General features: G+C 56.9%; 2 protein-coding genes across 4 annotated transcripts; both read left to right on the top strand.

Annotated features, from left to right (window-relative positions):
• Window positions 1–219: 219 nt before the first annotated feature.
• On the top strand, window positions 220–3,530 carry ACTB (actin beta). The gene is made up of 6 exons (XM_036241340.1): window positions 220–296; window positions 967–1,095; window positions 1,254–1,493; window positions 1,942–2,380; window positions 2,461–2,642; window positions 2,764–3,530. The coding sequence occupies exons 2-6, from the start codon at window positions 973–975 to the stop codon at window positions 2,905–2,907; spliced, it is 1,128 nt and encodes a 375-aa protein (XP_036097233.1). The 5' UTR covers window positions 220–296; window positions 967–972; the 3' UTR covers window positions 2,908–3,530.
• A 3,732-nt stretch (window positions 3,531–7,262) lies between these two features.
• On the top strand, window positions 7,263–39,148 carry FBXL18 (F-box and leucine rich repeat protein 18). Of its 3 annotated transcripts, XM_036240722.1 has the most exons (6): window positions 7,334–7,408; window positions 9,561–9,739; window positions 15,393–15,608; window positions 17,584–19,127; window positions 25,210–25,428; window positions 36,720–39,148. In XM_036240722.1, exons 3-6 carry the CDS (start codon window positions 15,435–15,437, stop codon window positions 36,874–36,876), a joined length of 2,094 nt encoding a protein of 697 aa, XP_036096615.1. In that variant the 5' UTR covers window positions 7,334–7,408; window positions 9,561–9,739; window positions 15,393–15,434; the 3' UTR covers window positions 36,877–39,148. The 3 variants fall into 3 exon arrangements, with proteins under 3 accessions (XP_036096614.1, XP_036096616.1, XP_036096615.1); XM_036240721.1 differs by lacking the exon at window positions 9,561–9,739 and having other exon boundaries at window positions 7,263–7,408; XM_036240723.1 differs by lacking the exons at window positions 9,561–9,739; window positions 36,720–39,148 and adding an exon at window positions 31,423–31,613 and having other exon boundaries at window positions 7,263–7,408.
• Window positions 39,149–59,744: the final 20,596 nt, after the last annotated feature.

The raw sequence follows: 59,744 nt of genomic DNA, 5'->3' as shown, positions 1-59,744 counted from the left end.
CCTCAATCTTGCTCTCGCTCTCTCAGTCCATTCCCCCCCCCCTTTTTTTTTTCAAAAGGAGGGGAGAGGGGGTGAAAAAATGCTGCACTGTGCGGCGAGGCCGGTGAGTGAGCGGCGCGCGGCCAATCAGCGCTCGCTGTTCCGAAAGTTGCCTTTTATGGCTCGAGCGGCCGCGGCGCCGCCCTATAAAACCCGGCGGCGCGACGCGCAGCCACTGCTGCGACCGCGTCCACCCGCTCACACAGGCCCCTCGGCTCCGCTGCTCCTCCGCCTTCGCCGGTCTCCACCGCCTCCAGGTAGGTCCCCGGCCGGCCGGCCCCGCGCCCGCGCCGCGCCCTCGCCTGCCCGGGCCGGCGGCGCCCCTCGCCGGGGCCCCGTGCACAGCGCGGGGAGTGGAGCTTATGCCCTCGCTCCTCGGGGCCCGGCTGCGCTGCCGCGCTTGGGGCGAGCTCCGAGGGTGGTGCCGACGGCCCGGCGCGGCCGCGGCCTCGGGCAGTTAGTTAGCTGGGCGGCCGGGTGGTGGGTGGGAGCGGTGGGAACACACGGACCTGGTGGGGGCTGGGGGACAAGTGCGCGTGCTCGTGAGCTGGCGCGTGCGCGTTTGAAGCCGGGAGCCGAGGCCGGCTGGCCGGCCGGAAGGGGTGGGGTTGCCACGGCGCGTAAGCGCCTGCGCACACTTGGCCGGGTCGCCGGCTCCCGTGGGTGTGGCCTCCGCGCGTCCGGCCGGCTCTTTTTGAACGGGGCTGGGGCGGGGCTGAGGGCCTGGCTTCCTGCCGCGCGCCGCGGGGCCGCCTCTACCCAGCGTTTGCCTTTTATGGTAATAATGCAGCCGGCCTGGCTTCCTTTGTCCCCAATCTGGGCGCTCGCCGGCGCCCCCTGGCGGCTCGAAGGCACGGCGCGCCGGAAGTGGGCAGGGCGGGGGCGGCCCCACCCGACCCCGGGCTCATGGCCTTGCTCTCTCCGCAGCTCGACATGGATGACGATATTGCTGCGCTCGTGGTCGACAACGGCTCCGGCATGTGCAAAGCCGGCTTCGCAGGGGACGATGCCCCCAGGGCTGTCTTCCCCTCCATCGTGGGGCGCCCCCGGCACCAGGTAGGGCGCCGACCTCGGGTCTGATTTGGTGGGTGGGGCCCCCTCTTGGAGCAGGTGGAGGGTGAGGCACAGTTCCTCCACGAGAGTCCTTTGGTTTTCTGGGTGGGGGTCGGTGGGACCTTTCCCACGCTGAGGGCACCTGGCTCCTCCTCCTGCAGGGCGTGATGGTGGGCATGGGCCAGAAGGACTCCTACGTGGGCGATGAGGCCCAGAGCAAGAGAGGCATCCTCACCCTGAAGTACCCTATTGAGCACGGCATCGTCACCAACTGGGACGACATGGAGAAGATCTGGCATCACACCTTCTACAATGAGCTGCGTGTGGCCCCCGAGGAGCACCCTGTCCTGCTCACCGAGGCCCCCCTGAACCCCAAGGCCAACCGTGAGAAGATGACCCAGGTTAGTAGCCCGTTGGCCTTCCCTGGGTAGCTACCCTGTCCTTTCCTGTCCCTTCTGTGCCACACCCTTTCTCACTTGTTCTTTCTTCTGCCATTCTCCTAGGACTCTCTTCTCTGACCTGAGTCTCCTTTGGAACTCTGCAGGTTCTATTTGCTTTTCTCCAGATGGAATCTTTTTCTGGTGTTTGCTTTTCTGACTAGGTGTTAAAGTATAAAGTGCTGTGGGTGTAGGTACTAACACTTGGCTTGTGTGACAAAGCCAACGAGGCTGATGTAAAGTGGCCTTGGAGTGTGTATTCAGTAGGTGCACATAGCTGTGAAGTGAATCCCCGTCCTGGGGTCCCCAGCACACTTAGCGTGTTTCTTGCGCACTCTGCATGTCCCTGGTCTGGCCTGACTGCCTGCTCCTGGTGGCTTCCCGAGTGTGATGGGCCCGTTTCTCCCTGTAGATCATGTTCGAGACCTTCAACACCCCCGCCATGTATGTGGCCATCCAGGCTGTGCTGTCCTTGTACGCCTCTGGCCGTACCACTGGCATTGTGATGGACTCCGGTGACGGGGTCACCCACACTGTGCCCATCTATGAGGGGTATGCCCTCCCCCACGCCATCCTGCGTCTGGACCTGGCTGGCCGGGACCTGACAGACTACCTCATGAAGATCCTCACGGAGCGTGGCTACAGCTTCACCACCACAGCCGAACGGGAAATTGTGCGTGACATCAAGGAGAAGCTGTGCTATGTCGCCCTGGACTTCGAGCAGGAGATGGCCACTGCAGCCTCCAGCTCCTCCCTGGAGAAGAGCTACGAGCTGCCCGACGGTCAGGTCATCACCATCGGCAATGAGCGGTTCCGCTGCCCCGAGGCCCTCTTCCAGCCTTCCTTCCTGGGTGAGTAAGGCCTCTCCCTGCCCCCCACAGAGGCAACCCTTGTGGCCACGCAGGAAGCTAAGTGCCTTCATTCCCTTCAGGCATGGAATCCTGTGGCATCCACGAAACTACCTTTAACTCCATCATGAAGTGTGACGTCGACATCCGAAAGGACCTCTACGCCAACACGGTGCTCTCTGGTGGGACCACCATGTACCCAGGCATCGCTGACAGGATGCAGAAGGAGATCACCGCCCTGGCTCCCAGCACGATGAAGATCAAGGTGAGTGTCTGCCCAGCCTGAGCTGGCCTGGTTGCGTGGAGTGCGTCCAGCTGGACTTGGTGGGATGGGCCCCTTTGGTTGTCACCCAGGGTCCTTATGCTAACTTTCATTCTCTCTCTAGATCATTGCTCCCCCTGAGCGCAAGTACTCCGTATGGATCGGCGGCTCCATCCTGGCCTCGCTGTCCACCTTCCAGCAGATGTGGATCAGCAAGCAGGAGTACGACGAGTCCGGCCCCTCCATCGTCCACCGCAAATGCTTCTAGGCTTCTAGGCGGACTGTTACTTAGTTGGTTACACCCTTTCTTGACAAAAACCTAACTTGCGCAGAAAACGAGATGAGATTGGCATGGCTTTATTTGTTTTTTTTTTTGTTTGTTTTCTTGGTTTTTTTTTTTTTTTTTTTTTTTTTTGGCGCTTGACTCAGGATTTAAAAACTGGAACGGTGAAGGTGACAGTCTGTTGGAGCGAGCATCCCCAAAGTTCTACAATGTGGCCGAGGACTTTGATTGTACATTGTTCTTTTTTTTTAACAGTCATTCCAAATATCGTGAGATGCATTGTTACAGGAAGTCCCTTGCCTGCCCCAAAGCCTCCCACTTCTCCCTAAAAAGGGCCAGTCCTTGCCCCGAGTCCACACGGGGAGGGTGATAGCATTGCTTTTGTGTAAATTATGTAATCCAAATTTTTTAATCTTCGCCTTAATACTTGTTCTTTTTGTTGTTTTTGAATGGTCAGCCGTCATGGCCCCCCTTTTTGTCCCCAACTTGAGATGTATGAAGGCTTTTGGTCCCCCTTGGGAGTGGGTTGAGGTGTGGAGGCAGCCAAGCCAGGGCTTACCTGTACACTGACTTGAGACCAGTTCAATAAAGTGCACACCTTAAAGAAACTTGCCTTTCTGGCCTGGATGAGTTTTGGATAACAAGGTGTAGGGAGAGGGGTGGGGCCAGGCCACCCCTACTTCCAAGGGGAGTGGTTGAGCAGCCAGCAAAGGCTAACACTGAACAGTCTTGGGGTAGGGGACTCTGGAGAGGTTAAGGGTTCTGGCCTCTAGGCCTTTAAAAGGAATTCCTTGCGCTGGTCCTTCACCTGTCCCCCAAGTCACCCCTACTTGACTTGCTGGGTTCTGAAGTGCAGGTGGCTTTGAGTCTGTTCCAGGAACCACATGCCTCTGGGGTTGGGTGGGTACCTGTGTTACCACCTGTGAGTGGGGCTCCCTCACAACTGGGCCACAACCCTGTACTGCCAGCTCACCTGGAGGGACAACCTGCATAGCCAAAGCGGGGGTTTCCCTAGGGGTCTGCAAGGCAGCGTCCTGGGTCCAGGGCTGGGGTGAAGGTGTCAGGTTGGCAGAGATGGCTCTGGTTGGCTCTGGGATGTCAGGACTCCCTTGTGGCTGGGAGTAGATGCCTTCCTGTGCATCCTGTTCTGGTCTAATCCCAAGACCCTGCAGGGAGGTGCAGCAGCCAGGCTCTTGGAGCAGGGTTTTCCCTACGCATGTCAGCATCTTGCTCTCAGGGCTCCGATCAACTTGAAAACCAAGCATGACCTACCCTTTGACTGCAGCTGCTGCTTCTACCAGCAGAGAATGAGGGAGGGGAAGGGTGAGGCCCCCCATGAGGGATTTTGTCTCCATTTCTCCAGAGGGAAACAGTTGGATCCCCATCAATCCAGGTTTGAGGCTTGAGGAGCAACCCCCCCCTTGGAGGGGCACTGTGGCCCTTGGAAGGGTCATTTCCCAGAGGAAGAGTAGAGATTTATCTTCTGCCAGTGGGAAGGACACTGTCTTAAGATCTCGTGATGGCTTCCAAAACCAAACGAGCCTGTGGTCCCCTAGCTCACCTAGGCAGGTTTTCCTAGTCTGATTCTAGAACACCACAGCAGGTGACTGGCTCCCCCATGAGGCAGCTCAGGCTACCCGAGGTTCACCTCTTTAAGGAGCTAGAATGTCCTTACTCTGCAAAGCAAGCTGCAACAACTGGTCCAGAGGAGGTGGCAGCACGGTGACCAGTATGCTTCTGTGGCTGCCCACCAACCCCACACAGTCTAGAGGCCTGGGAAGCAGGGTCCGTGAAAGGGAAGTCCAACCTGGGCCAGTTCCAGCTCTCTTGAGCCAATGAGGTAATGGTGCTCCCTGAGCTCTTGGAGCTACAAGTAAGTTTTCAACATAGACCACTTACTCATTCCACAGACTTATTGAGGGCCTGGGGCTACTGAGATGGCCTGGACTCAAACCCTGTCCTGAAGAGCTGTCAGTCTGGAAAGAAAGACCCTCCCTTTTTCTTTCCTTCCTTCCTCCAACCACTATTTGACCCAGGCATGGTGCTATGGACCGAGGTGCAGTGGAGAAGAAACCAGATGTGTTTCCTGCCCTCAAGAGGTGCCCAGTTTAATGGGGGAGACATAATATATATGTAGGCAAAGAAATAAATATGCAATTAGTTGTGATAATAAAAAGGAAGAGTTAGGGGCTGCATGGGAGAAAGAAGACAGGAGCATGGTGATGGGGAGATGGTCATCATATCCACTGTGATTGTGTCACGGGTGTACACACTCATCAGTAGAATGGGAAAATAATGAAGAAATACAGATAAAGAGAAACAATAATCATTTTGCCATTTTTGAACAACAGAAAAGGTAGTAAAAGACCACAAACCTTTACCCAGCTGGTGTGGCTCACTAGTTGAGCATTGACCCATACACCAAGAGGTCGCAGGTTCAATTCCTGGTCAGGGCACATGCATTACGGGCTCGATCCCCCGTAGGGGGCATGCGTGTGGGAGGCAGCTGACCAATATTTCTCTCTCATGGATGTTTCTCTCCCTCTCCAAAAATATCAACAACAATAATATTCATCATCATCATCATAAAAAGACTATAAACCCAGATGACTGGTGAGTGGGGAGCATCACCCTAGAGTGGGAGGCTTCCCCAGAAGGCTTCCTGTGGCAAGGATGCCTGAGCTGGCCCAGTAGGCCAGTCACCTGGGTAGGTGGAGGTTTGGGCATGCTTGTCTCAAACAGCCCTGGACTGACAGGACAGAAGCCCAGGTTGAGAGACAACCCTTGGAGAAGAATGGGACCAGTGGTTGGGGCCAGACACCTCGAGAAGTCACATCATTGTCCATATGCACAACTGAAAAATGGGAACAGGAGAACAACTGGAGGGGTGGGTGTTCTATCCATCTTTTCTTTTGAAAAGTTCTGGAAATGCAGCTGAGACACACAGTTGACTTTGAGAGTCCTTTAGGCCCTGCTTCTTCCCTTTGAGGCCTGCAGGTGGGCTCACCATCTGAAGTCTGGCTTGGAGCAAAGGCCCAGCATCACCCAACCCAAGCCAGGCTAAGTGAGAGCATGTCACACTGCCTCTCTTCTCCTCTTAGCACACATTTTACAGGTTTGGAAAAAGGGCTGAGAGAGGACAGGTGGCTGGCCCCAGGTTACACAAATTGTAAGTGAGGAAACCGGAGTTTGATCCTAACATTGAGGCAGTCCGATCACTGCCGGCTTCATTGCTTCTTCCCTGGACAGATCATTGGTCCAGATGCACTCAAGTTCACTGTCAACAGGACTATTCTGTTTCACAGAAATGGCAGAATTTCCTTCTAACTCTGCAGTTTCCCCTGCCCTGGGATGGGAACTACTGGCTTTCTCAGGTGACTGGCTCCCCCATGAGGCGGCTCTGACTACCTGAGGTTCCCCTGTTTAATGAGCTGGAATGACCCTCCTGTGCAAAGCAGCTCTGCTTGGACAGACTGCACCCCAGGGAGCCTCTCTGAGAGAAGGGGAATCCAGGTTAGTGGAGGGGCGAGGAACCAGTGGTCCTTCCCTTCATCTTGACACCTTCCTGGAGCCAGGGGGTGAGGACGCCGGGAGGATGCTCTTGGTCATACTGATGCAGGGCAGCCGTCTTCCTTATGGGGAAACTGAGGCTTGGAGGGTGAGACAGCTTTGAAATGTCAAGATTCAGACACGTGTTCTGGCCTGGAATCCACCAAAGGACACAGAGGCTGGAATCATCCAGAAACCCCTGTCAGGGGCTAGTGCCCCCCTTCACTGCCTTTCATCATTCAGCTTGTATTTAAAATATATATATATATTTTTTTTTTCTTTATTGATTTTTAGAGAGAGGAAGGGAGAGAGAGAAACGTCGATGAGGGAGAACATCAATTGGTCCACTGGCCACCCCCTGCATGCTCCCCACTGGGGATTTGGTCTACAACCCCAGCGTGGGTCCTGACCGGAAGTCGAACCCGTGACCTCTTGGTGCCTGGTCCGCGCTCAACCACTGGGCCACACCAGCCACACCAGCCACACCAGCCAGGGGAATTCAGGTTGTCGTCTGAGCAGCCACACAGTGCCACGGGCCGGGGTAGGGCAGTAACGTGGAGACACCGTCCCTGCCCTCGTTAAACATCCCACCGGGGACCACTAGCCCCGTGTGGCGATCTAAATTAAATCAAGTTGAGTGCTGAGGTCAGAGAGCAAGCAGGGACGCCTGGGGGTCCTCCCGGCTTCAACCCGCACCTGAGCCGGGTCTTGGCAGCGCCGCACCCAACATGGCGGCCACGCAGAGCGAGCCGGCGGGCGAGCGGAAGTGCGTGTCGGAGAGCGCCGGAAGTGGCGCGAGGCCCCGCCCCCGCCGGGGTCTCTGTGGAGCCGCGGACGCGCCGGCTTTGAGCGTCCCGGTCGGCGAGGCGGCAGGCCCTGGGGCTGCGGCTCCAGCGGCCGCGGCTCGATCTCCCTCGACATGGCCAGCTCCGGAGAGGTACGGCGGGCGCCTCCCTCCGCTCTCCTCCCTGCCTGGCGGCCTCGGCCCTCCTCGGTCTCTCCCATCCCGACCCCGCTTCCCCTGCATCCTTTTCATCCCGCCCCTTATCCCGCTCCGTCCTTCCCGAACCGACCCCGGCCCGCTTGGTTCTGTCGACCTCGACCCTGACGTCGGTGGGGGTTGGTCCTTCCTGTCCCGACCCCGAACTCGGCCTCTCCCGGTCGCCCATCCGGACCCTGGCCTTGCCCCATCGCGCCCTCCAGGCCTTCGCCCTGATCAGCTCTCTCCCCGTTCGCGTTTCCCTGCCTTCCTGGTCGCCAGGGGCTTCCCCTCCTCTCCGCCGCGGTTCCACTCCCAGGCCTCCCGGGCACGTCTTCCCGGCCTCCAAGACCTGCGCCCTCCGCCACCTCTTCGCACCCCATCCTCTTTCTCTGAACGCGGAGCCCAGCCCCTTTCTCTCCGAGACTACTTGTTGTGTGACTTGGGGGCGGTAGTAAAAGAAAAGCCATTTCACCTGGGGGACTTAGGAGTTACCCAGAATTCCTCCCCCGACTCTCCGCACATTTGGTGCCAGTGGAGAGTCCCACCGACTCCCTGGAAAGTATTGCCAGGTATTTTCTTTGCAGACCAGGGTATGGGCGGATCTGGACTCTGACCAGTGTCTTCCCTTTTGTTGCTCCCCACCGACCTTTCTGTGCACCCGTGTTTCTGTCAGCCATCCGGGACTTGGGGGCGTACTTTCCGTCTTAGGGGCTGGCCTGGGGCTTGGGTATATGGAAGGTGGTTGGGAGTAGCTGACAGCTCCTCTAAATTTGAAGTGAATTTGGCTCAGAAGTGGCCCCTGTGGCTCCTTGATTTGGGGAGGGGGCCGTGGGGCCCACCCGTAGATGGTAGTGGAAAGTTGCACAAGAGTTGCAGCTCCCTGAGGAAGAGTCCTAGGCAGCCTGGCTGTGTTAGCTGATTCTGGGGAGTGGTGTGTACTTGAGGCGGGAGGGGTGGGATGGGTAGGGGGGTGGTGGAGGGGATGGGAGGTGTCTGGTATCTTGGTCTTATGGGGTTCTGTTGCAGAGGCTCCCCTGCTCCTTGAAACACATGTTGGGAAACTGGCCAATGAGGCTGCTTCTTGTTGTGGGCATCTCTTGGGTCGAGAGGAGAGAGCAGTCTTCATTCACCGTGGATGTGGAGATCAAGGTCCCCTTTTCTCAGATGGTCTAATTTTTTATTTATTGATGGAGATATAGTTCACATACTATAAAATTCACACTTTTATTTTTTTTCTAAGATTTTTTTTTTTATCCTCACCCGAGGACATTTTTTCCAGTTTTTGTTCAAATAGAGTGGGAGAGAGAGGAAGAGAGGGAGAGAGAGAAACATCGATGTGAAAGGGACACATCGAGTGGCTGCCACCCAACCAGGGCCAGGGACAAACTGCAACCAAGGTACGTGCCCTTAGCGGGAACCAAAAGCGGGTCTCTCTGGACCGCAGGCCGACGCTCTAACTGCTGAGCCAAACCAGCCAGGGCCTAAGATTTTTTAATTATTATTATTATTATTATTTTTGGTACGTGCCCGTAGCAGGAACCGAACCCAGGACTCTGGTCCACAGGCCAACACTCCAACTGCTGAGCCAAACTGGCCAGGGCTAATTATTATTATTTTTTAAATTTATCTTTTATTTATTTATTTATTTATTTATTTTATCCTCACCCGAGGATATTTTTCCATTTTTTGTACAGATAGAGTGGGAGGGAGAGAGAGGAAGGGAGAGAGAGAGAGAAACATCGATGTGAAGGGACACATCGAGTGGCTGCCACCCGCACGACCAACCAGGGCTGGGGACAAACTGCAACCGAAGTACGTGCCCTTAGCGGGAACCGAACCCAGGTCTCTCCGGACCGCAGGCCGACGCTCTAACCGCTGAGCCAAACTGGCCAGGGCTATCTTCTATCTTTTATCTTTTATTTTTTATTTTTGGTACATGACCCTAGTGGGAACCGTACCCGGGACTCTCTGGTCTGCAGGCTGAAGCTCCAACCGCTGAGCCAAACCGGCCAGGACTTATTTTTTTTCTAAGATTTATTTATTTATATTTTAAAATATCTTTTTATTGATTTCTAAATTTTACTTATTTTTTTATTCCTCACCCAAGGATATTTTTCTACTTACTATCAGATAGAGTGGGAGGGAGGGGGAGAGAGAGACAGAAACTTCCGATGTGATAGAGCCGCATAGACTGCCTCCACCATGAACTGACCAGGGCCCGAACCGACCAGGGCCCGAACCGACTAGGGCCCGAACCGACTAGGGCCCGGATGAACTGCAACCAAGGTACGTGCCCTTGACCGGAATCGAACCCTTGACTCATTGGTCCGCGGGCCAACACTCTAACTGCTGGGCCAAACCAGCCAGGGCTTTTTTATTGATTTTTTTAGAGAGGGGAAGGGAAAAAGAGATAGAAACATCGATGTAATGCCTGGCCAGTGTGGCTCAGTGGTTGAGTGTTGACCCATGCACCATGAGGTCGCTGGTTTGATTCCCGGTCAAGGCACAAGCCTGGGTTGTGGGCCCAATCCCCAGTTGGGGGCACGCAGGAGGCAGCCAGTTGATGTTCTCTCTTGTCGATGTTTCTATCTCTCCTTCTCCCTGCCTCTCTCTCTAAAATCAATAAAGAAAAAAAAAGAAAGAAACATCGATGTGAGAGAGAAACATCAATCGGCTGCTTCCTGCATGCGCCCCACTGGGGATCCAGCCTGCAACCGAGGCATGTGCTCTGACTGGGAATCAAACTGGGACCTGTCAGTCCATGGGACAATGCTCAACCCACTGAGCCACACCAGCAGAGCTAAAATTCACACTTTTGTTATTTATGTATTTTTTTTTTAATATGTTTTTATTGATTTTTTTAGAGAGAGAGGAAGGGGAAAGAGACAGAAGCATTGATGTGAGAGATAAACATCGATTGGCTGCTCCCCCTATACTTCCCACTGGGGATCCGGCCTTCAACCTAGGCACGTGCCCTGACCAGGAATAGAACTGGGACGTCTCTGTCCATGGGACAACACTCAATCCACTGAGCCAAACCAGCCAGGCTAAAATTCACACTTTTTTAAAATTTTTATTATTATTATTTTTTAATGTCTTAAAAAATATATATTTTTTCCCTTTATTTAATTTGAGAGGGAGAGAGAGATATAAATGTCGATTGGCCACCTCCTGTATGCCCCCAACTGGGGATCAGGCCCACAACCCAGGCATGTGCCCTGACTGGGAATGGAACTGGCAGCCTCTTGGTGCAGGGTTGATGCTCAACCACTGTGCCACATTGGCCAGACTAAAGTGCACAGTTCAGCCCTGGCCAGTTTGGCTCAGCGGTTAGAGCATCCGTCCTTGGACCGAAGGGTTTCAGGTCAATCCCCAGTCCCAGTCAGGGTCCTGTGGGAGACAACCAATCAATGTGTTTCTCTCACATTAGTGTCTCTCTCTCCCTCCCTCGTTTCCATTCCATCTAAAAATCAATAAAAAATTACCCTCTAGTGAGGATTTAAAAAAATGTACAATTCAATGGTTTTAAAAAATATATTCATAAAGTTGTGCAACTGTCCCCACTATCTGATTCCAGAGTGGGCTGTTCTGATTTTGCACGTCATTGCTAGTTTTAAAGTTTGGATGCCCAGGCTCCTCTCACAGTTTCTGAGGAGTCGAGTTTCCATTTTTGTTTGTTTGTTGCTTTTGTTAATCCTCACTCGAGGTTTTTTTTTAATCCTCACCCAAGGATATTTTTCTGTTTATCATCAGATAGAGTGGGAGGGAGGGAGAGAGTGGGACAGAGAGAGAGAGAAACATCAATGTGAGATGGTTGCCTGGTTGCCTCCCACACCACCCCAGGCTGGGGACGAACCACAACCCAGATACGTGCCCTTGATCGGAATTGAATCAGAGACTCATTGGTCCATTGACTCAGGTCAATGTTCCAAACACTGAGCCAAACCAGGCAGGTCCCAAGGATGTTTTTCCATTGACTTTTAAGTTTTCTTTTTTTTGGGTACGTGCCCCTAGTGGGAACCGAACCCAGGACTCTCTGGTCCGCAGGCCAACGCTCCATCCAACCACTGAGCCAAACCGTCCAGGGCTCTATTGACTTTTAGACAGAGTGGAAGGGAGGGAGGTAGAGGGGGAGAGAGAGAAACATTGATGTGAGAGAGACATATCAATTGGTTGCCTCCTGCACTACCCTGACCAAAGCAGGGATGGATTGAACCTGCAGCCCAGGTACATGCTCCTGACTGGGAATAGAACCCACTACCTTTTGGTCCCTAGGCTGTTGCTCTAACTGCTGAGCCAAACCAGCCAGAGCTACAGTTCCATGTTTAATACCACTTCAGATGATTCTGAAGCAGGTGATTAGTTGACTCACCTGGTTCAGTGCCTCTTTCTCTTGGGTGTTAAAAAATAATCCTTGGGCCCTGGCCGGTTTGGCTCAGCGGTTGGAGCGTCGGCCTGCGGTCCAGAGAGACCCGGGTTCGGTTCCCGCTAAGGGCACGTACCTTGGTTGCAGTTTGTCCCCGGCCCTGGTCGGTCGTGCGGGTGGCAGCCACTCGATGTGTCCCTTCACGTCGATGTTTCTCTCTCTCTCTCTCCCTCCCGCTCTACCTGAACAACAACAACAAAAAATAGTCCTTGTTCAGGAGCCATTCCTGGTCTAGTGAGGAGATAAATGAGCAAGCAAATTGTTACATTTCATCTGATGAGACTGTGGTCTGGAGGGGGAGGAGAGTACCTGGGGTAGCTCAGGAGGGGGAGTTAAGTGTGTTGGGGATGCTGGGAGGGCTTCACTGAGGAGGGAGCATTTGAGCTGCAGTTCAGAGACCCATGGTGAGCGAGCCATGAGCCAAATGACCTGCTGCCTGGGTGGCTCCTTCTCCTCCAGGCTGGCCCAGCGTTGGGGGGATGTACTGAGGCTGGACAGAGGGAGCTGGGGCTTGGTTCCTGGCTTCTTCTTCTTCTTCTTCTTCTTCTTCTTCTTATTATTATTATTATTATTTTTTTTTTATCCTCACCCGAGGACATTTTTCCATTTTTTGTTCAGGTAGAGTGGGAGGGAGAGAGAGGAACAGAGAGAGAGAGAGAAACATCGACGTGAAAGGAACACATCGAGTGGCTGCCACCCGCACAACCGACCAGGGCCGGGGACAAACTGCAACCGATGTACGCGCCCTTAGCGGGAACCGAACCCGGGTCTCTCAGGACCGCAGGCCGACCCTCTAACCGCTGAACCAAACCGGCCAGGGCATTATTTTTAATTCTTGTAATTTCTAGGTGGTTTTAAGAGAAATTTAGTATTAGTAGCATAACTGGTAATGATATGATTTGGCATTTTGTACAGTGTTTTGCCCTGTGTTCTCATCACTCTCTGGTGGTATTCTTACTTTGGCAAATCTGCAAATAAGGGTACAGGAGGAGTAAACCTCAGGCCCCTCCATATTGTCCCCAGGCCCTGTTGGTGCCAGAGCCCTGTTTGCCAGCTTCCTGCTGAGGATTATCCCTGTTCAAGCCTCTTCCTGGAGATTGAGTCCTTAGGTTGAGGATGAGCTCTGGGAGTCTGTTTTTTTATTATTTTTTTAAATGGTTTTTATTAATTATTTTTGTTACAGATATTTCTCCTTTTCCCCCCATTGACACCCTCCTTCTGGGAATCTGTTTTTTTTTTTTTTAATTTTTTTTTTTTTATCCTCACCCGAGGATATTTTTCCATTTTTTGTACAGATAGAGTGGGAGGGAGAGAGAGGAAGGGAGAGAGAGAGAGAGACATCGATGTGAAGGGACACATCGAGTGGCTGCCACCCGCACGACCAACCAGGGCCGGGGACAAACTGCAACCGAAGCACGCGCCCTTAGCGGGAACCGAACCCGGGTCTCTCCGGACCGCAGGCCGACGCTCTAACCGCTGAGCCAAACTGGCCAGGGCTGGGAATCTGTTTTTTAACAGGTGCCTGAGTGATCTCAGGTGATTGGGTCTGGGAAATTTCTAAGGAAACGCCCTATGATTCAAAACATAAAGACCAGAATGCAGCAACCCAGGTAGCTGTGGACCTGGGTCTGATGGCTGCCTCCTGTCCATGTAACTGGGGGAGTAGGGAGCTGGGATTGAGGGCAGGTCAGGTGGGAAGAGAAGGCACATCTGTCTGCTGCCTCTTAGGAAGAAGAGAATGTGGCGAGGCCCAGCTGTTGAGCAGGTGGGATGTGTCCCCGGAAACCCTTCCCTGGCCTGGCAGGGGTTTGCAGGTGCAGAGCCTGTCAGGAAGGGTGGAACCCCACAGTGCCTGCGATGGGGGTGTAGACAGGCTCTTCCTCCTCAGACTTCACAGTTGCCATGGCAGCAGCAGGGCTTTCCAAGCCTCAGTGCTTCCATCCATGAAAATATGTGCAGAAAAGGTAGGCTGGAGGAGGGGCTTGGAGGAAGAATCACTGGAAAAGGCAGTAGAGAATTCTGGGTACTCTCCTGGGAATGGTCAGAGAGGGGCCCCCTCACATTTTAGAGGCAGGAGGGTCCGTTTGGGGAGGTGTTGGGAACACATGGATTCCTTCCCTCACGGGCTTCCCTTAGACTGGAGCATCTGAATTCCCTTGGCCTTGATTTGGGGATTCCGTGTCACACTGATAGGTGGGGCCCCTCCCGCTCGGTTGTGTGCATCAGAAAGGCACTGACGGTGGATGGAAGGGCCAGTCCGGGAAGAGATCTCTGCAGAGATCTACAAAAGCACAGTGGAATGTGTGCGCCTCTCACTGAAACACCAGGAGTTTCTTTCTTTTTATAATGTATTTTTATTGATTTTTAGAGAGAGAGGAAGGGAGAGGGAGAGAGAGAAACATTGATGAGAGAGAAACATCAGTTGGCTGCCTCCTGCATGTCCCCTACTGGAGATTAAGCCCAAAACCTGGGCATGTGCCCTGACTGGAATCAAACCAGTGACCTCTTGGTGCATGGGATCAACACTCAGCCATTGAGCCACACTGGTTGGGCAACACCACGAGTTTCTAACCAGACGCATGATAAATGGAGTAGATTGTGCAGTCCCTGTGGTTTATTACAATTCTGACATTGAAAAATGTTACCAGTCTCCCTGGCCTGTTTTGCTCAGTGGTTAGAGCCTCGGCCCACAGACCAGTGAGTGACGGGTTCAGTTCTGGTCAAGGGTTCGTCCCTGGCCCTGGTCCGGGTCATGTGGCCTTGGTCGGGGTTGTGCGGTAGGCAGTCAGTTGATGTGTCCCTCTCACGTTGATGTTTCTCTCTCCCTCCCTCCCACTCTGTCTGAAGTTAAATAGAAAAGTATACTTGGGTGAGGATTAAAAGCAAAGAACATTGTCTCCAGTCTACTTGTGCTGTTCTTGTTTGTAAGGACGTACAGTGTAATTCTCAGTGGCCATCCCTCTCTGTTTACTTGCCCTTAACGACCGTGCTGAGAAGAGTTACTGTCCCACACGACTTGCAGATGGTATGCGTCAACTAGTTTACCCATCACGGTGGCTCTGTGAGGGGAAGGCCTCAGGAATATCCCTAGTTACTGTTGTTTCCTGACAGAATTCTCCTGCCCAAGGTTCCAGTACAGCTTGACATTTGGGGCCGAGTAGGGGGATGGGCAGCAGCTTTCACAAACGAAGAACCTTGACCAGTGGTTGAGTATGAAATGTGCCAGACTTGACCAAAGATCTTTAGCAGGAATAATCTCTTTGAAGTTTCAAACACATTTGAAATTGCCTTTTGAATGCATTGCTTTTGAAGAGAGATCCTGGTGTGCAAATCAAAAAGAGCTTTTGAAGAATGACATGAGTTCTTGCTCTGCAGTTAAGGCTGTGGTAAAAGCACATTCTTTCCCATGGACAGTGGTAAGGGCTTCTCTTGGCTTCTCTCCCTGGCTGGGGAGGCTGGGCCAAGGGCCGCCCTTGGGGATCCCATGGGAATTGCACGCCTCCTTATTTTCAGGACCTGTCCAATGATGGTGACGTGCCCCCTGCAGCTGCCGCGATGGCGGGCAGTGCCCACCTGCTGGGCTTCTCCGACGAGATCCTCCTGCACATCTTGAGCCACGTGCCTAGCACGGACTTGGTTGTGAACGTCCGGCGCACCTGCCGCAAGCTCGCAGAGCTGTGCCTGGACAAGAGCCTCACCCACACCGTGCTGCTGCAGAAGAACTACGAGGTGAGGCGTGTGCGGGCGCTGGCGCGGTGCGGGCAGGAGATGGGGAGCAACACGTGCCCATTTTCACAGAGGGGCACCATCAGAGTCCTGACTAGGACAGCCCCCGAGATACCTACATGAGAAAAGCTAGGGACCAAAAAGTGCATGTCACCTGGGGGGAAGGTGCAAGTATTGGGGACATTGTTTTAGGAGGGCTTTGGGCTAAGAGGGAGACTTACTTTGCTGTTGATCCAGGGGTGGAATTGCCGGCCCCTGATAGGTGTGGGAACTTTCCTATGAAGTTAAACATGGGCTCTGAGTGGTGCAGGGGAGGCGCCATTGACACCCACCAGCAGGGTGCCTGTGGTTTGGTGGCCTGGTGTTGTCACTGTTTGAAGTTTCAGCCATTCTGATGGATGAGACATGTTATTTCACTGTGGTTTTCACTTGCGTTTACCTGATGGAGGCTGTTGTCGATTATGTTTTCATCAACTGTGGGCCATTTGTATATCTTTTTTTTTTAAATGTTTTTATTGATTTTTTTGGAGAAAGAGGAGGGAAAAGAGAGAAACATCGGTGTGAGAGAGATCCATCGATCGCCTTTTCCTGCACACACACCCCTGCCCCCGCTGGGGATGGAGCCTACAACCTGGGCATGTGCCCTGACCGAGAATCGAACCAGGTCCTCTCAGTCCATGGGACGACACTCAGGCCACTGAGCCACACCAGCCAGGCATTTGTATATCTTTTCAGAAGTGATTGTGCAAGGCTTTTGCCATTTATAATTGTCTCTCTCTTTCTTAGTGAGTTACAAGAGTTCTGTGTATATTCTGGATACAAATCCTTTGTCAGATACACATATTGTGACTACTTTTCCCTCATAGTCTGTGGCTTGCCATTTCATTTTCTTAACAGTGACTTTTGAAGAGTGTAAGTTTTAAATTTTGGTGTAGTCCAATTTATTGAATTTTTGAATTCATGCTTTCTGTATTCTATTAAAGAAATCTTTGTGAAACCTGAGGTCATAAAATTTCCTCCTTAGGTTATCATCATCTTTTTAATATATTTCTTTCTTTTTATTGATTTTAGAGAGAGAGGAAGGGAGAGGGAGAGAGAGATAGAAACATCGATGAAAGAGAACATTGATTGGTCACCACCTGCATGCCCCGCACTGGGGATTTGGCCCACAACCTGGGCATGTGCCCTGACCGGAATCGAACCGGCGAACTCTTGGTACATGGGTCGATGCCCAACCACTGAGCCACACCAGCCGGACTAGTTATACAATTTTTTTCTTTTAATGACAACTTTTAAAATTTACTCTATTGGTAACTTTCTTTTTTTTTTTAATTTTCACCTGAGGACATTTTTCAGTATTTTGTTCAGATAGAGTGGAGGGAGCGAGAGAGAGAGAGAGCGAGAAACATTGATGTGAAAGAGACACATCGAGTGGTTGCCACTCACACGACCCAACCAGGGCTGGGGACAAACTGCAACCGAGGTACGTGCCCTTAGCGGGAACCGAACCCGGGTCTCTCTGGACCGCAGGCCGACGCTCTAACCTCTGAACCAAACTGGCCAGGGCTCTCTTAGCAACTTTCACGTAGGCAGTGCGGTGGTTGCCGTATTGGACATTACAGCCCATGACTTCTTATCTCATAACTGGAGGGTTGTACCTTTTGACTGCTCTCATTTCATCCCCTTTCACCCCTCCCTCTGGCAACCACCAATCTGCTCTACCTATGAGTGTGGTTTTTATTTTAATTTGGTTTTTTTAGATTCCACATATAAGTGAGATCATATGGTGTATGGTGTATGTCTTTCTTAGACTTATTTCACTCAGCATAATGTCCTTGAGGTCCATCTGTGGCCTCAGCAGGTCCTCATGTGCCCTGATGTTCTAGAGGCGAGGGTGACCTGAGGGGTGATGGTGAGGGAGACACCTGGGTGCCTTCAGCCTCTCTCCTTCCTGTCCCTGCCCCATCCTGTCCTGCAGGCGAGCGAGGACAAGGTGAAGCAGCTTGTGAAGGAGATCGGCCGGGAGATCCAGCAGCTCAACATGGCTGGCTGCTACTGGCTGTCAGGCTCCACCATCGAGCGTGTGGCCCACTGCCGCAGCCTGGTGAAGGTGAACCTGTCGGGCTGCCACCTGACCTCTGTGCGCCTCTCCAAGGTGCTGTCGCCCTTGCAGCACCTGCGCTCCCTGGCCATCGATGTGAGCCCTGGCTTCGATGCCAGCCAGCTGAGCAGCGAGTGCAAGGCCACGCTGAGCCGCGTGCGGGAGCTCAAGCAGACGCTGTTCACGCCCTCCTACGGTGTGGTGCCCTGCTGCACCAGCCTTGAGAAGCTGCTGCTGTACTTCGAGATCCTGGACCGCACGCGCGAGGGTGCCATCCTCTCAGGGCAGCTCATGGTGGGCCAGAGCAGCGTGCCCCACTACCAGAGCCTGCGGGTCTTCTACGCCCGCCTGGCGCCCGGCCACATCAACCAGGAGGTGGTGCGGCTCTACCTGGCCGTGCTCAGTGACCGCACGCCCGAGAACCTGCACGCCTTCCTCATCTCTGTGCCCGGCAGCTTCGCCGAGAGCGGGGCCACCAAGAACCTCCTGGACTCCATGGCCCGCAACGTCGTGCTGGATGCCCTGCAGCTGCCCAAGTCCTGGCTCAATGGCTCGTCCCTGCTCCAGCACATGAAGTTCAACAACCCCTTTTACTTCAGCTTCAGCCGGTGCACCCTGTCTGGCAGCCACCTGATCCAGTGCGTCATCAATGGTGGCAAGGAACTCCACAGCCTGGCGAGCCTGAACCTCAGCGGCTGCGTCCACTGCCTGTCCCCAGACTCCTTGCTGCGCAAGGCGGAGCACGACATCGACAGCAGCATCCTGGAGACGCTGGTAGTGGCCTGCTGCAACCTGCAGCACCTCAACCTCTCAGCTGCCCACCACCACAGCTCCGAGGGCCCGGGCAGGCACCTGTGCCAGCTGCTGGCCCGGCTGCGCCACCTGCGCTCCCTTGCCCTGCCTGTCTGCTCTGTGGCCGACTCGGCGCCACGGGCTGACCGCAAGCCCGCCCAGCCCACTATGCACGCTGTGCCCTGCGGGTTTGGCAAGAAGGTCCGCATTGGTGTGCAGTCGTGTCCCAGCCCCTTCTCGGGGCAGGCGGGCCCCCAGCCTTCCTCCGTGTTCTGGTCTCTGCTGAGGAACCTGCCTTATCTGGAACGCCTTGAGCTGATTGGGTCCAACTTCTCCTCGGCCATGCCACGCAACGAGCCTGCCATCCGCAACCCCCTCCCACCCTGCATCCGGGCACAGAATGTCGGGGACTTGGAGGTGGCCGCCATCGGCCAGCTGGCCTTCCTGAGGCACCTGACGCTGGCCCAGCTGCCCAGCATTCTGACAGGCTCCGGGCTGGTCAGCATCGGCCTGCAGTGTCAGCAGCTCCAGTCCCTCTCGCTGGCCAACCTGGGCACGATGGGGAAGATGGCCTACATGTCCGCCCTCTCAGACATGCTGAAGCACTGCAAGCAGCTGAAGGATCTCAGGTGAGGGGCCGGCTGCCCCTCCATGGTCTTGGCTGCCCTCTGGAGGCCTGGAGGCAGCAGAGGGGAGGAGAGCCGAGCCTTGCATTGGCGAGCGTCTGCATACCTACTGTGTGCCTGCCCAGACGAACCAGATGCAGGCCTCCCTCCAGGAGCTGAGTCCGGGGTGGGGGTGCTTGTCCAGGGCCCGTGTGCAGTGATGGGACTCAGGGCGGTGTGGACATCAGGGGAGCTGCAGTTGCGGAGCGGGGCAGGGTGAGGAGAGGCAGTGGTCCCTGAGCTCCTGCCTTGTCCTCATGACCATGGCTGTGTGAGCGGTTGCACCGTGATGCTGCGGTGTACCGAGTCTTCAGCATCACAGGGTGGGGTTGGATTTCCAGTTCGGAAAAGTCCCTTTGCACCCCACCTGGGCTGCAAGGACGAGGATGGGAAGGTAGGCAGGTGGGCTCAGAAGGGGGACTGCACACTACTGGGAGGTGACGCCGGTCCCCTCTGGGGCAGGATGGCAGGGCCGATCCCAGAGTGAGATGAGGGAGAACCCACAGCCTCAGAGAACCCACTTCAGGCTCTTACCGTGGCACAGCAAAGATCCCACTGAACCACGCTGTGCACTAAAGGATGTTAATGTGAGGGCCCAGCAGTTAAAGGGTGTGCTTTTATTAACAAGACATTTGAAAACCTTCACAGATCTGATCTTGAAAAATTTTATCATTTTGCCCTGTCTGGTGTTGCTAAGTGATTAGAGCTTTGGCCTGCACACTGAAGGGTCATGGATTTGATTCCCAGTCAGGGGCATGTACTTGGGTTGCAGGTTTGATTCCCCCGCCCCAGTTGGGGCATGTTTGGGAGGCAACCAATCGATGTGTCTCTCTCACATCTCTCTGTCTCTGCCTCTCTCCCTCCCTTCCCCCTGCCCCCCTCCCTCCCTTCCCCTCTCTAAAAACCAATGGAAAAAATATCCTTGGGTGAGCCCTGGCCGGTTTTTCTCAGTGGTTAGAGCATTGGCCTGCGGTCTGGAGAGACCCAGGTTCGGTTCCCGCTAAGGGCATGTACTTCGGTTGCAGTTTGTCCCCGGCCCTGGTTGGTCGTGCGGGTGGCATCCACTTGATGTGTCCCTTTCACGTCGATGTTTCTCTTTCTCTCTCTCTGCCTCCCACTCTATCTGAACAAAAATATATCGAGAAATGTTCTCGGGTGAGGATAAAAAAAAAATCCTTGGGTGAGGATTAACAATAATAACAAAAAAATTGTATCATTTCCGAGAAACAACCCAAAATGTGGTGGCAGCAGAGCTTGGCTCTAGGAGGGCTTTGGGTTGGGCAGGAAATGGCAGCGGGTCTTTGGTCACTTAGCTGGTCTCTCAGGGGCCATAGCCAGAGAGGCACTGAGACAGTTGTGTCATTGTCCCCACAATGGTTAGTGCTCACTTTGTGCTGAGGGCCAGGGCCAAGGCCTTTCAGGCACGGCCTGTGATTCATTCCCCACAACATCGTTCCCATTTCACAGACGAGACAGTGGCAACTCGGGGGAGGGTCTGAATGCACGATTTACCTGGGTCAGTCTAGCTCCAGAGCTTGTCTTGGCCCTTGGGTCATGGAAAATGGAGACAAGTGTATGCTTTGCAGACTTCCACTCTCCCCCTCAGAAGGTTTCCTATGATAGGAAATGAGCCAGATTTGAGCCGAAGCCTTCCAGAGCATCTGCCAGGCTGCATGCAGTCCTCCCGCTGCCTCCCCTCCAAGCCCAGCAAGCACAACCCTGGCCTTCCAGGGGGCAGAGCAGGTCACGTGAGCCTACGTTTCCTGCTGTGTTGAATCGGCGTGGCCTGGATTCAGAGCATCGGTTCTCAGCCTGAGCGTCCACAGAGCCCCTGTCTGGGGAGGGGACGGTCATTTATGCTGGGTCCTGTGCATTCCAGCCACACTTGCTTTGAGAACTATAATGCTGTTCCCAGAATCCCTGGGTTTAGAAATCTGAGTCGGGGTTGACTTAACGCAAGTTGTGAGGCTGGTTTACTGAACCGCAGCAGTGCGCTGGGGTCCTGCACTTCCACGGTGCTGGGTGCTCGGGTGGCCACCCCACCAGCACTTTCTTTTTTGTTTTTATGTTAATGTTTTGTTAATCCTCACTCAAGGATATTTTTTCCATTGATTTTTAGAGAGAGTAGAAGAGAGGGAGGGAGACAGGAGAGAGAGAGAGAGAAACATCAACGTGAGAAATATTGATTGGTTTCTTCCTTCACCTACTCTGACCGGGGCTGGGGATTGAACCTGCAACCCAGGTACGTGCCCTTGACTGGGAATCAAACCCACAACCTTTTGGTTTATGGGACGGTGCTCCATCTGACTGAGCCACCCGGCCAGGGCTATTGACCTGTTTTGCAGATGAGGAAAGTGAGGCCCAGAAGTTTAATGAACTTTCCTGGGTGACACAGCTGGTCAGTGAGCAGTTGGGAATGTTTTCTGCCTCATGGACCATTGGGCATTGAACAGGGTAACGCAGCACATTTAGTGCTCACTGGGTGGCTTCCCACTCTGGGATACGATCCCTGTGGCCGAAGTCTTCCCCAGGAACAGAGTTGTATACGCGACATGTGGCTGGAGAGGCCGGCAGGACTCAGATAGATGGGTTTTGTAGGCTGCCTGAGAACCTGACCATAGCTCATAATGGCCTCTCTGTGCACGCGGTACTGAGAACCCCGTCCGACCAGGACTGGGTACTGCCTGTTCAGAACAAACACCAGTTTTTCCTCCATGCGGCCAAGTGGCCCCATCCCTCTGGATCCCTGCCTTCTGCGAAGAGGCTGGAGTGAGAGGAGCAGGTGGTGCCTGCCATGTGGGCAGGAGCCGGAGGAGGAGATGGTGCTCCGTGCTCAGCAGAGACTGGCATGAGGCAGCTCCTGCGCGTCCCAGCGGGTATTCTGAGATGGCAGCCCTCGGGATCCCAGGCCGCTGCCGCCGCTGTCCCCACCAGTGGGCCCATGAATCTGAGCTTGTGCGAGGTGGGGCCCCGGGCTGGGGGCTGCTTCCGTGCAGCAGGGCTGCTTCTGTGGGGAGGTGGCGTGGGAACATGTTCTGCTGGGGCCTTGCCGGCTCTGGATTTGTGGCACACCTCAGCAGGGAGAGGTTTACAAGTTGGACAGAGAAGGGCATCTTTTTTTATTTTTTAATTTTTTTTTTATCCTCACCCAGGGACATTTTTCCATGTTTTGTTCAGATAGAGTGGGAGGGAGAGAGAGAAACATCGACATGAAAGGGACACATCAAATGGCTGCCACCCACATGACCAACCAGGGCCGGGGACAAACTGCAACCGAGGTACGTGCCCTTAGCGGGAACTGAACCTGGGTTTCTGGACCGCAGGCCGATGCTCTAACCGCTGAGCCAAACTGGCCAGGGCGAAGGGCATCTTCTTTCCTGAGACTGATTAAGCCCTGCCTTGTGGAGGAGGGAGGAGGGACAGGGAGCATTACCCTGAGTCCCCGTAGGCTGCCTGTGACCCGGAATCAGGGAAGCATCTGGGCAGAAGTGAGAGAGCCTTTGGGAGCCAGGCCCTGGAGGCTGTCCCACGATCACCCTAGAGCCTGGGTATTGCTGGGGCCTGAGGTGGGTGGGCAGATGAGAGGTGGAGGCCTGAGCTCTGTCTTTGTCCACAGAGCAGAGTCCAGGAGTAGGGTCGGAGGGCAGATCCTTACTGGTTGGGAGGTGGGGCGTGGCTAGGAGGGGGGAGAAGGGCTGCAGGGCCCCAAGGCAAAGCCAGTCACGGGAGTACCTTTTCCTCATCCTCTGCCCAGACCACAGATCCCGTAGGCTACCTATCAGGTTCACTCTGCTGGCCCACCCAGGAGATGGGGGAAGGTTTGGACATACCAGCCCCACCTGCCCTGACAATGGAGTGGACAGGACACTCCCACCAGGCCTGCCCCACCCGGAACACCTGTGACAGGTGCTTCCTTCTAGGTGGGGAAATCTGGAAGTGGCTGGCTAGTTGAAAATACATTTATTTAGTTATTTAAAACTTTTTTTATTAATTGAGAGAGAGAAACATCAATGAGAGAACATCGATTGGCCGCCTCCTGCATGCCCCTCACTGGGGATTGGCCCCACAACCCGGGCATGTGCCCTGACCAGGAATCAAACTGGTGACCTCTTGGTGCATGGGTCGACGCTCAACCACTTGAGCCACACCAGCCAGACTGAAAACACATTTGAAGTGTGTATGTACACAATACAGCTCCCTCGCTCTCTGCCTATTTGGTCTGTAACCCAGGAGGTTGGCCCCGGGCTTGGCGGATAACGCAGATCTGCATCGCCATCTAGTGACCAGGTGGGGCCTGACCCCTCTCCTGGCCTGCCCGGCCCCACCCAGCCCTGCTCCAGGGCAGCTTCCAGTCAGGTGACTTGCAGCTCAGCAGTCCCGATACTGGATGTTGGCCCCTCCAGGGGTCCCACTCTAAGCTCTGCAAAGAAATGCTTGCCTGAGGGATTTTTCAAAATTTGTTTTTGAAAGAACTAAGTAGTGTGTTCAGGCATTTTCTTGAGGAAAAATTCACGGCCATAGTGGGAACACACCTGCTTAGCCTCCGCTCTCTGCACCTCGACTGCTGCCTTACCCTGTTGGTGAGTTTGCGTCTCACAGGCTGCTCTCCACTCATGACTTCGAATTCCCAGGTTTTTTAGGATGAAATTCAGTCAGTGGAGTCCAGGGACAGGCTTGTGCTCCGTGTGACATCTCACTGACGGCTGTGGCCGCCGGGGCAGTTCTTTACCTGGTGCCCACGCCCAGACAGCCCGCTGAGGGCCTCCTTCCTGCGCACTGGGAACGACGGCAGGGAGGGAACGGTCAGGTTTTTCCAAATTGCAGCCAGAAGGACCCACATTTCCCTCCTCCAGTCTTAGCACAGGAGCTCACTAGTATTTCTGCTCACATTTTAGTAAAACAAAGTTGAGGCCCAGTCTCACTGGCCGCGTTTCAGTTCCTGGTGGCTCCCAGACAGGGCGGCTCAGTGCAGGAGCTCCTGTGGGGCTCCCAGACCTGACTTCAAAACCCCTGGCCTGCCCCTGGCCGGTTTGGCTCAGTGGTGAGCGTGTCGGCCCGTGGACCAGAGAGTTTCGGTTCAGTTCCTGCTAAGGGCACGCACCTCGGTTGTGGTTTGTCCCTGGCCCCAGTTGGGGTCGTGTGGGTGGTGGCCACTCGATGTGTCTCTCACATCGATGTTTCCCTCTCTCTCTCTCTTCCTCTCTCCCTCCTGCTCTATCTGAAGACAAATGCAAAAAAAAATGTCCTCGGGTGGGGATAAAAAAACAAAAGAAAACCCTGGCCTGTCATGTGACTCAGTGTCCCTGGGTGTGAGGGTGACGGAGACTAGTGCGAGGCCTGTGCAGCCTTCTTTGGGGTTTGGGACTGGAGGGGCGCCTGCTGACTGCTCCTTCCTAACCTGCATCCCGGTTGGGTCAGCTTCTCTCACTGTGTCACTGTGCTCAGAGCACTGGAGCTCACCTTCCACCTGGGGACTTGGGGAGGCCTGGACAGGGACCCTCTGGGGGTGGGACTGGGCATTTCCTGCTCATACTGGCAGCTTCTCTCCTTTTATGATGAGAGCTCACAGCTGCAGACCACCTTTCAGGGCCACCAACCTGGCCTCATCAGTTTACAACCTTTCGGGTGTTACATGCCAATGGAGGTCTTGCCCTGGCCCACCCAGGGATGTGTTTGCTCTGTGGGCAGGGCCATGGCCCAGAGAGACATGGTCCCAGGTGTGACACAGTGTTTTCACAGTGAGTGATTTCCACAGCACCTGGGCCTTGGAGAGTCGGGCGGCCAAATGGATTTGCTTGGCTGGCCTTGGGGAACACTCTGAATGTGGAGGGAAGAGAACAGTGTCACCCCAGCCTGCAGCAGTATCCCCACAAGTGGGGCTGCAGCCTGGCCAGCACTGTCCTGTGCCTGGTGTCAGGGTCTGGTTACTTGTTAAAGAGGGCTGGGTCCCTACTGCTCGGGGGCCCTAGACCAGGAGGCCCTGTCCCCAGTGCCAGCAGCACGCGGCAGGCCCTCCTGCGGGACTGACACTGCCCTCTCTCTGCAGGCTGGAGCAGCCCTACTTCAGCGCCAACGCCCAGTTCTTCCAGGCCCTGAGCCAGTGCTCCGCGCTGCAGCGCCTGTGCCTGGTCTCCCGCAGCGGCACCCTGCAGCCCGAGGCTGTGCTGGCCTTCATGGCCCGCTGCCTGCAAGTCGTCGTGTGCCACATGTTCACTGGGGAGTCCCTCGCCACCTGCAAGAGCCTACAGCAGACTCTCCTCCGCAGGTGAGTGGGCGTGGTCAGGCGGGGCTGCTGGTGCCAGGAGGCCTGGGCAGCAGCTCCATCCCAGCCACCCTCCCGAAGGGGCCTGGTTGCTGTCCCTCCCTCAGGCTCCATTGAATGATGCCCCACAATTATTTTCTGGAATTAAATACCATTGGGCAGCCCGGCTGGTGTGGCTCAATGGATTGAGTGTTGAGATTCCCAGTCAGGGCACATGCCCGGGTTGCAGGCTCGATCCTTGGTTGTAGGTGTGTGCAGGAGGCAACTGCTCAATGTTTCTCTCACATCAATGTTTCTATCTCTCCCTTCCTCTCTCTCTTAAAAAAAGTCAATAAAAACATTAACAAAAACAACAAAACAAAATCACAGGGCAGAGATGGGGTGAGAACCAAGGGTTGATTTCCATTCACACCAGGACCTCATCTCCCTGGGCATTCTCTCTGCCACGTGTTAATTTCCAGAGTTGAAGCCCCTCACCCCTGAGGGCAGAAGTATTCTTGTCGTCCTGCAGCTTCCTGTAATGTCACCTCCTGAGTTCCCATAGTGCCATCATCAGACCGGGTGAACAGTGCAGAATTGCCTCAGTTTCCCCACTGACCCTCCTGTTTCAGGACTCCATGCAGAACCCTCGTCAGGCTCAGCTGCCACGTCTCCTTAGTTTCCAGTCTGTGATTGTCCTCAGTCTGGCCTGGTCTTTCATGACCTTGACACTTTTGAAGAGCACTGGCGAGGTATTTGGCAGAGTGTCCATCAGTTTGGGTTTGTCTGATGTCTTTTGGCCAGAAGGTGATGCTGTGTCCTTCTCACTGTAGCATTTCAGGGACACGTGGTGTTCTCGTGTCTTATCACTGCTGAGGTTAACCTTGACCACTGGGTAGTGTCTGCCAGCCCTCCTGCTGTGAAGGCACTGTTGTTCCCTTCTGACTGAGAAACATCTTGTGGGAGACACATCAAGAGTCCGGTGCTGTTTCCCGTCAGACCGCCCACCACTCTTACCCCACCAGGGATCTGGTGACAGCTAACACTTGGACGTTCGCCCAGCGATGGTTTCGTTTCCTTCATTCCTTCTGCGTGACAACAGGAACTCTGCTGTGAGGGAGACCTGTCCCTTCTCCCACTGACTTATTCATTCGTTCACATATTTCCTTGCGTCGTGGATCTTGATCTTTAGTGGGTTTCAGGCCAGTCGTTCCAGATGTGGCTGTGGGCTGTCCTCTCAGATTGGGGCCTGTGCCCTTGCAACGTGCCCCTTTCTTTGCTGTGCACTTTCTGTCACTACAGGACATTCCAGGCTCGTCTGGTATTTTCCCTGCCCCAGCCCTGGAACTGAACAGTTCTCCAAGGAAACCTGGTTCCTTGTATGGGAGAGGAGTATTTAGAAACCAAGAGAGGGGCTTTAGGTGTGTTCATTGCTACTGGGGTGTCATCGCCTCTAGGCCCTCTCCTGGACAGAGTAGTAAATTGATCGACGTACCGCACATATATTTATTTCCATACTGTCCATGTGCATTTATATTGAAAGCGAGTTCATACTGACATCTTCGATTCCAACCAGCATCACAGGATTCCTCATAGTTTACCCCTTCCTGACTTGTGACCTCCTCCAACAGCAAAGAGCCTGGCCCTTGTCATTCAGTTTATTTGCTGGTTTGTTTAGCCCTAGTGGGCGTGTGAGGCCGTTTCAGAACTGCTAGCTCACTGTGCTGAGAGACAACCCTGGAAGATGTTTGTGCCATTTTCTGTCTGGGCCTCAGTCTCCAGTCAAAATACCGCTTTCCCATGTTCTCAGGGCTGTTCTTGCCTCCCGCCTCTCCAGTGTGGTCACGTCACTCCTCTGGAATGCAGTCAGGGTCTGCGTTGCCACTGGGCAACCTGCTTCACATTCACCCGTATCCTGTTTGGTTTGTTTCTCTGTGTTTTGGTGTGTGAAGTCTTCCTGTGGTTCCGAGTCAGCTCTAAAAGGGGTGCTTGGAGAAGTCGGCCCTTGGCTCTCCCCCCATTCCCCCTCCCCACCCCACCCCCGTCACCAGTCCCACCAGTCTCGTTCATCCTCTCTGTGTGTCGTTTGCACAGAGGAGCATGTACATGCGTCTTTTCTCCTACCCACTTCTCATGCATGCCTTGCTTTTCCACTTAATGTATATCTTGGAAACCACTCCTTACCAGTTCGTTCTTTTTATATGGTGGTGAAATATGTATAACAAGATTGACCGTTTTACCTGTTTTCAGGTGCTCAGTTCAGGGGCAGAACACATTCACACTGTTGTGTGACTGTCACCACCGCCCACCCACGGACCGTTCTCATCTTCCCAGCTGAGACCCTGTCCCCATGAAACACGAGCTCCCCGTCCCCTCCCAGTCCTGCGACCCCTTATTCCACTTTCTGTTTCTATGAATTGACGCAAAGATCTTTGAACTAAAATTTTCGAGTCTCTGCACTTTGTTTAGGTTTAGTAGCAGTGTTTACCTGGATGGCGGTGGGTAAAGCTGGTGGATATAAAAACAACTCTCCTCCCTGGGGCTGCTTTTCCCCTCCATGCCCTCTGCGGGCCGAATTTCCCTTCCAGCCCTGTCGGGGACTTTGTGAAAGGTGTCTGGGACCCAGCTTCCCCTAGGGAGGGTGGCCTTCCTGGAGTTGGAGCTGGGACTTAGATGAGCACCCGGAATTGAATACAGGTCAGGAGGAATGCTTCCCGGAGAACTTGACTGGAGCAGAACTTGTTTGGGGGGTGAAGCATTCAGAGACCACTCCTGAGGAAATGCACAGTGCCCCTGATAGAGGGTTGATGGTGGATACCCTCACTTCAGCATGGCTGGGAGGGTCCAAGCTCCTCCTTCAGCTGTGTCCCCGCTGGTGGGGGAGATGACAGGGAGGCGGCCCAGATGTTCTCAGATGTCTGAGAAGAGCCATTAGCCAGGCTCCAGGATCAGTGGCCCCATGGGCAAGACCGCATGTGGTCTGCTGTCTGCAGTTTGCCACCGACTTTCCCAGGAGAAATCCTGGCTACAGTTTCCCCTCTTTGGTTATAAAAATAATATGTGTTGATAATATTTCTAAAAATTTAGACTATGTATCAAGCTCTTTTGAAGTGACAGCTCCCCGCAGTTCCACCAAGTGGAGGTCACAGCAACCCGCAGGCTGGAATGGAGCGCTCAGGTGGTTTCCTCGTCTTATTTGTTAATTTAATGCTAAATCATGGAGGGAGGGGGAAAGAGAGACAAACATCCATGTGAGAGCGACACATCGACTGGTTGCCTCTGCACGACCCTGATCAGCGCCGGGGATTGAACCTGCAACCCAGGTACGTGCCCTTGACTGAGAATTGAACCCATGACCCCTTGGTTCTCGGGCCGACGCTCTAACTGCTGAGCCATACCGGCCAGGGCCCAGATGATCTTTCCAAATGCTGTTTGGCACCTGTCATGAGGGGATTGCTAGGGTCAATGGCCAGCCAGAGCCACCTCTGATCAGTGACTTCCTGCACCTCAGACTGGTTCTCTGGCTGTGGAACCGGAGGGGCCGGGTGGTGCAGGGCACGCCCACTGCTCACGGAGTCCCCTCACCTGGGCATCCTTGTTCTGGGATGTGGAGTTGATGCCAGCTGGGGTGCTCACTTGTCAGAGGGCTGGCTGCGGTACAGGCTGGGCAGTGCACAGTGTGAGGGCTTCAGGAGCTGGGGTGCAGCTGCTCTGCACAGCACTGCCCCTCTCCACCTGCTCTCTGCCTGCTGGAGGGGGCAGAGGTAGCCTTCTTTGTGGCGGTGAGCGTGTTGCCGGTTCTGTGGGCCCCGCGTGCTCCTCTAGAAGTCATTGGATTCCGGGGCCTGGCTGGCTCCTCTTCACCAAGCACCTGTCCGTGCGGGTACTGTGTACCGCCTCTCTTGTTCAGACCTCACGGAAGCCCTGTGAGATACGTCCCATTAGCCCCCGTGTACAGATGGGGAAACCGAGGCTCCGCGAGGTGAGCGAACAGTGCAGCCAGGACCCTAGCAGTGGAAAAATGGAGGGGAGAAGGGCACCCACACCCTCCAGGGGCCGTGCTAAGCTGCTGTGTGCAACTGTCCCCTGCTCCCCTGCCCCCCTGCCCCCCCACATCCTGATGGAGGTTCACAGGCTACAGAATCTTCTGCGTTCAGCAGGACTGTGTTCAAGTCTGCCTTTCTCCTCCAGCCCCAGAGACAGATGGGAGAGGCTTCTTGGTGTACATCTTCCTGGTGGCCTCTGTGGCCCATAATTCTCTGCTGTGTGGCCCTCGCCATGGATCTGGGCCATCCAGAGAGGCCTTTCCTGGCTGGGAGACAGGGCGGTCCAGGCAGCTGTCTGCTCAGAGGGGACCTGCTGGCCTACCTGCCACTTTCAGGTCTGGCCCTCCTGCTGCCCTGCCCTTAAGGCCTTTGATGTGGCAGTGAGGTTCCCTGCTGCTTTTCTGTGAGTGCCCAGCAGATGGTGCCATGGCTCCCAGGAACCAGGGCTGGGCCCCAGAGCTGCTGGTTTGTCTGCTCCAGGCCTGCTGGTCACCAAATGGAGAACAGAAAAGCAAGAAGCTGGACTTTGCTGTCACTTCTTCTTATGCTTATCTTTTTTCTCAACCCTTTCCCTGCCTCAAGCTCAGAATTATTGAGCAGGAGGAAACACCTGGTGTGTCACCTGCCCGCTCACCTGCCTGGTGTTGAAGTGTAGCCTGTACCCGTGATAAGCAGGGCTGGTCATGTCTGCAGTGCTGTCGCTGGGGGAAGTGTCACCTCTTCACATGTGGCCAGTCTCAGCATCTCAGTGGGTGGTCATCCACAGTCACTTCTTATTGCCAGGCCTTTGCAAGTTTAGCACCAGGACCTGCTGCTCCAGCCCTGCTGGGACCTGGTTTTGGGTCCCTGCCTCTCGGAAGCTCTGGCCTCAGGTGGCTGCTTCCTCAATTGCAAGCTAGCTTGAGACAGGCCGGGAGGTCGTCGTAACGGTGGGAGGTGTGTGTCCAGCCCTGAGTGCCGCACCCTGACCAGCGTTCATTCTCTATCCTCCGTGTCTAGGCTGTGCTCTTCGAACTTGGAACCTTTGTCTGACTTCCTGTGGTAGCCAGCCTCCACTAGGTTTTGGATCGGCCTTCTGCATCTTCTCCCCTTCAGGCCCTTCTGGAGGCCCTAGCAACTGGTCTGAGTTAGAGTTTGGGACAGTGCCCTGAAGAGCAGCGACTCCTTGTGGGTCGGGGAGGCTCTGCATCCCACGTTCCCTGGGTTGGGATGTTTGCCTCCAGGGACATCCTGCCCAGTGACAGAACCTGCCTCTGTTTCATTTCCTGTCTCTCCTAGAAGCCCTGAGTCCTGTCCCAGTCACATTAATAACACGTAGCCCTCCTGCTACTGCCAGCACACCGAGGGCCATCTGGGCCCTGGAGGAGTGAGGATGGGCCGAGCGCCCTCTGTCGGGATCGCCCTCTGGTTCCCTCTCCGTGCCGCGCTCTCCCCTTTCCCCTGATGTCGTACTGGGTGGGGAGCACCCTTTCGAGGGCATCTCAGTTTTTGCGATTTCCTTTGATTCTCCCACTCCTTCGAGTTTCCTGTGAGGCCTGCTGACACCTGGGGTTGGCCGAGGGCAGTGTCAGCACTCAGGTTCTCTTTTGGTTTCCTACACAGAGTGACAACAGGTAGCTTTGGTCTCCGTGGCATCCTGCTGAGGTCAGACCTACCTTATGCCCTCAGATCCTAGGACCTGGGCTCACAGCTGGCCTCTTTTACTGGCTCTGTGACTTTGAATCACTTCCCTCCAAGCTGAGTTTCTTGTCTGTAAAGTCACAGCCGTTGTCCCTGCCTCCTGGCACTGCTGTAACCTTCTGGTGGTGGCATCAGCACTGACTCTGTCCCTGACAGTTGCATGGTGGTAGTGCCTTCTCCACTGTGTAGATGATGCAGCCCAGCGTTGTGAGGTTTGGAGGTTGCCGAGGCCATCCCGCGAGTAAGTGGCTGGCTGTCCCACCACCCTCCACCGTCCCGCCTTGATTCACAGTGCCTGTTGCAGTGGCAGAGGGGGCTGTGCCCTGACCCTTCTCTGTCTGGTTAGAGCCGTCTGAAGTGAGGATGTGCTGCACTGAACGTGGTGGCATTCCTGGTGCCAGCTTCCACAGGCCTGGTTTTTCCTGATGCTGTCACCTGTCAGCCCGAGGGCTCCGGGGTGGCTGCAGCCTCCTTTCTCGGGAACGCCAAGGACCCTGTCTTCCTCCGTGTCTCTGCAGGCAGGTTCTGCTCTTCTTTTCAAATTTTTATTGTGGTAAATTACCTGTAACATAATATTTATCATGCTAACCATTCGTAAGTATGCAGTTTAGTGGCGTTAAATGCTGGGTACCCCACCACCACTGTCCACACCCAAAACCTCATTGTCCCTACAAGAAACTCCGTGTATATTACACAGTACTTCCCATCTCTTCCCCCAGCTCTGCTGTCCACCTTTCTCCTGTGTCTACGGACCTGACTCCTCTGTTGACCTCAAAGGAGAGGAGTCACATGGTGTTTGTCCTTGTGTGATTGGCTTGTTTCACTCAGCGCACCGTCCGCAAGGTCCGCCCATGTTACAGCCTGTGTCAGACTTTCCTTTTTCTGGTTGACTATTTCATTGTAGGGAAAGACCAATTTTTTTGTCCATTCATCTGTTGATGGACACTTACTGTATTTTAATATACTATATTTCTATGAGTAAATTGAATACCTGCATGTTTTTTTTTACTTTTATTTATTATTAAATTTTTTTTTAATACTCACCTGAGGACATTTTTCTATTTTTTGTTGAGATAGAGTGATGGGGGGGAGAGAGAGAGAGAGAAACATTGACGTGAAGGGACACATCGAGCGGCTGCCACCCGCACAATCCAACCAGGGCCGGGGACAATCTGCAACCGAGGTACGTGCCCTTAGCGGGAACCGAACACGGGTCTCTCTGGACCGTAGGCCGACGCTCCAACTGCTGAGCCAGACCGGCCAGGGCTAGCTACGTGTTTTTAAAAGTCGTTTATGCCTAGCTGATGTGGCTCAGTGGGTTGAGCATCATTCCATGGACTGAGTGGTCCCTGTTTGATTTCCTGTTCAGGCACATGCCTGGGTTGCGGGCTCCATCCCCGATAGGGGGCGTGCAGGAGGCAGTCGATCAATGTTTCTCTCTCACATCGATGTTTCTATTTCTCTCTCCAAAAAAATCAATGAAAACATTTTTAAAAACTTGTTTATAAAAAATGAAAAACTAAGAAAAACCGGCAAGTCACATCACAGGCAAAGGTCTGATTCCATCGGCAGCCTACACCTCAGTGAGGACCAATAGGCACAGAGCCCGAGGGCACTGGGCAGGGCTGCAGGTGACCCTTAGACCCAGGAGAAAACAGCCTCTCCTGAAAGAAAAACAACTCCAACTACACTCTGTTCCCGGGAAATGCAAAAGCAGGTGCTGGTCCGCGCTGGCAGAGCTGAGGTGGGCCCTCGGGACAGTGCGTGGGGTCACGGGCTGGTGTCTCTCAGTGTGGGTGCTGGTCTGCGCTGGCAGAGCTGAGGTGGGCCCTCGGGACAGTGGGTGGCGTCACGGGCTGGTGTCTCTCAGTGTGGGTGCTGGTCTGCGCTGGCAGAGCTGAGGTGGGCCCTCGGGACAGTGGGTGGGGTCACGGGCTGGTGTCTCTCAGTGTGGGTGCTGGTCCGCGCTGGCAGAGCTGAGGTGGGCCCTCGGGACAGTGGGTGGCGTCACGGGCTGGTGTCTCTCAGTGTGGATGCTGGTCTGTGACACTCAGAGCACACATTGTCCTTCAGTGTGAGGTCAGCAGCCCCACCTAGCGAAGACCACGCGTGTTGGTGGAGAGGGGACAGGCCCTGTCGCCTGGGCAGGTGGCCTTCTGTGTGGAGGCCGAGCTGGCAGCAGGTCTGACCCACACGTCCCCACCGCACGGCTGGTTCTGCAGACGGCTCGTCCGCCGGCTCTCCATGGCAGCGCTGTCCGCGTCAGCTGAGGACTGAGCGCGAGCCAAGAGCCGGCAGCTGTGACGGGGAAGGGAGGGTGATGGTGCGGTCAGACCTCGAAGGAGGTGTCTCGTTGGGAAAACAGGGGTGTTCAGAAACCAAGGTTTTTTGCCTTCATGTGCATGAAGGGTTTCTGGGAGGATTTGTGAAATGTTTATTGTTGCCCCAGAGAAGCACTGGGGACACCCTAACCGACTCCCCTGTACTCTAGCTGTGCAGAAGGCACGGTTGTCCATCAGGCCTCTCCAGGCCTGGAGCCTTTGACTCACGCTCCTGGCTCCAGGGCCCAGGGCCTGCCCTCTTGTCCCTCAGAGTAGGGGCCTGAGCACTGTCGGTGACCGCTGACTGGGCCTTCTGACCCCGGTCCTTCCTGCGTGAGGCCGACTGGGCAGAGGGGTCTGGGCAGCTCCGGGTGGGCTGGGGTCTCCCTGCAGCGCCACCTTCAGTGAGCCTCAGTGGGCGTTCCTGCTCGGCCGCCATCGCCTGGGGCTTCTGGAACCTGGTTGTTTCAGCACCAGTGACTGAGAAAATGTCTTATCACTTCAGCTTTTCTGTAAGATCTTTATTCCGCCCTGGCCGGTGTTGCTCAGTGGTTAGAGTGTCGGCCCGTGGTCCAGAGAGACCCAGGTTCAGTTCCCGTTAAGGGCACGTACCTCGGCTGCAGTTTGTCCCCGGCCCTGGTTGGTTGTGTGGGTGGCAGCCACTCGAAGTGTCCCTTTCACGTCGATGTTTCTCTCTCTCTCCCACCCACTCTATCTGAACAAAAAATGGGAAAATGTCCTTGGGTGAGGATAAAAAAAAAGATCTTTATTTAGGGGGGAAGAAGTTGTAAACTTTAATTTTGTTTCTACTTTGTCAGGCAAAGAAACAAACCCAACAGGTGTTTCTTAGGTAGGAAACCCTTCCTGCTCCCTGGAGCAGCCTGAGCAGCCGTCTGGGTGGCCGAGTCTGTCACTGCGCTTTGTCTGCGTTCAAGGCCGCGGGCAGGAGTTCTCTTCAGCAGGACCCCCTCCAGCCATGGTAAATGCAGAGGTGGCTCCACTTTCCTCAGACTCCCCGAAAGCGCTGGTGAATGCCCTGGACCTCCTTGAGGAGCAGGCATTCTGCCCAGATCGCCATGACCCCTGAGTGACCTGCTCCTCAGGGTCTCCTCTGCCCCTCGGCTGTCACTTCTTGCTGCCTCCTTGGGAGCCAGGCGCTGATCTTGAAGGTGCTGGTTTCAGAAGCCGAAGGTAGGCCCTGTGTGAAGGTCTCTGTAGGCCTTGCCTCTGGTCCCTAGGTGGCGGTCCTGGGGAGCATGGTTCTGGGAGGCCAGGGCCCTCATCCCAAACCTGCGGGCGGAGCAAGGGCTTGGGTGTGCACTAGGAGGCTCTGTGGGGCGACCCTGTCAGCTCACAGGCCTGGCTTTTGTCCTGGTGACTGCAGGCCAGAGGCTGTTGGAGATGTGATCAGTCCCAGCCAGGGGAGGGTCCTGAGGGGTGACCTGTCCTGCCTGCAGTAACCAGCCCAGCCTGGCTTCTAAACGAGGAACTTTGTTTTATCTCATCAAATCTGTTTCCTTAAACTGGGTTTGAGTCATACGAAAGCACATTGTAGCATGTACGTGAGTCACACGGCAGAGTACATGGAGTAGCACGTGGTTCGCGCACATCCCTCCCGGCCAAGAGGATGCCTCCCTGCCCAGTCCCAACCCTGCGCTGGGCGGTGAGCGATTTCCTTCTCTGCACTGGCCGTCTCCCCACTTTCTTGTCACCGACTCCAGCCTTCACTCCTTGCAGGGCCTCCTCTGTGTGGGGACAGTGAGGGTCCAGCCGGGAGTGTGGCAGCTCCTCGAGGACCAGGGATGGGCTTTACGAAGAGAGCACTGTGCTCGCTGGAGGTCTGTCCCAGTTCAGGGTAATCAGGGTCCAGCTGAAGGGAGAGGCTTCAGAGGGAAGTGGGTCTAATTCTGGTGGTGGCACCTCCACCCACGCCCTTCTGTGCAGTCTCCATTGCGGCCACCTGGACAGCTGCAGCGCCCAGAGCCGCCCTGGGCCGCGTGGGGGCGGAGCCTGCGGCCCTGCATTCCTGGGTTTGCGAGAAATCCATCCCCTCCAGCAAACTGACAGCTTGTTACAGCCCTGGGAGGAGGGGAGGCAGGCAGGCAGGCCTTTTGCACACAGGTCCCACATCTGAGATGCTTTGTTTCCAGCCCAGTCCGCGGCGCAGCGGGTGTGCAGGCAGGGACTTGCTGTGAGGTTCCCGGTCAGACAGTGCTGCCCGCGAGCGAGCGCCGTGCGCAGAACTGGAGGCGTGTTTGCTCGGCATTGTTATTGCCCAAACATCCAGCTTTATGGGTGCTTTCCTGGCGTCCACTCCGCACAAGCCATTGACCCAGTGCTGGGCCGGGGAGGCTGGGCCGGGGTTCCCCCCTTCCTTGCAGCAGGCACCGCGTGGGGGACTTGCTCTAGTTTTGGCAAATGCCCAGGTTTCCTGTTGTGTGACTGGTCCCCGCCTCTTGCCAGCTGAGACCTGAGAGTCTGGGTGTCTTCTGTCTTGCTCCTGGGGGCCCCCCTTCTTGAGCTCTGGGTGGCCCTAGGTTTTGTCTCTGGCTGCTGCATGTGGGCCGGTCCTAACCTGACCGGGGCAGGGGGCACTCTGCTGAGGGACTGGCCCGGGCATCACGTTCCCAGCCCCGCTGCCTCCGGGACCAGCCAGCTGCGCGCAGTGTAGGGGAGGCGTCAGGAATGTCTGTTGGCTCCTAGGACAGTGCCTGGCCTGGCTGAGGCTCCATGAAAATTGTCCACTTGTGCCTTTTGTCCCCTGCGCCGAGGGGCCCCGTGGGTGCAGCCTGGAGAGGTGCTGTGACAGTTGCTTGTCACACATTCAGATGGTGGCTCCTGCCTCCCAGTGTCTGCTGCCCGCCTGCCTTGGGAGTCTGTGCCCTCCAGGATGGCCTGTGGGCCTGGCCCTTGTCCCTTCTCTCTGGGCCCCTGCAGGTGCTGTCCTTGGTTCTGCCACTCCTTGTGTTGCCCCTCCCCTTCCCGGGACAGCCGCCACCCTCTGCCCAGGAAAGCAGGGGCTGTTTGGACAGGCTGGCCCCAATCTGGCTCCTCTGCCTGGCGCCCAATGGGTGCCTCCTCTCTGCCCAGACAGAAGTGTGACAACCCCCCATAAGCAAGGCTCTCTGTGTGCCCCGCCCCTTCGGACCTCTCTTCCCGCCCCAGCGGGAAGGGCCCCCAGGCACATCGCCGCAGTGGGAGTCGGTAGCCGCTTGAGCCCGCAGCTCTGCCGCTCCTGGGCCCTGCTAACAGCTTGCCTCTGGTTCAGTTTCCAGGCTGAGCGGCCCGCGCTGAACGTCGTCATCTTCCCCCTGCTCCGTAAGGGCCTGACTGATGTCATCCGGGACGTCCCCATGGTGCACCTGGACGAGATCACCTTATTTAAAAGCAGAGTGGCCGAGGAGCCACCGAACCTGTGGTGGTGACGGATGGCTAGCGCCAGGCAAGCCCCTTCCGTGGCCGCCTCCCCGCCTGCTGCTCTTGTTTCGTGGCCGAGGAAGCAGGACTGCTCGGACGGCGTGTGGCCTCGGGCCCTGCCTGGGCCGCCATCCATGCTCACCGCCTGTCTGCAAACCCCCGGGTTGCCTGCCAGACACCAGGACCCCTGGGTGGTCACGAGAGGAAGGGAGGCCTCTCCCTGGCCGTCCTGCACCCCGGCCCCCGGGGACTTCCGATGCTTCCTCTTGCTTTCTCCCGTGAGGACTGGTCGCCTGTTGGACGTTGGGTCGTGATGGTGTGAGGAGGATGAACAGAAGGGCTGGCGGTCAGCGCCTCAGGCTGGCCCTGGGCACTTTTTCACAGGCACGGACTGTGGTGCCTGACTCCGTGGGGCTCTGACCAGGTCCCCAGAGCACCGGGTGGCCCCAGTGTGGCCCCTCACTTCAGCCCCTGGGAGTGTCCCTCTGCTCATGTGTTCCTGGTCACCTGCCACCAGGCTACATGGAGGGGTGGCCTGAGGCCCAGGGCTGGGGGTGACCACGCGCACCCTGGGAGGAGAGCCTTCCTGCAGGTCCGCTGGAGCTGGACGGTGAGGCGCTCGGGCTGTGTGGCTGCAGGGGCTCTGTGGTAAGACACGTTCACCAGCCACGTCCCGGTGCGTTTCCAGCCCGATGACGCCGGGCAGGTGCAGGGCTGGTGCTGGCGGCCCGGAGGAAGGCTCCCAGGCGGCTGGCACTCAGCGTTGGAGACTGCAGCTCCCCGGGGAGGTCTGTGTTTCTGGGGAAACAGATGTATGTGGTTTCATTAGAAAAACTTGAGAGGACGTTCAAGGCCGGAGTAGTGATCAGATCACCCCGTTTCAGACAGCTTTACGTAGCACTTTAATAAGCCCAGCGCAGCTATTCCAAAGACGAGGGCTGACCTCCGAGTGTGCAGGGTCTGCCCTGTGCCCAGCTGCCACCTCTGCCTTCTCAACCATGAGACCCTCCAGCACTGGGCATTGTCAGGTGGCTCCCTGCGTTGGGCTTGACTCCCCCACCTCCCTCTCCCTCTGGGCTGGGGGTGCAGAGCCCACAAGGCCCTGCTCACATTCCTGCTGCCCATCCTGGCCCTCAGCTCGGCTGTCTTCCCACTGCTTCCTCCGTGACAGTCACCCCCATTCCGTGTAGCGCATCCTGCTGTTCACCTGCTGTTGAAGGACTAGGGACCTGGCCCCGTGCGTCTTTGGATGCCCTTCCCTGGGACAGAAGGGCAAGCAGCTCAGCAGCCCCAGCCTGCCAGGCAAGGGGTCCAAAGACTCTGGTGGCAGCTGCGGGAGGCAAGTAGTCCTGGCCCCGGGCACACAGACCTCGGTGCTCTGCTGCTCCCTGAGCTCAGCCTGTCTGGTCCCTGGCCGCCCGGCGGCCCCGGGTCTGCTCTGCCTGTCCTGACCGAGTGGGCACTCTGCTTCCTTCCCCCTGCTTTTCCTGCACAGGGCAGTTGTTTCCTCCGGAGCACAGGGCCTGTCCTGGGTTGCAGCTGGGGGCCCCCTGCTCCAGGGAGTGCCCTACAACAGCACCCCCACCAGACCTGCAGCCTTCACCTTCGAGACCTGGCCCAGCCTGAGAGCTGCAGCCGGGTCCTGTCTTCCTGGTCTCGGAGGCCACCGGACAGGCAGGGCTGTGGACCCAGGTGGGACCACATGCTACAGATGGAGGTCTGAGAGGTGGTGGGAGCACCCACTCCCCAATTTCTGGGCATTTCTTTTAGGTGGCACCTAGAGACCACTAGGCAAGATGATCAGGAGGAATAGGACGCAGCCCAGGAGGAAGGCAGGTGGCCTGGCTGTCTCTGGGACCCCCGAGGGCCAGGCCCTGCCCCGGCCCCAGGTGGCTCTGGGTGTCCTTTCATCCAGAGCCCCTGGGTCCAGGCACGAGAGTGACCTTCCCACCAGGAGTTGATCCAGAGGCTGCGGTTGTGTTGTCGAGGTCTTGCCAGGCGGGCTGTTCTCCTGAGCGAGCACTTCTACCAGCAGCGTCGCTCACCCCGAGGGTTGCTGGGAGGGGCGGCTCCCTGGAGGCTGGGCGCGAGCTGCTCGGGAAGCGGGAGATCTGTGTTCTCAGTGTCCCCTGCAACCATCCTTTTACTTCAAGCCAGACTTGCCGCCACTCCCACGCCAAGACATTCGCCAGATGTTAGTAATGTGCTGCTTTTTGCTAAGTGCTGTTTGGCACCAGTGTTGATTGCAATTTATTTCTTTTATTTTTTATTTTTTTTAATCCTCACCCAAGATATTTTTCTGTTTATCTTCAGATAGAGTGGGAGGGAGGGAGGGAGGGAGGGAGAAGGAGAGAAAGAGAGATAAATCAATGTGAAAGGGACACATCAACTGTTTGCCTCCCACACGACCCCAATCAGGGCCAGGAATGAACTGCAACCCAGGTATGTGCCCTTGGCTGGAATCGAACCCGTGACTCATTGGTCCACGGGCCAATGCTCTAACCACTGAGCAAAATCAGCCAGGGCTAATTGCAGTTTACATTCTGCAGCACTTTACACTGGGAAAAGAACCCACCCTACTGGTCCCTGATTGGCAGAGCTGGGCTGTTAAGCAGCAGACCACATGCTGCCTGCTGAGAGGGCCTGGTCAGCACTGGCACGTGTGCTTGTGTCTGCATCCACCTGTATGTGTAGTCCGCTGTTCAGTGTGCATGGTGTGTGTGTGTGTGCACAGCTCTGTATGTGTGGTCAAGTATGTGCGTGCATGCACACTTGTGTGCGCGCACAGCTCTGCTCAAGTGTGTGCATGGTGTGTGTGTGCTCAAGTGTGTGCATGGTGTGTGTGTGCACAGCTCTGTGTGATCAAGTGTCTGCATACATGCACGTGTGTGTATGGGGTGTGTGTGTGAGAGAGTGACAGGGGAGAGGGAATGAGGAAGGCGGGATCTGGCATTTGTCCCTTTGTTAAAAGAGAGACCTCCGCCCCACCCCCAAGGCTACCCTCCTGACTGCCACACAGGCCTGCAGGTGTTCCCAGGGGCCAGACTGCCGCTCCTTCCCTGCTCTCGGTGGCTTTGCTTGTTCCCACTGCCAGTGTGTTTCTGCTCCAAGCCCAAGAGGCTGACCAGGATTCTCCGCTCTTCCGTGCAACCAGGGTCTTCTCCCTGCCTCTCGGCTGCCTGGCCAAGAACCGGGGAAGTGCAGGCTCCAGCGTCCTTTCTCTGCCAGGCCTCCGGGGGACCCATGTGTGCACGGAGCGGGACGGCTGGTCGGGGCACAGGGGCACACCCCCTTCGTGGGCCAGGGGTCCTGGGCCGGAAGGGCTGGGTGGAGAGTGGAGCCACAGGAGGGCCCGCAGCCGGTGCCCACGGGTCCACGCCAACCAGCCCCTGTCCTGAGGGTTCCACCCTCCGGTCCTCAGTGGTGCTGCCTTTCGCCCTTAGGATTGGCTCCTTTAGGATTTGAAACTGTCTGAGACCTTGTAAGAAAGAAGTAAGTTAGTGCATGAGGGTGAAGTGTGGCCGCTGGCAGCAGGTTCCAGCGGGCTCAGCCACAGGACTCGAGGTGAGGGAGACGCGGATGGGACGTGGGTGCCCGTGGTTCTCATGGCCTCACCTGAGTCCCCCTCTTGACAGGAAGGGGACAGGATTGTGAGGGAGGGGCCAGGGTTCTAGTTAGAAGTGCCCCAGGTCTACTGGGCACGAGGAACAAATACCCACAGAAGTTAAAAACCCAGCTGTGGGTCTGACTCAGGCCTACCAGTGTAAACTCTCCTTAGCCACCCAAGTGGAGTTTGTGCTAGTGTCGCAGGGTCGAGGCACCTGCTGCGCTCTGCTCAGGCCCCGGCAGACCTGGGGGCGCAGTGACCGTGAGCTGCTCGCCACCACGCTTGCTCCCAGCGCTGAGGCCAGGGCCTGGCAGGGGGTCCAAGGGGGGCGATGCTGCTGTGCTCGCCCCACGTGCAGGGGCTTCCGCAGGCCATCGGGGTGAGCTGCCCTGCTGTGCTCCGGGCAGGCGTGTGCACGGCCCGTGGCAGCCCGGGGGCGTTCCCAGCGCTGGCACTAGCTGTCCCTCTGACCACTGTCATCTGAGTGCAGCTCTGAGTGGAAGCAGTGGCGCCTGGCATGTTTCTAGGGGGTGGGGTTAGCTGCTGGGGGTCTCCATGGCTTGTGTGTGACCAGGCACCAAATGACAAGAACGTGTCACCTGCCCTTCAGTGAAAGACTGTGCCCATCTGGTAATGCCTACTCCTGAGTTTTGTGTTCAAACTACGTTTTGAATGGGTATTTTCATGTAAATTTGTGGCATGTGAAAAGTTTCAAATAAAGTGGACTTGATTTAGAAAACCAGGTAGCTGAGTGGTCCTTCCAGTAGGGACACGACCAGCCTTTCCCCAGTGACCCCGTCCCCAGCCCCAAAGGGTGGCAGAGTGGCTGTCACCCACTGCTAGTCTCGTGGTGAGGATGGAGGCCTTGCTTGGCTGGATCAGGAGTACCTGGGTGGGGGTGTGGGACCCAGAGAGGGGCGCAGACACTGCCCAGGGCCGGCGCAGGCAGCTGCTGAGCCAGCCTTTGCCGGCTGGGGAAACAGAGGCTGTGAGCATGTGGGGGGCCAGCGTGGGGCTGGCGGGTGGGGCGCAGGGACGCCCGCCTGGCCTGAAGCTGCTCTCTGCACAGAGGCTCGGTGCGGCCTGATGGCAGTTTGGGCACGAATAGGGCCTGGTGACCGTGGCCAGCTGAAGGCAGGCAGGCTCACGTCGCTGTGTGTGGTCTCGTACGATAGTTGGGCTTCTTCACAGCGTGGTGGCTGGATCCCATAGCATCCCCACCACACTTCTTACAATTTTAAAATTTTTTTTTTTTTTTTTATCCTTACCCGAGGACATTTTCCCATTTTTTGTTCAGATAGAGTGGGAGGGAGAGAGAGGAACAGAGAGAGAAACATCAATGTGAAAGGGACACATCGAGTGGCTGCCACCCGCATGACCAACCAGGGCCGGGGACAAACTGCAACCGAGGTACGCGCCCTTAGCGGGAACCGAACCCGGGTCTCTCAGGACCGCAGGCCGACGCTCTAACCGCTGAGCCAAACCGGCCAGGGCACAATTTTTACATTTTTATTCTGGAGTGTAAAGCTCTTTTTTATAAAAAATTATCTTTATGGTTGAAAGTGTTACAGATGTTCCTCCTTTTTCCCGCATTGACCCCCTCCTGCCTTCCCCACACTACTGTCTGTGTCCGTTGGTTACGTACACATGCATGTAAGTTTCAAGCTCTTTTAATTATAGCTCATACAGTCTTAGCTTCAGGGGTGCACCACACTGACTCGATGTTTGTATGCGCCTCCCCAGGGCCGCACAGCAGTTGGTTGGTTCGTTTGCTGGCCGGGGTGTCTGGCCACGGAGCCCAGGCCAGAAGTCGGCCGGCTTCACAGAGGCTCGTCCCCTCCGCTTTTCCCGTCAGATCTGCTGCCAGAGCCGAGAGTGGGTTTTGCCCTTTGCTTTCGAGACAGTACACAGCGAAGTGAGTGGCAGTCTGTCAGAGGACACGCCTCCCACCTGACCCCCGAGGAAGGAGAGGGAGGGTCCTTCAAGGACTCAGACCGTGGCCTGGCCCTTGGACCCCACAGTTGGCTGGGACCCCAGGCCCAGGGGCAGGAGTTGGCGGAAGAGGGAACCGGAGCAGGGCTGGTCCTCCCAGGTACTGGATGCCCACCTGAGCTGAGTCCCAGGCCAAGGTAAATGGCACCCAGGAGGGGACAGGCCTGGGGGAGGGGAAGGGGCTGCAGTCTGGGCTGGGGTCAGGGACACCTCTGTGGAATGGCCAGTCCCTCTTCTCAGACGGGCCTTTCTCTCAAAAATGCCCTGATGCCTCTTGCTCTGCTTCCCCATGGGAGCCCAGCACCCTCCACTTCAGGACAGGCGACGGGCAGGGACTGGCCGGCCCTTCCTCTGGTCTCCTCTGTGCGACTCCGCATCAGGGTTGTTACAGGGCTTGTGTTCAGCGGAAGCCCAGGCTCCCTGGCCGCTCCGGTGTGGAGGAGTCGCCGCGGCGGGGTCAGGAGCAGGGCTGCTCTGGGCCACGCTGGGCCTCCCGTCCGGGGCAGCGGGGATGGACAGGTGTGGAGGGCACAGCACGTGTAGACGGGGTGCCAGGGCCGCTCCTGGGGCAGCGGGAGCTGGGCTCGAGCCGAACCCGCAGGGCTGGCCTGGCCCCAGCAGCTCGCCCCACTGCTGCCCCCCAGACACCGTCGGTCACGCCCACAGGCAGCGTGCACGCCCACGTGGACCCCCATGTCATCCACAGCTGCGCCCTCACAGGTCCGCTCACGTTCACACTGGAGCACACGCCTGACCTTCACATCACAGGCACTCAGCCCCACACTCACATCACACGTGCTCACGCGTGTGCTCACGTCACGTGTGTTCACAGTCCCACCCATTCGCACAAGCACGAGCATGGGTCCACACCCACGTTCACACACACCGCCCTTCACGCAGACCCCATCCATCTAATCCACACCGCGTCTTGGACACACTCCCGCACCCCCATCTCCCACTGACATGTGTTCACACATGAGTGTCACATGCACACACTCACACAAAGGCGCTGTATTCATTTTACACACCAATGAGTTAACACAACCGGCTCAGCGAAAGGCCAGCGTTTCCACCGTGTTCATCCTTGGACACCCGAAAACTTCGGAGAAGGACCCAGGAGAAAGGAAGGCGGCCCGACCTCTCCAGCCCCAGAACCTCGGCCTGGGTCTAGGTCCCGTCCTTTGAGTCCTGGTTTCAGGCTTTTAAAAAACGTGCGTAGCTGTGCTCATCCGGCGCGGGGCTTGCTCTCCGCCCCGCGCCAGGGAAGTCTGGCCGTGTTCTTCCAGAGGCACATCTGATGATGCCGTCACACGCCTGAGGCCCACCCGCTGTCCCACAATTAGCTTGTCTCTAATTAGCCGCTCTTCCCAGGAAGGCTGCTCCCAAACCCTTGTGCGGGAGCGCTTTTCTATATTTAGAGTTATTTCCTTAGGAGAGACTGTCGTTAGTGAAGTTTCTGGGTCTGCGGATGAATTTTTAAGGCTGGAAGGAGCTTGCAGGGGGCTGTCAGAGCAGAGCTGTATTGGGGTGTGGGCGTGGCATCTGCCTGCAGAAGGAGCTGGCCCGGGTCTCAGTCCCTGGGGTTCCCCTCCCGACCACTAAGTTCACTGATCTCAAATGAACTGGTTGCCCAGGACATACATGATTATTAAGGCATACAAAGCACACGCAGATAAACTAAAATTAATAAATTTCAGATGCTTCAGTCCTATCCAGTGGGGATTCCCCACAACCCCCAAGTTGGTGCCCAGGGGACAGCTACCTCTGGCTGGCTCTGCCGGACCAGTGTGGTCTCAGGCAGGCCCAGGCACCTCCCTCCCGTCTCCTACAGGGGCCTCAGACCTGGATTCCGGCGGCGTCACACCAGGCGATCTGTGGAGGTAGAATATGGCCCCCCGAGATGTCCACGCCCGTATCCTCAGATCCCGTGACCATGTTAGGTTACTGGCAAAGGGAATTCAGTTTGCTGACCAGCAGACTTTGAGATGGGAGATGATCCTGGTGGGCCCTGCGTGATCACAGGGGCCCTGATGGCGGTAGAGGAGGGAGCGGGAGGGAGAAGCCAGGGCAGCGTGACAACGGCTCCACCCACGTTGCCCCTGGAGGGGCCACGAGACCAGGAGTGTACGCGTCTCTAGAAGGTGGAAAAGGCGAGGACACGCTTCTCCCCTGGAACCTCCAGGCGGAAGAGGCCCACGCCGGACCTCCAGAACTGTAAGAGCGTGACCTCGTGTTGTCCTTAGTCCTGATGATCGACACCACGTCGGCAACAGGAAATGAACGCGGTCCATGGATCTGGGTCCCGAAGGCCCGCTGCAGGGCACCGCACGAGGCGGGATGACCTGTTTGGGTTAGAAAAGGTCCTATCGGGATAAATTGGTGCGCAGCAGAATCTGGACCACCACGGTTTACTCCAGCTGTTAGTGGAACTGGTGGGTCAAAGGACCTGTGCATTTGTAATTTTATTTTATCACTTGATTGTTTAAAAGTCCTCACCCGAGAATATTTTTCTAATTATCTTCAGATAGAGTGGGAGGGAGGGAGGGAAAGAGAAACATCAATGTGAAAGGGGCACACCGACTGGCTGCCTCCCGCACGACCCCACCAGGGCCGGGGACGAACTGCAACCGAGGTACGTGCCCTTGACCGGAATCGAACCCGCAACTCTTTGGTCCGTGGGCCGACGCTCTACCGCTGAGCCAAACCGGCCAGGGCTGCATTTGTAACTTTGATGGATACTGCCCAAATTGTCTTCCACGGGGGTCGATGGAACCTGTTCCTACTAACCATGTGTGAGGGTATCTGTTTCCCAGTCTTGCCAATGGAAGATGTTCTCCAGCTTGTGCATTTTGCCAAGTCGGTGGGTGAAAAAAAATAGTATCTCATTGTAATTTTACTGAGCATTTCTCTCGTGAGCAAATTTCTCATTTCTCTCACGAGTATCTCTTTATATATTTTAAAGATCATGGGGATTTTCCTTTTTCTGTTATTTATTTATAGATGCCCTCTGTATTAGGGAGGCAAGGGTCTTTATTTTCATATAAATAAATGTGTGCACCCTGGCCGGTTTGGCTCAGCAGTTAGAACATTGGCCGGTGGACCAAAGAGTCGCGGGTTCGATTCCGGTCAAGAGCATGTACCTTGGTTGCAGTTCATCCCCTGTCCTGGTCGGGGTCGTGCGGAGGTGGCCAGTTGATGCGTCTCTCTCACATCGATGTTTCTCTCTCTCTCTCCCTCTCTCCCTCCCACTCTGTCTGAAGATGGAAAAATATCCTCAGGTGAGAATTTAGAAGAGAATAAATAAAAATAAATAAATGAGCCCTGGCCAGTTTGGCTCAGCAGTTAGAGCGTCGGCCTGCGGTACAGAGAGACCCGGGTTCGGTTCCCGCTAAGGGCACGTACCTCGGTTGCAGTTTGTCCCCGGCCCTGGTTGGTCCTGCGGGTGGCAGCCACTCGATGTGTCCCTTTCATGTCGATGTTTCTCTCTCTCTCTCTCTCCCCCAATCTATCTGAACAAAAAAAAAAAAAAGGAAAAATGTCCTTGAGTGAGGATAAAACATAAAAAAAAAAATTAATAAATAAATGAGTGCCTCCCACCGTTCGCATGTCTTGCTGCCGATGGACCTGGATGCCGGGGAGAAGAGTCTGTAAGCACCCACGTGGGCTGCTCCTGCCCCGAGGCCCAGGCCCTGGGCCCTCCGGGGGTCTTGGCTGCCTGGTGAGTCACGTTGTGTCCTGTCAGTTGGACACCCCTTTCCCTCGGCGGCTGTCCTCCTCCTGTGACGTCAGCCTTCTTCGCTGCGTCCCTCACAATGCAGAGGACGTGGACGGCAGCCTCGGGGAGCTGTCCCCCGGCCCCAGCCCTCGCAAACAGGACAACTTACGTTTCTGACCTTGCTCACACTTGACTTTAGGTTTTCTATCTGTTTCCCTAGTAACATAATGCTCACGGAAACATAGTGACTATAGATAAACAAAAGGAAAAGAATTTCATTCCAACATTACCATTGTGCCTTTCTAGCCTCTCTCTTTGGACTTACACGTCAGTGTGTATCGAAAAACGACAGCGGGGTTCTGCCCCACGGACCACTTTGCCCCTGTGTTTAGGGGGCACCCGTGTTTCTGCCTCACGTGACCTACACCCCAGTTTTCAACAGTTTTAATTTCACCCAGGTTACTTCACGGATCCCTGGGGATGAGGATGAGACACTCCCGGTTTTTAACCTTTGGTTTTTATGAACAGAGGTGCGGTGACGTTCTTGTAAGCTGAATGTTTGTGCGTAACTCTTTCTTCAGGACAGAAAGCACCCTTCGGAAGAAAATGGCCAGGTCCAGCGTCAGTTCGAATTGGAGGTGTCCACGCACACCGCTCGCCCAGGGAGAGCGAGCCCCGCCCCGGGGCAGGCGGCCCATCGGCTCAGCTGTGCCCTCTCGGGGGGTCAGGTCCTCCGGGAAGGTGCGGTCCTGTCCGCCCCCGCCTGGGCGGGGTGGGCTGGCTGCCAAAGGTCTGCAGTGTAGATTCCGTCGTCAGGCTCTGGAACACTCGTGTCGGACAAAACTCGGATGGTGGGGGTTTGGTTCCTAAAATGGGTTTAAAATGCTGAATGTTGAAACACACCAGCAAACAAGGAGACATACCTTGGGGGCAGGACTGCGTTTGTTTTTACACACAAGGTTGTCTTCCTAGGGTGATAGGCTTTCTCGGTGGAGAAGCCCGCGGGTGGGTGAGTGACGGACTCACGGACCCCCTTCCGGAGGGCAGAGCTGGTGCATGGCCCCTGGGCGGGCTGCAGGCTGTCCAGGTCCCTCGCCCACCGGGCCCTCCTGAGCTTGCAGTCTCGGCTGTGCCTGCCCTGGGCCAGCCCTGGTCCTGAGTAGCGCGGGGCTGGACCTGGTGAGGCAGGGTGAAGTGTGTGCCCGTGTGGGGTCTCCCCAGGGAGACCTGGAGCCACGTGCTGCGGTCCCGGTCAGAGACAGGGAAACCGAGGCCCACCCCAGGCCGTCCAGCTCACACGGGCCCCTTGCTGGTCCGCCCTCCTGGCGGGAGCCAGGCCGAACTCGGGAGGTGGGGACAGAGGCCAGGGAAGGGTGGGTAGCCGACAAGGGTACAGGGGCGAGCGGTGGTGTGAGCGCTCACTTGCGTGTGGAAGAAAAATATCTTCTCTGGACAAACAGGATCTCAGCCTAGTTTCCCAGAAGCACTGTCATCAGAAAGCGCTGCTTCCACAGAAGAAAGGACCTGCGGCGAGGGGGCGGGGGAGGGACGGCCGCGGAGGGCCCGTTGCAGATGGCAGAGGCAGGCTGGGGGACAGGGGCAGGCTGGGGGACAGAGGCAGGCTGGGGGACAGGGGCAGGCTGGGGGAGAGACGCAGGCTGGGGGACAGAGGCAGGCTGGGGGACAGGGGCAGGCTGGGGGAGAGACGCAGGCTGGGGGACAGGGGCAGGCTGGGGGACAGAGGCAGGCTGGGGGAGAGGCAGGCTGGGGGACAGAGACAGGCTGGGGGACAGGGGCAGGCTGGGGGACAGAGGCAGGCTGGGGGACAGAGGCAGGCTGGGGGACAGAGGCAGGCTGGGGGAGAGACAGGCTGGGGGACAGGCAGGCTGGGGGACAGAGGCAGGCTGGGGGACAGAGGCAGGCTGGGGGACAGGGGCAGGCTGGGGGACAGAGGCAGGCTGGGGGACAGAGGCAGGCTGGGGGACAGGGGCAGGCTGGGGGACAGACGCAGGCTGGGGGACAGAGGCAGGCTGGGGGACAGAGGCAGGCTGGGGGACAGACGCAGGCTGGGGGACAGAGGCAGGCTGGGGGACAGACGCAGGCTGGGGGACAGACGCAGGGTGGGGGACGAAGGCCCGGCGCTGCCCACGGGCAGTTAGGCTTCAAGTCTGTTACAAACACATTTGCTGATGGGGACCAGGGCAGAGGCCCCACATGACACCGAGTGCCCTGCACAGTTGGTTTTGTTGGGCAGCGTGAGAATCCAGGTGGTCTCGGTCTCTGGCTTCTGCACTAGCGCTGCACGTGATCAAGCAACGTCTGTGCCCTCCTGCCAACCATGCAGTGGACAGAGCTGGGCCCTGGCAGGGCCCTGGGGCTCAGCTCCGTAGGCATCTCCAGTATGTCCCCCAGGAACCCCCAGTGAAGTCCTGGCCCCGGTTTGTGTTCCCAAATCAGACGTACATTTGCTCACGAATGCTTTCGGTGCCCGGCCCCTCGCCCCGAGAGCAGTGTGTCGGCATTTCTGCTCCGCGGAGGCGAGCCACCGTTCTGCTTAGTGGGTTCCTTTCTCCTGCTCCCTGCCCTCCTGGCCCTCAGCACTTAGGGGGGAAACCTCTCCAGCGAGCAAGGCCTTGGGGCGCGCTGGGCCTGCCGGGCAGTGGGATGCCCCGGAGACCCTGGCACTTGTCCCCGTGGGTGCCCTGCTGTTCCGGGCAACCGGCTGCTCCCTTATCAGCTCCCAGACGAGCTCCAGCCAAATCCTGAAGCGGCCCCACCTGTTTTTCAGTTTGTGGTCTAGGTTTTTACATTTTATTTTAGGAAGTGAAGTGAACAACACTCGCTCTGGAAGGGGAAGATAAGGCTCGGGTCTGCCGGAGCGATGTCTGCTGGAAAGAAATCTCTTTTAACTTGTGGGCAATTTTCCAGCGCAGCTCGGGTGCCGGGGAAGGTGGCAGCACTCGCTGGGAGAAGTGGCTGGCGGCGGCGCGGTGCTGCTCGCCTGCCCGGGCCAGGGCCCAGCGATCTGGTGAACAAGAGGCCTGGCCCCGTCCCGGGCCAGCCTCCCACCCAGCCACAAGGCGTTGTAGACCTTGGCTATGCAAGAGCAAACTTTCTCAGGCCTTCTGGTGCTTTTAAACATATAGCATGATCCTCCTTGGTGCTGGAGAGGCATTCTTGCATTATTGCTACCTGAAAACTGTTCTGTCTGGCTTCCGAGGGGTCTCATTGTCAATACTGAGTCTCAGGGGAAACTCAGCCCCGCCTCCTGTGTTAGGATGTGTTTGGGAGCAAATAATAATAATAAAAAAACCTAGCTCAGGCCAGTTTAACAATAAAGAGGGTTTATTGTAATGAACACATGATATGGGTGGACTTCAGGTCAGGTTTGATCCAGCAGCTCAGTAGTGCCTCTAAGACAGGGGTGGGGACCCTTTTTTCTGCCAAGGGCCATTTGGATATTTATAACATCTTTCATGGGCTATACAAAATTGTCAAGTTAAAAATCAGCCTTCTATATTTGGTCAGGCTCATTTGGTGAGGTGTGTGATGTCAGCTGGTATTGATTTCACGGGCCTTATGTGGCCCGTGGGCTGGGCATCCCCCACCCCTGCTCTAAGGACTCAGTTTGGAATATACTGGCCAGCTGGGCTGTGGGTTCCTTCTTTATTCCCGTCCCTGAAGCGTTCACCAGGGGAATGAGCACACCCTGATTTGCTTAGACCAACCGGGCTTAGACCGCAAGCATGTGGCTACTACAGAATGGGGCAGATTGGACTGTGAGGAGCACACAGACCCTGATCCCTTTCTCATATGCAAGGACGGTGACTGCTGTGCTGTCTTGAGCTGCTCGGATCCCACCTGACCTCCAGCAGGGGAGGACTGCTCAGTGCCGTCCCCGCCCCGCACACCCTCCCCTCATGCCTTCCTCTGCTGTGACTGCCTCCTGGTCAGCAAACACTCCACAGTGCTCAGCTGGGACACAACAGGGACCCCACAACCATGCAGTACCATGGGGGCACCTTGACGGGGAGACAGACCTGGCGAGGTCATAGCTGGTCGAAGGTTCTGGAGGGGATTGCTGGCGACAGAGTAAACTGGGAAAAGCATTCTGGGAAGGGGGGACGGCGTGTTTAGGCCTGTGTGGCCCAGCCTTTGCCTGTGGCGCTCACAGGGCCACAGAGGAGTTGGGGACCCAGCCTGGCTGTGACAGCCTCCCAGCTGCGACGCTGGTGAAATGTGGCAGCTGTCCAGGTGATTGCTGTCCAGGCGAGGGGTGACAGCTGCCTAGGTGAGGGGTTTCGGATGCCCAGGCTCGGGTTAGGACAGAGAAAAGAAGATGGGGTGTAGTTAGCAGAGGCCAGAGGGGTGGAGGAAGGGACACCCAGAGGATCTGGGGTGGGCCGGTGGGAGGTCCTCCCACCTCTGGGGGTGCAAGTGGGAGGGGGCGCTGCCGAGATGGAAACCCTGGAAGCCCGGGGGGAGATGAAGGTTGAATTGGGACTTCCGATTAAGGCTTGTGGGGACGCCTGGGGGCTGGGCGCAGACCCCGCTCTCTGGGGGTGTCAGGCAGGAGAGGGCAGGGGCAGGAGGTGGTGGAAGAGGGGGAGCTGGTTGTGGGTGGGTGTGGCGTGAGGAGCAGTGAGGGTGGCTGGGGTGGGGCAGCAGCACTTGAGAGGGGAGGGGAGGGAGCTGCTCCCAGAAGAGCCGCCACTGCTGGGGGGCCTCCCTTGTGCAGCCACGTGCCCACCATCCTCCCCTCTGCCCCTTGCTGGGAGCTGGGAGCCCAGCTGGGTTGCTATGGTGATGGGATGCATGGCCAGCAGGTGTCAGCAGAGCCTCCAGGAATGAGAAGAGCAGGTGTGGGTGGGTGGAGGACACTGTGGCCCCTCTCCTGGGCCCTCCCCCAGCTGTGCCAGGAGGGACCCCCCCCAGCACCGCCAGGCTCAGAGCCACCTCTGCCAGGAGCCTTGGGCAGCTGCCCTGCCATTGCCATGGGGCACACAGCTGGGACAGCAGGACCCTGGGGTGGAGTTTCTCCCCAGAGCAGGCTGGAGAACCGGGGCTCCACTAGTGTGGGATCTGGGGCAGGCACCGTTCCCTCTGAGCCTCAGTTTCCCCATCTGTAAAATCGTTCCAAGGAGGATCAGGGGCCCAGCACAAGTTGCTGTCTGTTTACCCACCAGCTAGAATCATCTCTGCCCCAGGGACGAGGCGCCTGCGGCCCACACACAGGGCACACGTGCCTATACATGCACGTGGGTGACCCACCCGATGCACAGTCCACCTTTCACCCCAAGGCTCCTTGAACCGCTCGTCCCATCGCCCAGAACAGGCACCGAGGCCCAGGGAAGCAGAGTCCCTGCCGGGTGCCTCTGAGCCTCAGGAGGGTCCTGGCCCAGGGGCTCTGCTCTGTGGGAGGAGCTCAGGACCCCACGCTTTCCCACTGGGACATGTGGCTGCAAGATGGGGACACGGAGGCCATGTGGCTGATAGATGGGGACACGGAGGCCACGTGGCTGATAGATGGGGACACGGAGGCCATGTGGCTGATAGATGGGGACACGGAGGCCACGTGGCTGATAGATGGGGACACGGAGGCCACGTGGCTGATAGATGGGGACACGGAGGCCATGTGGCTGATAGATGGGGACACGGAGGCAAGCTGGCTCCAGGGCGAGTGGTGGAGGGAGCATCCAGGAGTGAGTCCCCGCAGGAACTGGATGAAGCCACAGGGCTCCCTGTTCCCACTCCCTCCTCGCTCCCTCCCCTCCCTGCCGAGTGCTGCTGATGGAAATGCTGAGGCAGCTCTTTCCCTAAATGGTCTTCACTGCCTCCATTAGTGGATTTTCTACAGAAGCAAATTAAAGACGCTGCAGAGGGAGCTGGGGTTGGGTGGTGGGGGCTACTCCCACCAAGTCCCTGCACCTGTCTGGGTGGGTGTGCTTGGTCTGGTGGCCTCCATGGCCCCTGGGGCCCATTTGGGTCGGGGAGGGCCTGGCTCATAGTCCAGTGGTTCAAATTCTAGATCTCCAGCCGGAGCCTTGGAGGGTGGAGGACATGCTCCCTCCCCAGCCACATGGGAGGGCTGACAGCTGTCACCTGCCTGAAGCTTGCTTCCCCAGACAGGCTGAGAGAGGAGAGGCTCAGAGGCTCTCACTGGTCTCCTGCCAGGGAGGAGGTTGGAGGCAGGCTTCCTGGGGCCCTATAGTTCCACCCAGCTGGGGAGGTGCTTTCAGGCCAGGTCAGGGAAAGAAAGGTCTGGTCCACCCACCCCATCCACTCATCCATCCACACATCCATCCATCCATCCATCCACCCACCACCCCATCCACTCATCCATCCACACATCCATCCATCCATCCATCCATCCATCCACCCACCACCCCATCCACTCATCCATCCACACATCCATCCATCCATCCATCCACCCACCACCCCATCCACTCATCCATCCACACATCCATCCATCCATCCATCCATCCATCCATCCATCCATCCACCCACCACCCCATCCACTCATCCATCCACACATCCATCCATCCATCCATCCATCCACCCACCCACCCATCCAAGCATCCATCCATCCATCCATCCATCCATCCATCCATCTCATCCATCTGCCCATCCATCCATCCACCCACCTATCCAACTCATCCATCCATCCATCCACCATCCATCATCCACCATCCATCCATCCACCATCCATCCATCCATCCACCATCCATCCATCCAACATCCATCCATCCACCATCCATCCATCCATCCATCCATCCATCCAACATCCATCCATCCACCATCCATCTATCCATCCACCATCCATCCATCCACCATCCATCCACCATCCATCCATCCATCCATCCATCCATCCATCCATCCACCCATCCACTCATCCATCCATCCATCCATCCATCCATCCATCCATCCGCCCATCCGTCCATCCATCTCATCCATCCGCCCATCCATCCATCCATCTCATCCATCCGCCCATCCATCCATCCATCCATATATCCAACTCATCCATCCACACATCCACTCACCTACCCACCCATCCACCCATCTACCCATCCATCCACCCACCCATCCACCCACCCAGGCATTTGTCTATCCGTCTGTCCATCCATCCGTCCACTTATCCGCCCACCCACTCATCCGACTGACACCTACTGCTGACATCTACTGTCTTCGGCCGGGCCTGAGGCAGGGGCTCTGTGCAAGGGCTCCCCTGCGGGCAGGCTCTCAGGCGAGGCCTGTCGGGCAGAGGGAAGAGGGCAGGGGACAGCTCAGTGGAAGGTGACTTTGGCTGGAGCTGTCTGTCCTCAGCTGGTAGCTCTGTGGTGCTTGCGCCCCGTCATCACTGCCCTGAGGCGGGGCCGGTGCTAGAAACCCCATGTCGGGCCACCACTGGTGCCGTCCCTGTGGCTGCCGTGACTGGCAAAGGGCACAGAAACCTGTCTCGCAGCTCGAGAGCTGCAAGTCTGGACTCCCGGTGGCAGCAGCACCCTCTGAAGCCTGTCGGGGAGGACGCTTCCTGGCTGTCCAGCGTCTGGTGGTGGCCGCCATCCTTGGCGTTCCTTGTTCCCATCACCGCAGTCTCTGCCTCCATCACCTCGTGGCCTTCTTCCTCTTCCTACAGGGACACGATCATGTGGACTGGGGTTCACCCTGATTACCTTAACTCGATCATCTGCAAAGACCCTATTTCCATCCATAGGCACGGGGATTAGGACCTCAACATATCTTTTCGGGGGCACACAATTCAACCCATAGCATTGGCGATGGGCACCCGCAGGCCTGGGGGGGAGGGGAGGGCTGCAGGGCTGTGGGACCTCGGCCGAGGGCAGCTTCTGGGGAAGGGGCCGCTGTGAGGCCGTGGCTGCTAAGCCGCAGAAGCCAGAGCTCCTGTCCGTCACACCAGGGGGCTGTTGGCTCCTGTGGCGGAGATGGTGAGCAGCTGGCAGAGAAGGGGCCTTCGAAGAGGAAGAACACAGTCCGGACCCGCTGACAGGTAAGAAAGTGGGGTCACCCACAGCCAGAGACTGGGCGGGGTGGAGGCGCTGGGCGCCGTCGGGTGGGGCAGCTGCTGGGTTGCTTGGCCCAGGAGCCCCCTGGGGCGTGGTGCCAGCCGGCCCAGCCTGTCCCCCCAGCCCTCCCTGAGCAGTTTCCTCTCTAGCAAAGTGGAGGGGCCGCAGGAAGGCAGCAGCCCCCACGGACATGCCGGAGGGCGAGCTGTGCCTTGGGAAAGGTGGTTTGGTTTTGGAAACTGCCAGGGAAATGGGGCTCCCGTGATTTGTTCCCAGAACAGCCTCCGGGGGGGCCCAGCGTAGCTCCTGGGGAAGCCCGTGCCCCCCCAGCTAGGCCCCCGGAGGGGCCAGGGCACCGTGCGAGGGCTGGAAGGGCCCAGACTGGGCATCGCGTCCTGCCCTGCAGCCCGGGAGCCTGCTGCCTCCCCTCTCTGCCCTGCTCCCTGGGGGCAGGACCCACTGGCACAGTCCATTGGCCCAAGTTCATTAGAGGAAGGTAAGGAGGGACAGATAACACCAAAAAAAACCCAAACTCTCAACAAACCACAGAAGTCTCTCCTCCCCCAACACTCCCCACCCTGAGGCTGGCGTTCTCTTCAGACTCTTTCCTTGGGTGAGAAAAATGAAATTCGGTTCAAAACAGTGTTGATGGAAAACAGATTCTGTGCCCAGCGCTGACGGCGCCAGGAAGCTTGGCCCTGGGGAGCCCTCGGCGGGGGCAGGAGGGACCCCTTCCTGTGCCCCTCAAAGGTCCCAGAAGGGGGCCCCCGGGCCGGGCTTCAGATGTATCCTCTCCCACCACGGAGGCCAGAAGTACCAGACAAGGAGAGTTTCCTTCTGGAGGGTCTGAGGCAGAAACTGGTAGCAACGGTGGGGGAGGGGCGGGAGAGGTAGCCCTTGGCATTCTGTACCTCTGTCTTCACACACTGTGCGTGTGTGCGTGTGTGTGTGTGTGTGTGTGTTTTAATTTTTTCTTTATTGATTTTAGGGAGAGAGGAAGGGAGAGGGGGAAAGAGAGAGAAACACTGATGAGAGAGAACATTGATCGGCCGCCTCCTGCACGCCCCCCACTGGAGATCAGGCCCACAACCTGGGCATGTGCCCTGACCGGGAAGCGAACCAGCGACCTCTTGGTGCAGGGGTCGACGCTCACCCACTGAGCCACACCGGCCGGGCTGCATGACACTCGTCATTGAATTTGAGACCCATCCTAATCCAGGATAGTCACTTCTTGAGACCCTTACCTTAAGTACATCTGCAAAGGCCTATTTCCAAACAGGGTCACATTCTGAGTGTCCAGGTGGACATATCTTTTGGGGGGACACCACTCAATCCACTACAGCACTTGGCTGGGGTGGCAGGGTGACCCACTCGGGGGCCGCGAAGCTGCCTGGACAAGAGGCGATCAGAGCTAGCAGTGGATAGTCGGGCCAGCGGGGCCCATGGTCTCAGCAGTACTGAGGGGTCTGGGAGTGGGGCTTGGTATAATCAGTGGTGTGTTCCTGCCTGCCCAGAGCCCCCCAGAAGCCTCCTGCTGCTCAGCTGCGGGGGGCGAGGGCACCCCATGCCCTGCCTGTAGAATGGGAGCCCGTGGGGATGTGGGGACTCAGAGATGGGGGGTGGGGGCCCTGGGCACAGGGCTGGCACACATCCCTCATTCCTGTGCACATTGGGAGAGATGCCCCCGGCCTTTGGGTGCCTCCTGCCCAGGCTAAAAATGCTCTTAATTAAAATGGAAGGCTAGCGTTGCCTGGGGCCAGGAGCTGGCCCCTCCCTTGGCAAGTTGCAGCTTTTAGCTCCCAGGACGGACTAGGTCGCCAGAGAGGATCTGGTTCCAGGAGGGGAGAACCAAACCGAGCTCGCCAGGGTGCTCCCCAGGCAGCCGGACTCCTGCAGGGCTCCCCAGCCTCTATCTCCGCCCGTGGGCCAGGCCAGGGCTGAGGCTCCGCCGGCTGGCCCGCAGGGGCTCCTGGGGACAAGCACCGCAGGAGATGGAGGCCCTCTTCCTGGGCAGGGGGCGGCTTGAGGGGAGCCCTCAAGGCACAGGGCTCGGGGTCAGACCTCTGTGACCTGCAGGCCATGGCCCTGTTCAGGGAAGGACGTGGGTGTGCGGGACTGACCTCGGGATTTCCGTTATTCTCCGGGGGGTTCTCCTCCTCGTGTCCACTTTACAGACAGGGACACTGAGGCCCAGAGACGCGGAGACCTCTCCTAGGCAGACGGAATAGAGCAGGACCTGTGCCCCTGCGGCTTGGCACAGGCAGCTCCTCACCCGCCCCAGGGTGGAGCTGAGGTGGAATTCCAGGCATGAGGGGGCAGTGGGAAGGCGTGTGTGTGTGTGTGTGTGTGTGTGTGTGTGTGTGTGTGTGGAGCGGGGAGAGGGGAGAGGGGGGAGGGGCGGAGACGGAGGAGGGGGCGGAGACACTCATGCTGCCAGGGACAGTCAGGCCCCTCCACCCACCCTGGCCCCACCCAGTGCCTCTGAGACCCCCCTACTTCAGGGTGGTGCTGGCTCCACTCCCTGCCTACTCCTTTGGGTGGGGGAGGGGTGGGAGAGGTGAGGCCACAGCGACCTGGGTCCTTCCGCAGCCTCAGTCCTTCACCCCGGAACTGGGTGGCCCCGAAGCCTGGTGTGGCCTGGGGTGTTTGGTGAGCTCATAGGTACAGGCCTGCCAGAGCCAGCAGGCGGCGGTGCCCCCTGTGCCTCCGCTTCCTTCCTGCTTCCCACCCTGTTAAATTCTCATTGCCCCCCAGTTCCCAGTAAGCTCTCCGAGGGGGGGGAAGGAAGGACAGACTGACAGCTGAGAGCTGGTGCGGTTCATGCCCCTGCACCCTGGATCACCTCATCTCAGCCACGTTCCCGCACGCCCCCCACAGGACATCACCTCCGACAGGTGGTCCTTGCAGCCCCCGTCACAGGAGTGGGGACCAGGTCCCAGGGCCGCTGTGCAGGTCTGGGCTGGCTCTCGGCACGCGGCCCACTGAGCTGTCCCAAGGCGGCGGCGGCCACGACCAGGGTCCAGGTAGCCCCGTCTTGTCTTACACACTGGTCTGAGCATGGGGTCCCCAGAGGAGGCCCTAGCACAAGGATTGGAGGGCAGGAGAGAGACCCCCCGGGAAATGGTAGTGAGGCAGGGATGGGAAGGAGCCGTGTGACCGGGTGACCATTTGGGTAACTAGAACTCAAGCCCCCCGAGGCCCTCAGGGAGACGGGGACTCTGCCACCCAAGGGCGAGGGAACTGGGGAACTGACCCAGAACTACGGGTTACAGTTGAGGGCTGCCCCCGGAGGGTGTTAATCCCCACCCCCTTGAGGGTGATATTCAGCCTCTGGATGTGGAGGAAGCCCCCAGATTAAGAAGTGCGGATGCTGGCAGACTGTGAGAGAGCAGATGTCCCTTGTTTTAAGCTGCCCCGCATGGTGGACTTGGTTACAGCAGCCCCAGGACACTAACCCTGATGTGGAGGGTTGGTGGAGCCGGCGGGACAGGGACAGGGCTGCTCCAGAGCCTCGGGCCACCTCCCCCGGCTCTCAGAGGAGGCCGGTGGTGCATGTGACAGGCAGGTGTGCGCCCGGGCCTCTGCTGCACTTTAGGAAGGACAGGTTCTCAGCACTGGCCTTTAAATCCTGACCAGGCAGCCTGGGAGCAGCCAGTGGGCAGGGCTGCGCTGCAGACAAAATAGAGACCTGGTGGCTGCTATTTTAAACCAGGGCCCGGCCGCTTGTCTTGGCCCCTCCACCCTGCGTCTGCGGCGCTGCGGGCTGGGTGTGTGTTTGGTGTGGCAGCGGTTGGCATGGGTGTGAAGAGAATCCAGACACGGGCGATTTGCCCACACCCTCCCCCACTCCCACCAAAACCCCTCCAGGGGCTGTCTCCCCAGGAGCAGAGCCGCTGTGGCCCATGAGAGACCCTCCCAGATGCTTTCAGCCTGAGGCAGGGTCTTGGCAGGGTAGGAGCAAGTCAGACCGCCCCGGTTCTCCCAGCTGGTGGAGGTGGAGAAGGGCACTCGGCCTGGCCTGGCGGCCCTCCACGTAAGTGTCACCCCACACCGAGCACCGTGGCCACAGTTACCTGGGAGCTCAGCAGGCTTTGGGGGCCTCGGGAGAGGCTGCCGGCTGTGGTCTGTGGGGAGCTCTCGGGGAGCTGTCAACCAGACACCTCCCTGTGACCTTCCCTGGAGGCGGGGCTTCCTCACAGTGGGGGCCCCAGGCTACCGACGGGGATTCCTCTTCAGCCCCTGCCCGGGAAGTGAGTGAGCCCTGGAAATGGTGTGGCCTTTTGGGACCAGCCTCCGCCATCGGATGTCTCCTGTGACACCTCCTGCTCTTCGGGCAGAGCAGTCACAGGCTGCGTGCTCCCGGCGGAGGGGGTGTGGACCCCACCTCTTGACCGGCGTGTGGAAAGACCTTGGGGGCACGGTTTTATTTTTATTTATTTTAAAATATTTTTTATTGATTTTTTTTTTTAGAGAGAGAGGAAGGGAGAGGGAGAGAGAGGTAGAAACATCGATGAGAGAGAACATCAACTGGCCGCCTCCTACACCCCACCCCCTGGGGATTGACCCACAACCTGGGCATGTGCCCTGCCCCGGGATAGAACTGGGACCTCTCAGTCATGGGACTGATCACCGGCCGGGCTGTAATCATCTTAATAACATCCACAAAGGCCCTGCTTTAGAATAACGTCACATTTTGAGGTTCCACAGACGTGAATTTGGGGGGGACACCACTCACCCCACGAGCTGAGGTGCCCCTGCCTCTGCCCCGTGGCCCCCAGGATACGACCAAGTTGCTTCCCTAAGGGAGGTTTTCTGAGAGCCCCATCTTGGAGGCATCTGGTGTTTTCCCTGCCCAGCCTGGCCTGCCAAGTCATTTCCCTCGAGAATCTTCGGTTTCCGGGCGCTCCAGTCTGCGCCAAGTGAGATAAGGCAGAGGAGCAGGTGAGATGGCGGTCAGGCCTCTGGACCGTTGCCCGGGCCGGCCGTCTACCCCAGAGCCTCTCCCCGTCTGCTTTCTGCAGCTGCCTCCGCTGCCCCTCATTCCTGGGCTCGGGGCTGTGACGGGCTGAGTTGTAGCCCCTAAAATGCGTATGTTGGAGTCCCAACCCCTGTTCCTCAGAATGTCACTGTAGTTGGAGATGAGGCCTTTACAGAGGTGATTAAAGTAAAATGAGGTGGCCCTGGCCGGGTAGCTCCGTTGGTGGGAGCATCCTCCCAAAATGCCCAGGTTGGGGGGTTGATCCTTAATCAGGGCACATATAAGAATCAACCAATAGCCCTGGCCGGTTTGGCTCAGCGGTTAGAGCGTCCGCTTGCGGTCCGGAGAGACCCGGGTTCGGTTCCCGCTAAGGGCACATACCTCGGTTGCAGTTTGTCCCCAGCCCTGGTTGGTCGTGCGGGTGGCAGCCACTCGATGTGTCCCTTCACGTCGATGTTTCCCTCTCTCTCTCTTTTCCTATCTCTCTCCCCCACTCTATCTGTACAAAAAATGGAAAAACGTCCTCGGGTGAAGATAAAAAAAAAAAAAAAAAAAAAAGA

Source organism: Molossus molossus, unplaced genomic scaffold (assembly GCF_014108415.1).
Source record: "Molossus molossus isolate mMolMol1 unplaced genomic scaffold, mMolMol1.p scaffold_m16_p_4, whole genome shotgun sequence".
Classification (NCBI taxonomy): Eukaryota; Metazoa; Chordata; class Mammalia; order Chiroptera; family Molossidae; genus Molossus; species Molossus molossus.
This window is presented reverse-complemented; position numbering and strand designations above follow the sequence as displayed.

Coding starts and splice junctions, on each gene's coding strand:
- ACTB (XM_036241340.1), top strand. CDS start 973: ATGGATGACGATATTGCTGCGCTCGTGGTCGACAACGGCTCCGGCATG. Junction 1,494..1,941: donor ACCGTGAGAAGATGACCCAG/GTTAGTAGCCCG, acceptor TTCTCCCTGTAG/ATCATGTTCGAGACCTTCAA. Junction 2,643..2,763: donor CCAGCACGATGAAGATCAAG/GTGAGTGTCTGC, acceptor TTCTCTCTCTAG/ATCATTGCTCCCCCTGAGCG.
- FBXL18 (XM_036240721.1), top strand. Junction 19,128..25,209: donor AAGCAGCTGAAGGATCTCAG/GTGAGGGGCCGG, acceptor CTCTCTCTGCAG/GCTGGAGCAGCCCTACTTCA. Junction 25,429..36,719: donor CAGCAGACTCTCCTCCGCAG/GTGAGTGGGCGT, acceptor CCTCTGGTTCAG/TTTCCAGGCTGAGCGGCCCG.